The sequence below is a fragment of the Magnolia sinica genome, chromosome 5 (assembly GCF_029962835.1).
Source record: "Magnolia sinica isolate HGM2019 chromosome 5, MsV1, whole genome shotgun sequence".
In the NCBI taxonomy this organism is placed as follows: domain Eukaryota; kingdom Viridiplantae; phylum Streptophyta; class Magnoliopsida; order Magnoliales; family Magnoliaceae; genus Magnolia; species Magnolia sinica.
Window position 1 is genome coordinate 23,177,882 of NC_080577.1, and position 72,089 is coordinate 23,249,970.

The 72,089-nt window shown below is 39.8% G+C and overlaps 1 protein-coding gene across 4 annotated transcripts; it reads left to right on the forward strand.

The window, feature by feature from the left end:
* Positions 1–8,803: 8,803 nt before the first annotated feature.
* On the forward strand, positions 8,804–51,681 carry LOC131245759 (uncharacterized). Of its 4 annotated transcripts, none has more exons than XR_009170977.1 (9): positions 12,808–13,042; positions 29,186–29,398; positions 30,095–30,286; positions 30,370–30,570; positions 30,689–30,769; positions 37,363–37,498; positions 50,681–50,758; positions 51,158–51,250; positions 51,374–51,400. XR_009170977.1 is itself a non-coding variant. In XM_058245438.1 (9 exons), exons 3-9 carry the CDS (start codon positions 29,210–29,212, stop codon positions 51,442–51,444), a joined length of 963 nt encoding a protein of 320 aa, XP_058101421.1. In that variant the 5' UTR covers positions 12,892–13,042; positions 27,077–27,377; positions 29,186–29,209; the 3' UTR covers positions 51,445–51,681. The 4 variants fall into 4 exon arrangements, 3 of the variants coding, with proteins under 3 accessions (XP_058101419.1, XP_058101418.1, XP_058101421.1); XM_058245438.1 differs by lacking the exon at positions 50,681–50,758 and adding an exon at positions 27,077–27,377 and having other exon boundaries at positions 12,892–13,042; positions 51,374–51,681; XM_058245436.1 differs by lacking the exons at positions 12,808–13,042; positions 50,681–50,758 and adding an exon at positions 8,804–8,969 and having other exon boundaries at positions 51,374–51,681.
* Positions 51,682–72,089: the final 20,408 nt, after the last annotated feature.

The window sequence follows — 72,089 nt, forward strand, 5'->3', positions numbered from 1 at the left end:
ATGTGAGAGAGGGTTTGAGGGAGAGTGTGTGTGCATGTTTGTGTGCGTGTTGCACCATTCTCAACCCAACCAAGTCACGGGTGCACCCGCCCTGGTTGCTAAGACAGGCCAACCGAGTTGGGCTTGGTTAGGGTCTGCTTCAGTCCTTGCTGGAATTCTAGCATATGAAAGGGAGGAAGGTTAAGACGAGGTGAAGAAAGAAAGAAAGAAAAGAGAAAAGGGAAGAAAGAAAGGATTAGAGAGAGAAAGGAAATGGGAGAGGGAAGAAAGGAGGAGATTGTAGGGGCTGTTCATGCCGAGCTCGGGTTGTGGCTAGGTCAAGTCCAGATTTGCTGGACGCATTTGATAGAAAGGAAGAAGATAAGGACGGGAAGAATGAGAAGGATGGGGAGTGGATTCGAGTTGGGAACCCGAATCGTGGCCGAGTCAGCGTCCGTGACTTGCTGGTGCGACTGCTTGACTCACTAGTTTAGGTTGTACAGATTAGACTGGGCCTAGTTTGGTCTAGCAAACTTGCCGGTGTGTAGGCCTGAGTGAAGTAGAAAAAGAAAGAAGAGAGAGACAAGAGAGAGGGGTTGAGACAGGGTTGCTGCCGAGTCAACTCGGCTGAAACCGATCTTGGATGGGTCAAGTTGGGTTTGGTCCGGGTCCATGTCTTACTGGACATTCCAGCAGGTGAAGAAAGAGAAGGAGTGAAAGGGAGGAAGAAAAGAAAGAAAAGAATGGGAAAAAGAAAAGAGAAAGGAGGAAGAAGTGTGATTGTGTCGAGCTGAGTCAACTCGACACGAACTGAGTCAACAAGGTTAGGATTTCCATTTATTTCCAGATTCATCATCAGTCATTTTGATTTTAATTATATCGCTATTATTTTCTATCTATTGTAACAACTAATGTCATCTTAATGACACTGACTAGAAATTATAATCAATATTATAATGTACTAGTTAGCTGTATGGATATTATTGTGATTTTTCCCATGTTAGCTAAGGTAAATTACAACACTAATGATATTAGTTATCATAATTAATAATGCACCATCCTAAGGCTCAAACCCAAAAAAACCTAGGATAAAATCCTAAAAGCTAAGTAATCTAAGCTCTATGTCAATACCTTGAGCACGGATAATGTGTTAGGTTTGAGCTAATTGTACATTTTCATAACTCATGGTGTATCATAATGTCTAGTATCGTGGCTAGACTCGCTATTATTGACTATTAGCATTTGAAAATAGTTATCATGGGATTAGATTAATACTTGTTAATTAATATAATAAGTCATTATTGTATTATCAATAGTAAACATTCTATTTTATCACCTCTATTATTTAATAGATTATTAGTTATTATAAGAACATTAGATATTGTTGTTACATATATATATATTTTAAAAATAAACTTGTGAACCATCATTACTAATGTTGATGGATTAATACTCCTATTATGAATATTACTCGATCCGTTGTACAATAAAAATAATAATATTAATATTAATAATAACTTGGGATTCAAATCCTAAAATCTAAGTTTAAAACTAAACCCTAAGGTAAAAACCCTAATTCTACACTAAAACCCTAAAAGATAACCCTAGGCTATGACCTTAAACCCTAGGTAGTGATTAGAACTTGGACCTAATTGTACAAGTTCATGATTTGTGGTAGGATACAATTCTAAGGGTGCAAGCACTTAGCGACACTAGAAGGCGATTCAACGTATAAGGTGATGATTCTTCCCCTTGAGCTTTCCATCTTCTCATTAGCTTAAGTTATAGTTTTTATTAAAAATTATAATTGATATCTCTCTCTTATAATCACATGTGTTAATTATTGGGATTGAATTGTTATATTGCCTGCTTAATATTTATCCTGCATATTTATTCATGCTAGTGGATTATTTGTGGATTGCATATGGAACTTAAACTAGTACATCAGCGGGAAATCCTCACCTATAAATGTACACTCATACGTAGGATGTAACCCGATTGGTTGTGATTGAAATTGACCTTCGGCTTTGTGGTTATTGAATGGTGGTTCAAATTGACTATTGATGTGGGCCTACCATCTAGAGTTGTTGTGTCCAATAGTTTTCAAGGTTGGTATTTTATCGCATGGTTTTGATACTCGCCCTATGTGGCCTATTTTGATATCGCCCTATGTGGTTTGTTTGATATTGCCCTATGTGGCTTTGTTCTGGTATTTTTCCTATATGGGTTCGATGTTTTATACCGTGCAACCATGTGATGGTAATCCCCATATACTGTAATATGATTGGCCACTAGTCGACGGGTTTCCATTGAACTTCCTAAGATGGTAGCCTCATGAGTCAGGGATGGTGGTAATGGGACACTATGCACCACTAAAGGAGTCGTGCCTCTATTTCGACGAAGGTCAGGGCATATGAACTTGCGGGATATGTAAATGCAATACTGGAAGTTAAAAATCATTGAATCATGTCTAAAGTTCTACATATGTCGTGTGATCCTTCTCAAAATAGAAGTAGAGAACTTAAGAAGCTAGGGAAACTAATATAATAACCCGCATAACAAGCAACTGCATAACTGAACTAGATTAGTATTCTAAAAACTCATTAATGAGGAAGATAATTGAAAGAGGAAACTAATCCTTAGATGCTAAAATGACTAAGAAAACTAATGTTGCATGTAGACCATAGGGGTCTATAACCTATATTCGTGAACACTGCACACATGTGGGATCTACAGACATTCTATCATAGCCAGGGATCCAATGCCACATATATGGACATATTGATGGACCGCTGTCTGAAATTTGTGCTCACGCTTAGGGGGTGTTTGGATCGTAAGTTACTTAAGCTACTTATGCCTTAAGTAGCTTATCTTGATTTCTACATATTAAACTGAAGTGATTAACTTACTTTAAATAAAAATGCTACTTATAATTGATCATAAACCAAACTTGCTTATCTCAAATAAGTTACTTATCTACTGCTGTAAGTAGAAAAACTAACTTATTTGGTGGTATCCTAATGGGCCCTTAGAGTGCCACCTTGTTTAATGATGGTGGGACCAGATTACATTGATGGTATTAGCTCCAAACCACTTGGCAGTTGGTTTCTACCAAGGCTGGCATGATGACATCTTAGGAAGAGACAGTTGGGGCCCTTTTTTCTTTTTTCTACCTAGCTAAGTACTGCAAGCTGATTTGATCACCTTTATCTTCTCGAATCCACGAGGAAAGAAAGCAGAAAATAAAAATAAATTCTAATAAATTCGAAATTGATTGATAAATAATTAAAAACGAGTTCATAACCCTTTAAATAAGGGTACCAAGCAATGAGAAAGAAATCAGAATCAAACTACAACTCAAAACTCCTAGAATCCGCGACTTACTATTTATAGACGGCCGTGATGTCTACTAGTGCGCAAGGTTTTCGACCAAAAATAGTAAGTGTCCTATTTGGCTTCACCAAACCGTTCTCCTAATTATTCTAAGCTCTTTTCACGTTGGGCGCAACTCCTAAAGCCTGATGTATGAAGAGTTATAATCAAACTAAAACGTACTATTTATAGTAAAAACGGAATTAAAATAGGAAAACGACCATCGATCCAGGGGTTTTTCACAATTTTAGGCTGCGCAACCCGGCGTAGCGGGGTTGGTTGGCTTCAATAGCTCGTTCTACCCCAAAATCATATATTTTACGTCGGATAACTCATTCCGGATTGCAAGATACGCCCGATTTAAGGTTCGATGGTCCGGATCACTTTTGCTTGGCAGTTGGTTTCTATCAAGGCTGGCATGATGACATCTTAGGAAGAGACAGTTGGGGCCCTTTTTTCTTTTTTCTACCTAGCTAAGTACTGCAAGCTGATTTGATCACCTTTATCTTCGTATCTTGATCAGCTGGAGCCTTGATGCTGCAACATCTAATGCTCAAGGAGACATTGATATGGGTCTAATTTTCCCAGTATGAACTTTTTTACTATTAAATCATCCACATTGCACATCCATTCATGCTCTCAAGTTGTGATTGGATGCTATATGTTGTTTACTATTAAATCATCCACAGTGCGCATCCATTCATGCTCTCAAGTTGTGATTGGATGCTATATGTCTTATTCTGGCTTATGATCCATACATCCTTCTAAAATGAGTCTATTCTATCAAATTGCCAAAACAAGTGCTTCTCTGGGCAGTTGTAGATGCTGTTGTTGCATCATTACAATGTTCAACAAACCCCTCAAGCGAGGAAAGAAACAACCAAAATCAAACATTCTCAAAAAGAGAAGAGGCCTTTGCATAAGCTGCCCATCCCGAACCAAGAACATGATGTGGCAAAAAGACTCTTCAATATTAACCTTTAATAAAGACAGATCTGGAGAGAGAGAGAGAGAGAGTCGACATAAGAAGACGATTTATCTAATCTTTGGCTTGATTTGGCAAATAGACTCCAATCCAGTTCAGTAAGCATGATATGCTATTGGACATGGGGCTAGACCCCTATGTTACTCTTGCACCATTTGAAAAATGGTGGTGACTCTTCAAGCTATACATGGCATAGTTGTATGGCATCCCAGACTGCCCAAATGCTGACCCAACTGTTGATTGAGCAGAACTGAAAAGTTGCACTGAGAAGATAATATTAGTCATCTGAGTTTTCTCTTTTGAGCATGTACCACTCACTATTACTTTGAACCATCCATTTGACAGCCATTAATTGGATGATTGGGATTGTTTGATCAGAGTGATTATATATATATATATATGCTTCATTCACAATGGACCCCACCATTTGGCAGGTCTGTAATCTGGATAGCTGTACATCATTGCCGCATTTGAGGATGAGTCGTGACTCTATTTTTCAATGGTGCAAAACTAACATAGGAGTCCAGCCCATAGAACATGATATGATAGTTTGTTCAATCCAACTACTTTTTCCTATCATAAAAAAAACCCCCCTTCCACTTTTGATGATATCTAATTCCATCTTGAGCTCTAGTCCACACAATGTAATCGTGTGGAAAGGCTGTGGTATAGGTGGCCTGCTTAGCAGATAGCTCATGAGACATGTTGCATGGAATAGGTGGAATAAGTTGGTCTAACATATCTTTCAATAGTATATTTTGGCAACCTGACAAGGAAGTGAGTTCTCTCCCAACGCCGGTACATCCATATCACAGGCATAATAAGCGCAATAAGACGAACAATCATGTAATATAACAAGAAAAAAGGAAGAAGATAAAAGAGATATATGGCCTCCAAGTGTTCCTTTAAAGTCTTCTTGAGAAAAGGATGTGATCACCAAATCGCGTGATCCCAAAAAGAGATAATCGGTGATATTATCTGATAATCAGAAATAGTCGGCAGTACTTTCTGATAATCGGAGATGATGCTTTTCCAGCCCGAGAGGGCCGAGCCACCAGAATAGGCTGAAGACACAAAATTCAGCCTGATCCAAAACTCGGGCAACACTCCATGAAATTCTTCTTGTGTTTTATGAGAATTTTATATTGTTTCGATTGGTGTGGTCCATCGGAGTTAGTGTGGATTTACATATGAAACATGGTGGGCCTCACATAACTTAAGAGTGGATTTACAAAAACAGATGGTGTAGAAGATTCCGGTCCATTGGCACCCCCACTTAGGTTCCTGGGCATGGAAGCAGAATTTGATCCATCACCAACCTACAGTGGGCCCATCTTTGCAGCATAGGTATCCGAACGGTCATCTTTGAAAGATGAAATCGACGGGCGAGGGTACACGTGATCATGTGGGTGCTAGATCCAGTTTGTTGTTCCACTCACCAGGGTCGTCGCATGTGTATGTTGAATGCGGACTGTTGATCAATTGATTTTGAATGACCATTTCTTAATTTAGTACACGTATAACACAGGGGACACACGTACCATTGTTGCATATATCATGCGAGGATGGTTCTCTTTGTGAATATCCTTTTCCAGTGCACTACACGCAAATTTGGCACGTGCAAAATCAGTCCAGGATCTAGATTTTTCATTTTCATTGGTAGGTCCCACACTGGGTGTGCCACTATCTGCAACCATGGACTGTGCAATCCTACCCACTCGATTGGTGGGCTTTCCTGTCCGTTGTTATTAAGATTTCTATTTTCTGCTGTCCATTCGTACGCTGCTGATTAAATAATCGGACATGGATTGCCTGCGACGCCACCGGAGGAAGTTCCTGCAGCCGGAAGCTAGATAGGGCCAACCATGATATTTGTGAGAAATCCACCCCTTCTATCCTGTTTGATAGAGGCAGATCCAAATCCCAAGTGGGACACATGATAAGAAATGATGGAGATTGAAGTCCCAGTCCCAGTGTTGAAACATTAATGGGCCATGGGAGTTTTGAATTAGGCTTTTTTTTTTTTTCCAGTTCTAATCCCAGTGAGAACCACCTTCTGAGTGGTTTGGATGCCATACAAATTCTCATCTTTATTTTTTCTTGCCATGTGACACACTTGAGTTTTGGATATGCCTCATTTTTTTAAATTCATGACCTAGCATGAGCCGACAAATCTAATGAGCGGAGTGGATTTCTAACAAACATCATAGCGGACCTCACTTAGCTTCGGACAACACGAACTTCCCTACAACTTACAAGCAATATGCATCCCAGAAAATTACGAGTATCCCATCAGTGAGATTAGTGTCTAATTAAAAAGTAACCCATTAAGCTGATATTTGTGTTTTTACTTTGCTCAAGACCATCCAAAATGGGAGTGCGATGGTATCATCTCATATTTAACAAAAAAATATCTCCGCCTTACAGTTTCTCTAGTTGAGTAAATGCTCAATGAAACATTTTATATATATATATATATATATATATATATATATATATATATATATATATATATATATATATATATATATATATATATATATATATTTCTTCATCTCACTGATAGATATCCATGCTAATAAATAATGCCGTTTAGCCAAGTTAACCCATATGATTAATTTTTGAGAGAGAATGTTGAATATTCAAATGAGATGAGAAGACATCTAGATGAAGTTGGGTATTTTGTGAATTGAAGAATGTGAATGTTGTCAAATGCATGTTTTAGATTTCACTAAAAAATGCTTATTTAAACAGCGTTTGAGTACTGATTGTGATGAAATTCCACTGTGGTGTGAATGCGTGGGTTTGTGTGGGGTATGAGTGCGTGCGTAAAAAATGATGTGGATTTTACCTATGTCTAGTGTATTCATGCGAATCAATGAGATGCCTCCAAGTGTTGGCAATATAAATGAATGACATACGAAATCTTACATACATGTTGGGGATATCTTTCACCTTGTACCTACCAAAAGTAGAACAACTCAAAGCTATATACACATTTATAGACCACACACTGTGACAAAGGACATGTAGTCTTCACACGAGCAACACATTGTGATGGAGGACTCGTAGTCTTTACATGAGCAATACTTGTGGTTGATCAACTCGTTTAATAAACTTATAAAGCCCCACTAAGAAGAATTCATCGCAATCTAGATATGCTCAGTAATACCGTTTCACACAATCAAGCTTAAATATAAAACTCTCAAGAGACGGATCATTCACAACAATTATAGAGATTTGACAAGCAGTGATGATTGAATTACTAGACATTAGATAAGCTTTCAATCCACTACTTCCTGTGGCATCGTCCAATTGAATATTTAATGTGCTTTCTTTATTATCATACTTTAAAATGATGAGTCAAAATGGATAAACAGTATGGATATAATATATACATCAAGCACATGTCCCCTGCCAGCACACTCCGTCTACTATTGAAAACTTCCTATAGCCCAATGTAATATTTATTTGCCATTCAACCTGTTCACAAGGTTACATAGACATTAGATAAGCTTTCAATCCCCACTACTTCCTGTTGCGTCGTCCAATTGAGTATCTAATGTGTTTTCTTTATTATCATACTCTAAAATGATGAGTCAAAATGGATAAACAGTATGGATATAATATATACGTCAAGCACATGTCCCCTGCCAGCACACTCCGTCTCTAGCTAGTGGGGTACTACCCAATTCGCGACCTAACCGTCCAGTCCTAAATCTTGGATTTGAATAAGATAAATTTTTACTTCTCAACGTTCAACGTTAATCTTCTTCCACAGTAACGCACGTGAAAAATGTTTATCAGGATGGCCCCACGAATGATTCGGGTCGTAAGATGCAACGCGGGAGTGGAAACCCCGCCCCCGTACGCCTCTACCAAAACCGAGTGCGGATTACGTGAGACCCCAATGCCGTGGGCCATCTTGATGTATGTATCATGTATCCAGGCTGTTCATCCGTTTTTTCAGATCATTTTAGTGCATTATGAAAAAAAATGAAGAAGATCCAATCATAAGGTGGACCATGCTATAAGAAACAGTGGTGATTAACCTTCCTACCATTAAAAACTTATTAGAGAGCCCCTTAATGTTTAGGTATTGTTTATATACAATCCAATATTTTGATAAAGTTACATAAGCATGGATTAAGCGAAAAAACAAATATCAGATCAATCCAAAACTTTTGTGACCCATTAATGGTCAATCAAGACTGTTTCCTATGGTATGGTTCACCTGATGATGGGATCTGTTTTAATTTTCGGATAATACCATAAAATGATATGAAAAAACGGATGGACGGTGTGGATACATTATAAATAGATCAAGGTAACCCCACGGTAAGCGCCGCACTCTCTTGGGTGAGGCCGGGGTCTCACGTAAGCCGCTCTCATCGAAGACCCCTTCCGGATTTCTCCTCTTTCTGCCTACGCGAGCGCCGCACGTGCCATACCCCCGGTAGTAACTAGAAAAGGAGTGAGCAGAGCGTTAAGGAGAGGCTTGAGAGGGAGGAAAGTGAAGCGGAGAAAGATGGCTCTATGGATGGATGAAGGGTCCGATCCCATGACCGGAAGCGAACAATCTGACATTGACGCTATCACTGCTCTCAAAGAGTCTGCTGCTCTCGAACTCAAGGTTCTCTCTCCTTTCATTTCCTTTCTGTCTTGTAATCGGGTTTTGTATGATTTTCTGCTGATTATTTCCTTTGCTTAAACGGAATTGGGTTCATTTTCGTTCTCCTTTCTTCTTCTTCTTCTTTTGTATGTGTAAAAGACCGAACAAACAAGCACAGACGAGTCTAGCAAAACGTTATTTTGTGGCATCCCCACCATTCCTTAATTATGGGTGGCTTAACTTATAGACAATATGTCTAGAGTGTTAAAGTCCCTTGATATACATTGATACACCATCCTCTAATGGCTCGAGCTTTTAGAGCAAGTCGTGTGGAAGGTCATGTGTTCGAATCTCGTGAGCAGCAAATATGCCTCCGTAATATATTCTCCCATGGTATATTCACACCTGAGATAGTTTACAAAAATAATTCGGCAAATAACATTCAAATTGTATATAAGAGTGGACTTTAAAGTGGATCATTGGGTTAAGTCCATCTCAGTAAAGCTTAGGGTTAATCCTCACATAAAGCTAAGCAGTAGGTGAGCCATAAAAGTGGGCCCACGAATTCAAATAACTTACAAGCAATATGCATCCCAGAAAATTAAGAGTATCCCATCAGTGAGATTAGTGTCTAATTAAAAAGTAACCCATCATTGAGACTGTTGTCCGAACCTATCTGATCTCAATCATACAAATGAACGGTCCAGCATGGAAAAACAAAATGCACCAAACGTACCACTTTATATTGTGGAACACTAAGCATGTATCAAATATGTGATTTGTATAAAGTTAAAAGCAAGCACATACGCCGTATGTGATGAATAACTCTTTCTGAGGGAGTTATTTTATAAGCTCTAATTGAGTATAATGCTTGATACGCATACACTTACAAGTGACACGTGGCATTTATTACTCAAATGAAACCCACTATCGTGTGGACTTCGCTATCACTGGATTACCGTCTAAAATTAGATTGATAGAAGTACACTAGCCTATGATCTATGATTTGAAGGGAGTTGTTTTTTTGAAATAAGATCACTAGATATTTTTGTTTTTAACCGTCTAAGCAAATTTCCATTAGCCTGATAATTAGATAACCAAACAAAAGTATATTTTTGCTCATGATAAGCCTCATTGAATCCTATAATTTAAACTACTTAATTTCATTGGGTACTACCTCACCTGGACCTAGCTAGAGAGGGAGGTCACCGTCATGTATATGTTTTAACCAGGCCGACTACTTATTTTGACTGATCACTTCAAAGCAGGAGCCGAAAAAGTAGTCAAATTGAAAGCTCAAGCAAACCACATCATAGGAAGTAGAGGGAGTTGAATTCCGATGGTTGAAAACTTATAAAGTTACCATGATATTTATTTGCCATTCAACCTGTTTATAAGGTCACATAGACTTACACCAAGGAAAATAAAAAATATCAGCTTCATTCAAAACTTCTGGGCAACTTAAGAAGTTTTCAAAGGTAAGCTTTCAATCCTCACTTCTTCCTACGATGCGATCCACTTGAATGCATCTAGCTATATTTTGAGCTCATACCTTAAAATGATCAGTCAAAATGGAGAGCCCGCGTAGGTAAAATATATACATAACAGTGGGGGTAATAGCGCCCCGACAGGATCGGGAGTCTCTAGCTAGGTATTGGTGGGGTAACAGGGAGTCCGTCCCCCAGAGGGTAGATGCGGAAGTGATGTCACCGTGGGCCCAACCAAGGTGTGTGTGTTGTATCCACACCGTCCATTCATTTGGAGAGGTCATTTTAGGACACAAGACAGAATGAGGCAAATCCAACGTTCAAACAACCCCACCACATAAAATAGTAGGAATTGAGCGCCTACCATTGAAAACTTCTTGGGTCATATAAGTTTTCGATTAAGCTGATATTTGTGTTTTTACTTTGCTCAAGACCATCCAAAATGGGAGTGCGATGGTATCATCTCATATTTAACAAAAAAATATCTCCGCCTTACAGTTTCTCTAGCTGATGCAAAAGTTGTATTTGAACATTATATATATATATATATATATATATATATATATATATATATATATATATATATATATATATATATATATATATATATATATATTTCTTCATCTCACTGATAGATATCCATGCTAATAAATAATGCCGTTTAGCCAAGTTAACCCATATGATTAATTTTTGAGAGAGAATGTTGAATATTCAAATGAGATGAGAAGACATCTAGATGAAGTTGGGTATTTTGTGAATTGAAGAATGTGAATGTTGTCAAATGCATGTTTTAGATTTCACTAAAAAATGCTTATTTAAACAACGTTTGCGTACAGATTGTGATGAAATTCCACTGTGGTGTGAGTGCATGGGTTTGTGTGGGGTGTGAGTGTGTGCGTAAAAAATGATGTGGATTTTACCATGTCTATGCTTGTCCTAGTGTATTCATGCGAATCAATGAGATGCCCCTGAGTGTTGGCAATATAAATAAATGACACACAAAATCTTACTTGCACGTTGGGGATATCTTTCACATCATACCTATCAAAAGTAGAACAACTTAAAGTTGTATACACATCTATAGACCACACACTGTGACAAAGGACATGTAGTCTTCACACAAGCAACACACTGCGACGAAGGACTCGTAGTCCTTACATGAGCAATACTTGCGGTTGATCAACTCATTCAATAAACTTATAAAGCCCTACCAAGATAAAAGAATTCATCACAATCTAGATATGCTTAGCAATACCGTCTCACACAATCATGCTTAAATATAAAACTTTTGAGAGACGGATAATTCACAACATTTACAGAGATTCGAGAAGCAATGATGATTGAATTACAATTATTGAAAACCTCCTAAGGCCCAATGTAAGGTTTATTTGCCATTCAACCTATTCACAAGGTCATGTAGACCTTAGATAAGCTTTCAAACCCCACTGCTTCCTGTGGTGCCGTCCAATTGAGTATTTAATTTGCCTTCTTTATTATCATACTTTAAAATGATCCGTCAAAATGGATAAACGTTGTAGATATAACATATACAGTCAAAATGGATAAACGTTGTAGAGATATCATAGACGTCAAGCACATGTCCCCTGACAGCACAGTCCATCTCTAGCTGGTGGGGTAGTACCCAATTCGCGACCTAACGGTCCGGTCCTAAATCTTGGATTTGAATACGATAATTTTTTACTGCTCAACATTCAACGTTAATCTTCTTCCACAGTAACGCACGTGAAAAATGTTTCTCAGGACGGCCCCCGTATCAGGTCGTATGATGCAATGCTGGAGTGGAAACCCTGCCCCCGTATGCCCCAACCAAAACCGAGTGCGGATTATGTGAGACCCCAGCCTCTGAGGCCCTTACTATGGGGCCCATCTTGATGTATGTATTATGTATCCACACCGTTCATCCGTTTTTTCATATCATTTTAGGGCATTATGAAAAAAACGAAGAAGATCCAATTATAAGGTGGACCATACCATAAGAAACAGTGGTGATTGACCTTCCTGCTATTAAAAACTTATTAGAGAGCACCTTAATGTTTAAGTATTATTTATATACAATCCAATATTTTGATAAGGTTACATAAGCATGGATGAAGCGAAAAAACAAATATCAGATTGATCCAAAACTTTTGTGACCCATTAATGGTCAATCAACACTGTTTCCCATGGTATGGTTCACCTGATGATGGGATCTGTTTAAATTTTCGGATAATACCATAAAATGATATGAAAAAACGGATGGACGGTGTGGATACATAATAAATAGATCAAGGTGGGCCCCGCGGTAACCCCACCGTAAGGGCCGCACTCTGTTGGGTGAGGCCGAGGTCTCACGTAAGCCGCTCTCATCGAAACCCCTTCTGGATTTCTCCTCTTTCTGCCTACGCGAGCGCCGCACGTGCCATACCCCCGGTAGTTACTGGGAAAGAAGCGAGCAGAGCGTAAAGGAGAGGTTTGGGAGGCAGGAAAGTGAAGTGGAGAAAGATGGCTCTATGGATGGATGAAGGGTCCGATCCCATGACCGAAAGCGAACAATCTGACATCGACGCTATCACTGCTCTCAAAGACTCTGCTGCTCTCGAACTCAAGGTTCTCTCTCTCCTTTCATTTCCTTTCTGTCTTGTAATTGGGTTTTGTATGATTTTCTGCTGATTATTTCCTTTGCTTAAACGGAATTGGGTTCATTTTCTTTCTCCTTTTCTTCTTATTCTTCTTTTTCTTCTTCTTCTTCTTCTTCTTCTTTTGTATGTGTAAAAGACCGAACAAACAAGCAGAGACAAGTCTAGCAAAACGTTATTTTGTTGCATCCCTACCATTCCTTAGTTATGGGTGGCTTAACTTATAGACAATATGTCTAGAGTGTTAAAGTCCCTTGATATACATTGATACACCATCCTCTAATGGCTCGAGCTTTTAGAGCAAGTCGTTGTTTGACATGGTATCAGAGCGGAAGGTCATGTGTTCGAATCCCGTGAGCAGCAAATATGCCTCTGTAAAATATTCTCCCACGGTATATTCACACCTGAGATAGTTTACAAAAATAATACAGCAAATAACATTCAAATTGTATATAAGAGTGGACTTTAAAGTGGATCATTGGGTTAAGTCCATCTCACTAAAGCTTAGGGTTAATCCTCGCATAAAGCTAAGCAGTAGGTGAGCCATAAAAGTGGGCCCACGAATTCAAATGCTCTTTTATAAGCTCAAACAACTGAATATAACCATAAACAAACTTAAATAAACATAATAAAAACATGTCTTCATAAATCCAAATACATATCCAAATACTCCAATAAAATACACATTCAGAAAATAAATCTACTGTCCAATGTTCCTCTCTAACCATTCAGCTCTAAGTTCAGGTTCAATTCCAAGAAAAAGCCTGGATAAACCCGGTTGCTTTGCAAGATGGTTGACGGCCTTCCACATCATATCATTGATGATGGTTGTGAGGTTTTTCAACTCCTCCCACACCCGGACCGGCAAATCCCTTTCATTTCTTTGGTATTCCTCAATTGTGTCGCATAGGCGGTCTAATTTTTTTATTAAATGCACTTCCTTAAGGAGTTAGCTTCATCTTCTTCTTGCATACTAGAGCGGATGTTCCCACATTTGGAGATCCACTTCCCTCGGCGGGTTGAGCTAACGGATATGTATCCTTCGAGACGTATTCATCACCCGATGGTGTGTTTGATCCCATTCCTCCAAAGGATGATGAGGATATTAGAATATCATCCATTGGGTGATATGGTGGAGTCTCTTTAGCAATTTCAAAGGCAATGCTTGCCATGCTTCCAGTCGCATGGTCCTTTCCAAAAACTATCTACATCCCGTGGAAGATTGGATTTGGCTTGTTTTTTTATTGAGCCAACATCGGGGTGTGCCTATGGATAAAAGTAGTTCATATATTACATTCTTCACAATAAAGTTTATATTATAAATACAAACAAAATAACAGGATAATGGATTATTCTTTTAACTAACTTTGAAGAATTCTTTCCAAACATCTTCTTTTGTAGTTATACATTTACATTTCTCATCCCATCCAAAACCACCTAGATTCAATGCTTCCTTCGTCAGATTAAATTTTTTCCGCAAGTCTGAATACGGTTTCAACAGTTTAACCAATCCACAAGGACACCAAAACCATCCAACACAGCCTTTGCTACCGCAGTCAGGGTAGAAGATTTAAAACCATTATCACTTTTTATCCCTTGGTTGACCAACTCAATAAAAAAAAATCTACCAACAACTTGTCCATCTGGTTAGTCCAAGTGATGAATCATTTTTGACCGCTGTTTGCTTTCGAATGTTGGGACATTCTAAATCTTAAGAAGATAAGAAAATCAATTTTAAGCAATATAGTGAATTTTTGTATTGATATTGGAATATCCATAAGAAAATACATTGATTTAGAAAAAAGATTCATTTACTACAACATAGTCTAAATACAAACTTAATGAAAACAAAGATACAAAATAGATTCAATCAATGCACTGTCCAGGTTCTCGGTTGTCCCACATTGCTTTTGCGATGCTTAACCTAAACTTAATCCATCTTTGTCTCTCCCTCCTATCTCTCGCCGTATCGCTTTCATCATTAGCTTCGTCTAGCTCTTCTTCGTCTCCTTCATGTCAGCCATTATGTTCTTCTTCGTTTTCTACATAGCCAAATGTATCTTCATCATTGCCACCTTCATTGTCTTCGTTTATTAATTATAATTCAGGGTCAATACCATTGTTTTCGTTTACAATATGATTATGTAATATATAACATGCCATTACTATCTTCACTTGCGTATGTAATGGATAAGTTTGGGTTGTTTTCAATATTGGAAATCGTACCTTCAACACTTAAACAACGTTCAATAGCGTTTAGCAATGACGAATGACAAAGATTAAACAACTCCTTCATGTTCTTAGCCTGACAGCCTTGCCTGAATTCCTTAAGATGATACATTACTCCACAAAAGGGGCCTAGAAAACTAGCTTGGTTCCACTAAGTAATATTTACCTACAAAGTGAAAAAAAAAACGTTTTACTTCAACCTGAAAATATTTCATTTAAATTTATTGCATGTGTCGTGATAAGGTAATACCTTTCGGAACAAAGAGCTTCCCTCTTCGTACGAGTGCATTTGCTAACACCCATGAATCTGCAACCGACCTTTTCCACCCAGTAATAACCAATTGGAATTTTAAGCTAAAAGAGCAACTTGCCAATACATTTTGGGAAACAAATCCCTTTCGATTACGCCACTTGGGTTGGTCTTTTAGGGGAACCATCCTTGGAATGTGCGTACTATCTATGTACTATCTATGGGTCCAACACAACCCTAAAAAGTTTTATCACCTATGTTAGTTTATTACATGCCTTTTTCATAGATGATTATTATGAAATGGACGAGACATGCTGCTTACTAACCTGAATATATGGGAAAAACCTCCTACTGTTCATTATTTTGGGAGGCAATCCATTCCCTGGCGGTTTGAGAAAGTTGTCATGGAGAGATGATTTCGTGAAAGATCCTATTAAAGTGGCGGCTAATTGTTTCACCCGAATGGTTGAAATGGTGTTGCAGTATACGATTCTTCACGTGGTGACTAAGTACATGTAAAAACATAACTAATCCTTCCTTTAAAATCACTCTAGATGTACCACGCATGTTGCATTTTATCTTTCAAAATGTCTTGCAGGCACAAAAAAATTTCCTTATGCATATAGATATACTTGAAGCATGCAAGACCCGCACCATTAATAATGGCATTTGTGGACTGAGTGCCTGTTCAATCTCGCGGATGTGATTCGGGATCTTCTTTTGTCTCTTCTATCCAATTTGCTACCACTGTAGCAACGGTGATTGCCGCAAGCGTTGGCAAATATCCATGCGATTATCCTCAATGTCGGATAAATCCGAGACGGAGTAGGAGGTGCCAGAATCGGAATTGTCCGACATGTTAACATGATGTTGGAGAAACAATTATTGTTAATTTTCAAAAGGCCGCAGGCATTATAGTTTGATGAATATCCATGCGACCATCCTTAATGTCAGATACTTCTGAGACGGAGCAGGAGGTGACATAATCGGAATTGTCCGACATGTTAACCTGATGTTGAGAAACAATTATTGTTGATTTTCAAAAGACCTCTATTACAAGGATCAATTAAAACACCCATAACCTGGACAGTTTGGATTATTGACCATGGTCGACTGTGCACCGGATTTGAGTCAAAAGAGAAGAATTTACTTAATTTTCGAGCCATGGGCCCCACCCTAATGATGCGCAACACATATTTCAAAATGAGGTATACAAAGTAAAGTGTCCACAACAACTTCTAGATCCAGAAGCATGGAAAGCATAATACAAAATATCCAAATGAAATCTTATATCATTTTAAAACTAAAGTGTAACATGGATGCATGAACCAGGATGCTAATCGGGTCATTTGGTCCATCCAACTGTGGACTAGCTGCAATAGAAAAAAAAACCCACTGATCTTAGGTGGCCCACACCACATCAACAGTGGTGATGAACTCTCACCATTAAAAACCAGTTGAGGCCCACAGAAGAAAATGGATGAAGCTGATATTTGTATCTTCTCTTCATCCAGGTTTGTGTGACCTAATCAACAGGTTGGATGCCAAATAAACATTATAGTGGGCCCTAGGATTGATTTAATGGTGGGGGTCCATTAACCTTAAATTTCCTATGGTGTGGGCTGCTGAGATTTGGATTTGTCTCATTTTTGGGCTTATGCCTTAAAATAATTATCCAAAATGGATGGACGGTGTGGATAAAACACATACATCATGGTGGGGCCCACAGAGCACCATCCAGTAGCCACCCAAATGCTTCCAGCATTAGTAGGCAAACCACGTCCTCAATTTTATCAGGAAGCGCATTAGGTGTTAACCGGGTAACATCTTAGTGTGTGGTACCCACCTTGATGATTTGTTGCTTATCCATGCCATCCATCCATTTCTCTAGCCCATTTTAGGATGGGGTCCCAAAAATTTTGTAGATCCAAATCTTAGGTGATCCACACCACATGAAATAGTGGTGGTTGAGTGCCTCACCATAAAAAATTTGAACGGGCCCATTGTAAGGTTTTTGTAATGTTTATTTACAATCCAACCCGTTCATAATGTTAAGAAAATCTAGATGAAGGGAAAATACAAAATATCAGCTTGTTCCAAAAACTTCTGGTGCCCATAAAAAGTTTTTAAGGGTCATTTATCATTGTTTATAGTGGTATGGTCCACTTGAGATTTGGATCATCTTAAGGTTTGGGATCAAGTCCTAAAATGTGATGGAAAAATAGATGGACCACGTGGATATACAAAAAATACATCACGGTGGGCTCCACACGGTTCGGGTAACACCTTTACCCGTGTTGTAGCTAATCCGCTCCCCTCTTTTTACAACTGCATGAATCCAGCACCATGAACGAAAAAAAGAACGAAAAAAAGAGAAGGGTTTCTTGACTAACCTCGTAGGTGGACATAGAGAGAAGTGGAGAACTAGTGGGTCGAGATCGCCGGTGAAGAGGGGTTGCAGGTGGAGAACTGTTGCCAGAAGGATGTTCGAGGGTATGAAGATCTCTAGAAAGTGGGCCAGAAGCAAGCTTAGCTCCCACTGGTAGAGAGAGAGAGAGAGAGAGAGAGAGAGAGAGAGAGAGAGAGAGAGAGAGAGAGAGAGAGAGCCGTTGGAGTTCTTAGATGATGGAGAGAGGTAGGTGCATATGTGCTTTATAGCCAACCATTAAAAAAAAGAGCCGTTGGAGGCTCCTTGCTAGTAAACCATTTACTAGCAAATGAAATCATAGGTTTTTGGTAGCAAATGAAAAGGGAGAAAAGCTAGCATTTTAGGCCATCCAGACATAAGTAGTAAATGATTTACTAGCCCCATTTACCACCATCCAAACGACCTCTAAATCATTTGCTAGCAAAAGAAATTACAACTTTTTAGTAGTAAACGAAAATGGGGAAAAGGTGTAAATGATTTACAAGCATTTTAGGGCATCCAAATGCAAAGATGGACAAAGAAGTCAACATTCATCCATAGTGGCTTTGGATGTTTTAATGCAAACTCATTGTGAGTTTCAACACAACAATTTCTCTTTAGGCATTCTTCATTGGGAATTGCGTTTTTAAGATTCCAAAATGTACAAATGGGATTTGTTGGTCCATGGGAGAAAATGGTTCTTGTGAGAGAGGCCAATAGAAGTCAACTGTAATTGGCTGATGGAGTGCAAGATGTCGAACCAAGAATCATATCTTTACTAGTTAGTTTAGAACCCAAAAACTTATGGTGAATTTGCAAATGGGAAACAATTTGAGAATGACTGTTTTGCTGCGCAATTTAGTATAGAATACATTTCCATCTGCTGCTCTAAAAACCTGAGTATGGGGTTGCCAAAGGGATTATGGAAGAATAGAAGGATTAAGAATAGAAGAAGAAGCGCCCATGTCAAGAAAAGCAATGACAAGAATGGGGAGAGGACAAGTGTCCAAAATAAGGTAGTTTTGAACAAGGGGAATTGGTTGGATGGGAAACAAGTTTGTTGGGACAATTGAGTAAGTGCTGATTTCTTCTTTAGGATTAGAGATGAAGAGAGGAGAAGAGGGTTCTTTTGGTTGGTGGATGGCAAGGACTTACTGAGGATCATAATATCATCTAGAGAAAATATAAATTCAAGATCCGAAAAGTTAGTATGAGCAATGTCTTTGGCCTTTTGAAAGAGGGCAATGTTTTTCTTTTGGAGTCTTTGCGGACATTATTTGGAAAAATGGCCTTTCTTGCCATAGAGGTAACACCGATCGGCAGTGCGAAGTCAAAACTTATTGGGGCGAAGAAACCTCCATATGTGGCTTTTATGGGTTGAGTTCCTGGAGGGAGAGTGCCGATCATAGAGGACGTGTTTAAGCTTCTCGTGATGGAATTTCTTTTTAGTAGGACAGGTGAAAGTTATTGGATCATTGCACTTGGAGAGATTTGGATAATCACATGCATGTTCGTCTTTGTAGAGGAATGGTATGATCTTGGACTGGTTTTACTAATAGGCTTCAAAGCCGTTGCTTGCTAGCTTCAAAGCTTATTAGTAAAATGCGCTAGCGCTTGAATTTATAGCATGGCGCAAAAGCAAATATGGTCCAGTATTCCCTTGTTCCCCGTATTGGTTATGTTCCTCATTCCTCGTCTAGTAGAAACTAATTGAGCTTCATTTGATCTCCTAGAAGCGGAAGCTGAATCTTTTGCCAAGTAGCTCAATTCATCGCATGAATTTGTATTGGTTACACATCTTTTCAATTGCTTGAAGGATGTACTGGTGGATGAACCCTAATGAGGTTTGCTGCAAATTAAGACCTTTGAGGGTTAACAACTTTTGAGTTTCATCTCCTAATGGTTTTGGGAGAGAGTTGAGATATTTCTGCTTGAGATTCACATCATCAATACCGTTGAGGATACAGAACCGTCGAGGCATATTATTGTAATGCTGTTCAACGTCTCTCTTTTTGAAAGAGCAGATAATGGTAGCCTATGGGATGCAAGGACACACTCGGGGTGGGCGGCCCGTGTGAGGCGGGTGGCTTGTGTTAGGTGGTACCTATGTGATTTGGAGCCCACGAGGGGGGTTTGGCCAAGGTCCTAACCCATGCGATGTGGAGCCTGGGCTATGAGATACAAAGATTAATTCGCCATGCTCTATCAGTTCGAGCTTTTAGAGCAAGTGGTTAATTGTCTTGCATCAAATTGGTATTAGAGCGGGAGGTCTCGTGTTCGAGACTCCTCACTGGGGGTGATTAATACAAGGGGCATTTTCACATCGGGCTCGAGTGGGGTAGCTTGTGGGATGCGGGGACACACTCGGGGTGGGCGGCCCGTGTGAGGCAATACCCATGTGATTTGGAGCCCACGAGGAGGGTTTGGTTGAGGTCCTAAGCCATGCGATGTGGAGCCTTGGCTATGAGACAAATGGATTAATTTGCCATGCCCTATCAGTTCGAGCTTTTAGAGCAAGTGGTTAATTGTCCTGCATCAGCAGACTTGATCTTGAGAAACTCGTTGTGGGCCGTCTCTGTAGGTTTCAGTAAAACTGATAAATTTAGCGTAGATGAGATCCATAAATGCTTCAAAAGTCTGAGACTGAAAGGCCTGTGATTGTCGATATTCTCCAATGCTGTTCCACCATTCTCATAACCGTCATGCTAGTTGGTCTATGAATATTTGTATGGTGCAGGGAATTATGTCATCAGGGGTATGCATTTTAGCTGCGCACCAGGAGTAGATTTCAAATATTATGCTTTGCCACTGGGAAGGTGGTATATGATCGAAAGTGAAGAGATGCTTCTTGTCAATAGTCTTAGCATAATGAACTTGGGCTGGGATGGGGTTTGGCTGTTGTTGCCCAATATCTGATTATGGGTAGTGCCATGTTGCATGAGAAGCTTCAGAAGCGAGTCCGATTCTGTATCTGAAGAGGAAGTTAGGGCAGTGTTATCCTCTACTTGCATCTGCATGATAGAGGAAGAGGGGGACAATGAGGAGTTAACGGCCATTGCCTTAAGGAAGGAAGCAATGGGGTTGAGGTCCATAGAGTTGGTAGGAAGAGTTTAAATAGGTCTCGAGGATGCCGGAATGTCTTCGGCAAGATAGGCTGGTGGAGTATATGGGGTGCTGGTGGGGGCTTGGGAAGAATGGTTAAGGGATTTAGATTTGTGAGAGCTAGGATTTTGAGAGTGGAGGTAATCCTGTGGGGATGGGGGAAAAGATTCCTTTCATTTACTACTTGTAAATGATTTACCACATTTTCCCCCATTTCATTTACTACCAAAAAGTTGTAATTTCATTTGCTAGTAAATCCAACGACTCTTTTTTTTTTTTTTTAAAATGCTTGGCTATAAAGGAAATACGCACCTCCATTTCTCCATTGCATTTGAGAACTCCGGCATCTCTCTCTCTCTCTCTCTCTCTCTCTCCCTTTCCGCCAACGACAACCGATCTTGCTATTGGCTTACTTTCTGGTGATCTACGTACCCTTGAAGGTTCTTTTGGCAATGGCTTTCCACCGATGATCTCGATCCACCAACTTGCCACCTCTCTCTCTATCTGCCGACGAGGTATGTCAGGTTTCCCTTATCTTTTTTTTTTTTTTACCTTCGTGGTGCTAGGAAACACCCGTGTAAAAAGAGAGGACACATTTTGCCTATTGATGCTGGTAGTAACTTGGTGGCTATTGGATGATGCTCCGTGGGCCCCACCATGATTTATGTGCTTTATCCACTCTCTCCATCCATTTTGGATTATTATTTTAAGGCATAAGCCCAAAAATAAGACATCCAAATCTCAGGTGGCCCACACCAGAGGAAAATAGTGGTGAATGAAGGGCCGCCATTAACCCAATCCTAGGGTCCACTGTAATGTTTATTTGACATCCAACCTATTGATTAGGTCACATGGACCTAGATGAAGGGAAAATACAAATATCAGCTTCATCAATTTTTTTGTGGGCCTCAATAAGTTTTTAATGATGGGAGTTCATCACCACTGTTTTATGCGTTGTGGGCCACCTGAGATCATTGGTTTGTTTTTAGTTGCAGCTGGTCCACGATTGGATGGACCAAATGACCTAGTTGGATGGACCATATGACCCGATTGGATGGACCTGATTAATGTCCTGGTTCATGTACCATTGGGGTCAACATCATTGTTTATTTATTTATGTTGATCCATGTTATACTTTAGTTTTAAAATGATATAAGATTTCATTGGGATATTTTGTATTCTGCTTTTCATGCTTCGGGATTTGGAAGTTGCTATGGTCAGTGTATATTAACCGATATATTGACCCATCTAAATTGGTGATCTGTGGTCAGTGTATATTAACCTATATAAAACTTTGTTTAAATATTCTACTTTGTATGCTTCATTTTGAAATGTGTTGGGCCTCATCAAGGTGGGGCCCACGACTTAAAAAATGAGTAAATTCTTTCCTTTTTTTCTTATGATGGGTGGGGCCCACGTCTCAATGTATTTGAATCTTCTACTTGTAAATATGGCAATGTACTAAATGTGGTGACTCAAATGCGATGCACAGTCGACCATGGTCAACAATCCATACTGTCCAGATCATGGGCCTTTTTATTGATCCTTGTAATGGAGGGCCTTTTGAAAATCAATAATAATTGTTTCTCCAACATTAGGTTAACATGTTGGACGATTCCAATTCTCGCACCTCTTGCTTTGTCTCGAAAGTATTCGACATTTCTGACGGTCACATGGATATTCATCAAACTATAATGCTTGCAGTAGTCACTGCTGCTACAGTGGTAGCAAATTAGATAGAAGAGAGAAAAGAAAATCTCAAAGCACATTCGTGAGATTGGACAGGCACACAGTCCGCAAATCTATTATTAGCGGTGCAGGTCTTACATGCTTCAATTATATCTCTATGCATAAGGATTTTTTTTTTGTGCCTGTGAGACATTTTGAAAGATAACTACAACACGCGTGGTACATCTGGAGTGACGTTAGAGGAATGATTAGTTATGCTTTTACTTACATTTAGTCACCACGTGAAGAATCGTGTACTGCAACACCAATCATTCGGGTGAAACGATTAGCCGCCACTTCAATAGGATCCTTGACGGAATCATCATTCTCCATGACAACTTTCTCAAACTGCTAGGGATTGGGGTGCCCGGTATGTTGATGAGAGTGATGACCCAGTTGTTGAGGTCCTTTATGGGTAAATTCTTGGTGGTATATTTTGACGACATCCTCATTTATAGTACCTCCAAGGAACAACATCTCCATCGTTTGAGGCAAGTTTGCGGGGTCCTTGGGACAGAAATTATATGCCAACTTGAAGAAGTGTTCTTTCATGTTTGACAAAGTTATCTTCTTATTGTTCATTATTTCATATGAGGGCATTTCTGCAGACCCCGAGAAAGTTAAGCAAGGTATTCAAAATCGGTTACGTAACGGCCGTTACATAATGGTAACGGTCATAACCGTTACACGTTACGGGGTCGAAATGGCTGTAACGGCCGTTACAGAAAAACAGGCCGTAACGGTTTTTTCAAAAAACAAAAAAGGGCCGTAATGGCCCGTATCATAACAGTAACGGTGGTGGCCGTTATGGCCACCGTTACCGTTTTGGAACACCTTGAAGTTAAGGCCATAGTAAGTTGGCCTGAACTGTAGAACATTCATGAGGTGCGTAACTTCTAAGGGTTAGCCACTTTCTATAGGCGGTTCATTTGAGGCTTTAGTTCCATTATGGCTCCCATCATGGACTGCATTAAGAAGGGGGAGTTCAAATGGACTAATGCTGCCTCCAAGGCGTTCAAGGAGATTAAAGGTAAGATGATTGAGGCTCCTGTTATGCTCCTTCTTGACTTTTCTAAAGTCTTCGAGATTGTGTGTGATGCGTCTGGTGTAGGTATAGGTGGAATACTTAGCCAGTAAGGGCACCCTGTTGCTTATTTTAGTGAGAAGTTGAATGAGGCGAACCAATGATACTTTACTTATGACAAGGAATTCTACGTGGTAGTTCAATCTTTGCGACATTGGCGACATTACCTACTACTGCAAGAGTTTGTCTTGTTTTCTAACCATGAGGCTTTGAGATACCTTAACTCCCAGAAGAAGCTAAACCTAAGGCATGCCAAGTGGGTAGAGTTTCTCTAGTAGTACACCTTTGTTCTGAAATACAAGGCTGGGGTAAAAACAAACCTACCGATACCCTTACTTGTCGAGTGGTGTTACTTCAATTTATGAGCGTAGAAGTCGCTGGGTTCAAACAATTGAAAGGAGAATGTTCCATATGCCCAGATTTTGAAAAAGTGTATATGTTACTTTTGGATGCCCAGTTGAGGAGTAATAGTGGGTTTGTCCCGATCGAAGAGTTTTTATTTAAAGGTGACAGACTCTGCAATTCTGCATTCCCTGCACCTCATTACGGGATTTTCTTGTTTGGGAGCTTCATGCCGGAGTACCGGTCATTTTGGTAGAGAAAAGACTATTGCCCTTGTCGAAGATAGATTTTATTGGCCCAGTTTCAAGTGAAACGATGCCTAAATTATTGGGCAATGTAGGACTTGTCAATTGGCAAAGTAGAAAAGGCAGGACACTGAATTATACACGCCTTTGCCAGTGCCACACACTCCGTGGCAAGATATTGGTATGGATTTCGTGCTTGGGCTACCCAAGATGATTAAAAAACACAATTCCATCTTTGTAATGGTGGATCATTTTTCAAAAATTGCTCATTTCCTTCCATGTTCCAAAACATCTGATGCCTCCAACATTGCTAAGATTTTCTTTGGAGAGGTAGTTTGCTTGCATGGTTTACCAAAAACCATTGTCTGATAGAGATGTGAGATTCATCAATTATTTTTGTAAGACACTTTGGCACATGATGGGTATGAGACTTCAATTCTCGTCGACATATCGTGGTCAATCGGAGCCTAGAAAACCTGTTGTGATGTCTTGTGAGTGACCATACTAGGACCTGCGATTCAATTCTACTTGTCGTGGAGTTTACATATAATAGTTTCGTCAATAGGTCGATAGGCACGAGTCCTTTTGAGTTAGTACATGGTTACAAGGCTAGGAAACTTACATATCTTATTCTCATGTTAAGTTTCTCATATACCTTCAGAGTTCGCAGATGCATTCACACGCCATATCCATGATTTGCATAATGAGATTAGAAAACGGATTAACATGAGTAACGAAAAGTACGAGATATTTGCTGACTCTCATCGCAAGTTTAAAGAATTTCAAGTAGGTGATGGTTCGTATAAGGCCAGAACGGTTTCCATAAGGGTCTATTGGGAAATTACAAGCGCGTAGTGCCGGTCCTTATAAGATATCGAGAAAATTGGGCTCTAATGCGTATATTGTAGAACTTCCACTTGATATGGGTATTAGCTCTATATTCAATGTGGAAGATCTTGTGTCCTTTAAGGGCCCAACAACTTCTGCCTCTAACCCTTGTTCCGATCCCCACATTAACCCAGAAAGGTTTCCTGACCTGTTCCACGAATCATGGCCTTTGCTAGACCCTTCTTCCCAGCCTTTGCCTTCTCTACCATCCATACCCAAAAAAGAGAAAAGATTGAAGATATTTTGGATGAGCAAGTGGTTTCCACCAGACATGGATGTTTCCAGAAGTATGTCGTCAACTGGAAGAACATGCCAGAGTCAGACTGTATGTGGATCGTAGAGGCAGAGTTTCAGAGGTTAGACCTGAATCTCCTTGAGCATTACCGCGGCTTTATTTAGCTAGAGGTGAACTTTTCTTAGCCGAGGAGAGTTGGCGAGGACATCCAAGCACCAGTCAGAGTAGACCAGAGGAGGAGGAGAGCTCCCATTTCTTTATGGCTAGGTAATGTATACATGGGGTCCCATGGGCCTAATTCGAGTGCCTAGCCCGTTGAAGACCCCCACATGCATGGTTATGCATCTTTGAAGGCCCCACACTGGGAAGATGCATATGGGCTACTTAGTTGGATCGTTTCGACCGTTGGATCATCGTCATTGGACATCTTGATCATGGGCAACAAAATAGATTAGTTTATTTAGTTGTTTATACGTTTATTATTTTTTGGTTAGCTTATGTTTTTGTTGAGTTTAGAGAGTTAGGAACAAAATTTAATTTATTGAGTGTTTTTATGTGAAACTTCTCATCTAAGAGCGTTTTTTTTTTTGGTTGTAGAAAGTCTTTCCTAAGACTATATAAGGCTTGAACGTCTACACCTTAGCCCATTATGAAGCATATAAAATAAAATTATTCTTTCTCTTTGCTTTGAGATGAAGCAAAACCTCTTGTGAATGAAGTGGTGTGAAGCCATGGAGTGATTCCACTTATCTTCCTTCTTATCCTCTTCAAAGTATTTCTTCTTCTCCATCTCTACATCCCACTCTTTTTTCTTTTTCTTCTTTCTTTTTCTTAAACTTTCATTTTTGTTTCTACAATCTTTTCATCCATCATAACCATCATCATCAAGTCTTAACCTAACCTAGCCCCGACCACACCATGTACGGACGCACTTGTTTGTCCGTACGACTGTATGGACAGAGCCATATGGCTGTCCGTACGGACAACCTTCCCTCCCTGCCTCCCTCTTTGTTTCTTCTTTTTTCCCTCTCTCACCCAATTCCATGTCTTCCAACCCTCACCCTAAAAACCCCACATCTAAACCCTCTAAAATCCTAATCCTAATTTCCCCAAAATCCCCTAATTTAGCAAAAACCTCAAAATTTCCAAAATCTCAAAATCCCAAAACCATAGTTCTTAAACCCTTTAACAAACCAAGAGATTCCCGTTATAATTAGATTAATTCCTATGCTAGATGGAAGTCTTACCTTCCATAGGTCCTATCTAATCATGTTTTATAAGATCTAATTGATTGTGATTTAGTCTTAAATATGAGCATAATTAAATACTTGAATTCATTAAGCTTGTGATTGATTAGCATTATTTTGTGCTTTAAATTGTTCTAGTTAATCCGTTGATGATCTCACTGCATCATTCTAGGCTAGGCCATCCGTCTTGCATCATGTAGCCTATTAGCCAAGATCTTTTCATTGATCTTATTGTCCACATTGCACAGGATGATAGGGTGGGTTTTTTGAACCTCATCTAGGTTTGGGACTTTGGTGATAAATACAATGTGAGCACGATTCAGCAAGCACAATGTGAGCACAATTAAGCTCTCTGAGTGTATGACCTGTTGCAAAGAAGGCTTTGATTGTGCCCACAACAAGGATACTATTGTAGGCCAGCACGAGTGATAGCAGATGGCATGGAAATCATCTGGGTTGGACATGGCCTGACATTCTTGCCCGATTCAATTTGTGGCTGAGTTCTTTACCCTTCCCTTTGTCATCTCTGTTCTTTTGTTCCTTCAGTTGGTACGTGATGGTCTCCCTTCTGATTTTTTTTTTTTTTTTTTCAGTTGCCATTCTGCTCTGTCATTAGGAGGTTTTGTTGGCAATTGATTTTCATGTCATTGATGGTGATCTTGGTTGTAGGTGGTGATTTAGGTTTTGGGGCAAGACTAGGGTTCCCGTCATCTCTTCTCCTTTCTCATCGGACCTAATGAACAGTCCAGTGCTCTGACAACGCCACAAGTTATAGTACTCCTAGTTTCATTGGGGCACTTGTTAGTCATATCGATTGATCTGGACTGTTCATTAGGTCCAACATGCATTTCATAGGCTACCATGTAAAATCAAATATCTGATACTCTAACCTCCAATTGCCTTAAAATGGACGGTCAATAGCATTGATGAAAAATTGGCCTATGCAGAAATTTTAGTCATCTACTTACTGAGGGCCATAGGGTCCATCATGGATTGTTTACTGTTTGAAAGAATCACTTTTGATCAGAGAATTCTGATCACTCCATCCATGGCTTGGAAAACAGATGGTTATAAAACAGAAAGAAAGAAATCCTACTCACGATAATCCAATTAGGGTGATTGTTTCATACAGTAGCCCATGAACTGCATTCTAAACCTAATAGACAGTGCAGATCAATTGATTGGACTGTGCAAGTGTCCCCATGAAATCTAGGTTTCTAGGAGAAGTATAATTCGCACTGCTTATAGAGAGAGCTGGATCATTTCTCATCTTATGGATTCTACTCTGTGTTTTCTACCGACCACATTCATAACTACCGAAAAAGAGAAAAAAAGGAAGACAAAGTGAAGATTGGATGGTGGAATACTGTGAAATTTTGGCTGTGGAAATTAATCATACAATGGGAAAAGATTGTTTGCTCTTGGCACACGGAGAATCGCTGCGGTCATATCTCCCACAATCCTACAATAGTGGGTGGGGATCTTAGCACATCATCTCAATATGGAATTTTGAAAATTCAAAATTTGAAATGCTTATAGATTCTCGCTACCTGTCTTGACATGGTGGGAGATTACCAGCACAACAACTCCCCCTGGGTGCATTGAAGTCTTGCTCTACATTTATGTAATCATAGTATGCAAAGAAGTACACACACCAAGAAAAAAGAAAAAAAGAAAAAGCAAAAAGAAAAGAAAAAGAATGAAAAATATACCTAAAACCTCATGGTTCTCAATACCAGATTAGACAATTTATAATTGATATGTTTGCATAGAGTGGTGAAATTTATGCTCTGTAGAAATGAAAAGATAATAATTTCCAAAGTTACATAGTAGGTTAAATTCATTTTGGAAGCCACTATTTATGACCAACCTTTTTGATGGATACACCCTTTCAGTCTAGTTTTGGTAATACAATAGTATGAAAGTGTACTATTTTATTACTAAAATTAGCAAAAGGGTGTATCTATCAAACAGGGTGGATGTAGATATTAATTTACTTCACTTATCCAATACACAAGGCTCTGTTTGGGTGTTGCTGCTTTTGGTGGGAAAGGGAATGTGCTCATCCCAAACAAACAGCAAGAAAGTTCCACCTGAAAACCAAACCTGCCCCAATTTGGGGCTACATCCAATCCGGGCCGGAAGTTTTTACCATCATGAGAACTGGGCAGATGACTAAGCTACATCTCATGAATAAACAAAAGAGCCTCAATATAGCATAGGTGATATATATGAGGAAGTATGTTTTGCTTCTATGTCTATCTGTCAATCTTTATTATTCAGTTTTGGAAGTTCTAGTATTTGTCTATTGTCTTCTGACCATCTGCAGTTTCATTCCTTGACTTCTGATGTTGCAGGAAAAGGGCAATCAGTATGTTAAGATGGGTAAAAAGCACTATACAGATGCTATTGATTGTTACACCCGTGCGATAAACCAGAAAGCCTTAAATGATTCCGAGAACTCGATTATTTTTTCAAATCGAGCCCATGTGAATCTGCTCCTGGGGAACTACAGACGTGCGCTGGTGGATGCTGAGGAGGCTATTAAGCTATGTTCAACAAATATCAAGGTTAAATTATAATATATTGCATTCATGTATTGGGTTAGAAGTTTGACAAAAACCCATTTCCCTATCGCAATCTTCTTCTGCAAGTTCTCATATGCAGTGGCATATTTTGCATCTTTGTTCTGCATGATTAGTTTCACACATAATAGATAGAAGACAATTTTCAACTAGAATGCTGCAGTTTCATGCTTGGGGAAAGGCATCCCAACAAGGGCTGATAGAGGGCTTGTAATGGGCCCTGTATTGGTTGTAGTGGGCCCGTAATGGTCCGATAGGGGGGGTCATACATTTTCTTTAGAAAAATTAGCCCATTACAAGTCCATATCATAACAGCCATAAGGTTGGCCGATATGGCCACTGTTACTGTTATTGAATACCTCGTACTCAGGTGAAAGTGCATTTGGTATTGACAAAAAATACCAGTGGCTTGGTTGGGTGTGCCCCTTTCTTCTTTTTAGATGGACTAACCGGAGCATGCTTTGGTTGATTTTTCATAGACAGAATGGAGTTAAGATTCCTTTTTTAAGTAAATTGTGCTCATTCATATGGTCTTGGAGCATTGTCTTGATCGCCATTTGCAGCTTAAATATCCAAGATCAGAGCAGTTCTAGTTTGTTTTCAAAAGCTCAAAGCTTTTTATTTTTTTTCGTATTTAGTACCTAGTGGTCTAAAGTATTGTATGAATGGGACTGTGTTTAGGCATTTTATCGAGCGGCTAAAGCTGCCTTCTCCTTAAATTTATTGACTGAAGCAGCTTCATTTTGCCAAAGTGGACTCAAGCACTTTCCATCTAATGAAGAATTGAAGAAGTTGGTGAAGCAAATTGATCTGCGGAGAACAGAAATTGAAAATCATGACGCACAAGTCTTGAGGGCTGTGACTGCAGCTAAGGTCAGATATCATATATGCACATTGTTTTTTTTTTCTTCATATGCGTTTAGTATTTACGTCCTTTTACTTATGAAACTATGCAGGATCTTGCCTCTGCGATTGAGAATAGGGGCTTAAAGCTGGGGAAGGCAATGTATCAAGAACTTACTGGAATAAGGAAGCCCACATTAGACAAAAACAATATTCTTCACTGGCCAGTTCTTCTACTATATGCAGAGGTTATGTCCAGTGACTTCATTGAGGATTTCTGTGAGACTGACATGTTCTCGAGCCATCTTGACCAGATATCCGCTCTTATATTGTGTTTCATTTATGTTGGTTTTCAATTTTTCATATAAACATGGAATAGTATGGCTTTTGACTTGTGAGACAAAGACTTCAGGATCTCCTTAATTGTCAAACATGTATTCAGAAGCTTGCCTACCATTACCATGGGATAAAGAATCTGCTTACACCCGTGAAGCAGTTGAGCTGTACTATGAGGTGTGTATGTTCTCTTCCCTATTTCATAACTAGACACAGTTATGCAGTGTAAAGTTTCTGAACATAACTAGTTAAAAATGTGAGGACCGCTTATGTTCAATGATGTTCCGCGAAACATGTATTATATGGAACTTGGCACTGACAGGTATGCATTTGACTTACTATAATTTCAAATCTATGAGTTGGTATGTGATTTGCTATGTGCCTTACTTGAGTCAGGTTTGTTGGACTTCATTTGTTGTTTCGGAAAGCTGGTTGAGTTGGCCAGTTCTTATACGAAGGAAATGAATAATTAGACATTGGTCTTGATCCTCATGAGTTCTAATGATTGTGTGATGTGGACTAGTGGTTGTGTGTCTTTGCATCTCTATTGTCGACGTAATGGCCTACCAAGTGTGGTAGAGCCTATGGTGTCAATTTTGGAGTTGCCGCTAGCCTTTTCTTTGTATAATTCAAGGACTGCTAGAATCCTTGTTTGTTGTCTGGAAATTGAATTGTAAGAAACCCTCCGATTTTCAAGAAATAGACTCCACAAAGATCTTTTCACCAAAATCTTGGGTAAAGACCATGGTTATAGAGTAGGAAGGGGTTGGGCACCCTAATCTATCCATAATATAGTGGTCTCTATCTGAGGAGAACAAGATTCCAATGGTTGGAACTTCAACAAATTTTCGACTTGCGTCTTAGAGGTAAAAGAAAAGATAAAAAGCAAAGAAGGATATGAGAATGTTGGAGGGTTAGAGAAATAAGTTAAAGAGGTAGGGAATGTGGCAAATTGGTCCTCCAATGTCTTCTTTCGAGGTGCTCAGCTACTCGCCAGCTTGAATTTGGCGTGGATCGGTCTTGAGCTTGGGTTGCAACTCCTTGGTAAGGTAGACTTGGTTTGTGAAGGAGGGTCTTGCCTTGTAGCTTGATCTTCAAAGGGAATTGAGAGAAGTAGAAGAACAACAGAATTCTTCTCCTCAAGAGGTTACCAAAACAATCGCTTGCCACTCCTAAGAGTGGAGTGATACTCCTTAGCCCCCCAAAAAAGTGAGCTTCCCAAGTTCTTGAACCTCAACTCATCTTCCCTTGCTCTTTCCATAGTATCTTCTCTCTTGTAGAATTTTGGCCAAGTATGGCTATAAGGAATAGTGGGAAGTCTAGAGAGGCTTTGGGACTTGTGATTCTCAAGAGCCAAGACCCCTTTCTTTTAGTAAGAGACCTCTATTTATAGAGGAGAGAGGTGGCATTGTTGCAATTTGAAGGAAGGTTGAGGGTGCCCTAAGGGTAGGCTAGTTATGGATCATTGACAAGCAGCAAGATCTAGGAGGTTGCTTGGGTGGTTTGAGTGTAAATTGTGGGGAATTGAGAGGCAATTAAGTTTAGGGAAGGCTTTTGGAGGCTTCTAGAGAGGCTTGGGAATGAGTAGTTAGGATTGACACTCTTGGAAGCATCTCATGGCTTAAGAAAGGGTAGTTTTGAGATTTCACTAGCCAAGTTAGTTGGAGGGGGTAGTTTTGCAAAATGATGGTAGCTGAGGGGCAAACTAAAGCTTACAGGGGCATTTTGGTTATGATGGCCGTTATGTAACAATAACGGTGGTGCCTGTCATACGTTACAGCGTTGTAATGCCCGATTTGAAAAAAAAAGAGGCTTGTAACACGTACGGGCTGATACAAGGCTGGTATATTTTTCCTTCAAAAGGAATTTCGACTGTTACTAGGCCATAAGGACAATTATGATACCGGGGGTAATACTATAAAAATGATGGTATCTTAGGGAAGGGTTAGTAAAATTTTGGTTATGGTATTAAAAAATGGTTACGTTACAATTGTAACGACCATTATGTAACAATAGTGATCGCTTGTTATATGTTACGGGACAATGCCTAATTTGAAAAAAAGGTTCTATGATGGCTCTATGGGCTGATACGAGGCTATTAGAGGTTGATACATGCCGATACATTTTTCATCCAAAAAGAATTTTGACCATTATAAGGGCTATAACCATGGTGTGTTGTAAAGGATGTTACGTAAAAGTAACGATGACAACCATTACACTTTATGTGGTCATAATAGCTATAACAACCGTTATGGAAAACATGACTCCTAACCACCATTAATGGCTTGTTACACCCCTTGTAAAAGCTGTAACAATCCCATAATGGTCTGTTACAGGGCAGATACAGGTTTTTCGATTTTTTTTTTTCGACTTTACTGGGCAAATATAGGTTTTTTGAGTTTTTTTTTTTTAAATAATAAAAATAGAAACCATAACGGCCGTTATGGGGGCTGTAACAGCTGTTACGATCCGTATCGTAAAGGTAACGATAGTGGCCGTTACGACCACCGTTACCGTTTCAGAATACTTTAGCCATAACGGCCATTACAGTCACCGCCATGGTGTGCAGTAAAGGTTGTTACGTAAAGGTAGTGGTGGCAACCATTACACGTTACGGGGTCGTAACAACCGTTATGAAACAAAATGACCTGTAATTGCCGTTAATGGCACGTTACATCCCCTATAAAGGCCATAATAGCCCCGTAATGGTCTATTACGGGACATATATAGGTTTTTCATACTTTTTAATCAACATTACGGGGCAGATACAGGTTTTTCGGGGGTTTTTTCAATAAATAAAAAAATAAAAAAGAGAGACCGTAACGGCCATTACAGGGCCGTAACAGCCGTTATGCCCCGTATCCTAAAGGTAACGGTAGTGACCGTTACGGCCACCGTTACAGTTACGAAACACCTTGGTCATTGCTACAATTATTGAATACCTTGATTTTGCTAGAAGGTGGTTCAAAGGGTCAAAGGAAAACGGAAATTGGGTTTCAAATTTTCATGCCAGGACAAAATGGTAATTTCAGGTATTAAATTATTATTATTATTATTATTATTATTATTTTGCATGTTGGGGCACGCACACCTTTTGGTTTTTCAATCTCAACTTGATGCTCAGGTGTTGGATTTGGGCAATCTATATCTCGTTGGAAAGGGGACTTGATGGGCTAAAACTAATGCCTTTGGTCTTGGGGAAAATTCCTAGGGGTTATGGAGATGAATGGTTCACAAGTTAGGTCAAATTTTGGTTTTGCAACTATTAATTGATCTCGTATGCTGTTCTGTATTTCAACTGTAACTTCACTCTTGAAGATCGGATTGAGTTAAAATTACGCTCATTGGAAAGGAAATTTGATGGGCTTTAAGATCGATCATAAGGTTTGGATGTTAACAAACTTAAGAAATTGGGACCCGGACAGGGAAAAACTCTCTTGCTTTCGAGGCCACATCTTTTTGTGGTTGCATCTCTGGGATGCGGAAAAACATCCTAGAATTTTTCCCAAAAAATGGGTGTCGGGTTTTGATGACTTAGATGTGTTTTTTTAGGCTATAGATGGGCTTGTGCTATGTTTGGGCTTGCTACTTCTTAAATGGCTACATTGTTCTAATCTTGAGCGCTTATGAGAAGTTACAATGAGAATAAGAAGAAAGACGGAGGGAGGGAGGGAGGGAGGGAGAGCATGAGATGCTTAGGGTCTATTGAAACCCCATCCCTCTACTCTTATTTATAATAGTAAAAATGTGAATGGTGCTTGTGGGCCTTATTACATGGACTTGGTAATGCAGGGGCATTTTCACACCGGGCTCGAGTGGGGTTGCCTGTGGGATGCAGGGGCACACTCGGGGTGGGCGGAACCCATGTGATTTGGGGCCCACGAGGGAGGTCTCGTGTTCGAGACTCCTCACCGGGGGTGATTCATGCGCATTTCACACGGGGCTTGAGTGGGGTAGCCTGTGGGATGCGAGGACACACTCAGGGTCGGCGGCTCGTGTGGGGCGGTACCCATGTAATTTGGGGCCCACGAGGAGGGTTCAGCCGAGGTCCTAACCCATGCGATGTGGGGCTTGAGTTATGAGATAAAATGATTAATTCGCCATGCTCTAACAGTTCGAGCTTTTAGAGCAAGTGTTTAATTGTCCTGCATCAAATTGGTATCAGAGCGGGAGGTCTCGTGTTCGAGACTCCTCACCGAGGGTGATTAATGCAGAGACATTTTCACACCGGGCTCAAGTCGGGTTGCCTGTGGGATGCAGGGGCACACTTAAGGTGGGCGGTACCCATGTGATTTGGGGCCCGCGAGGGAGGTCTCGTGTTTAAGACTCCTCACCGGGGGTGATTAATGCACATTTCACACCGGGCTTGAGTGGGGTAGCCTGTGGGATGTGGGACACACTCGGGTGGGCGGCCCGTGTGAGGTGGGTGACTCGTGTGAGGCGGTACCCATGTGATTTGGAGCCCACAAGGGGGGTTCGGCCGAGGTCCTAACCCATGCGATGTGGGGCCTGGGCTATGAGATAAAAGGATTAATTCGCCATGCTCTAACAGTTCGAACTTTTAGATCAAGTGGTTAATTGTCATGCATCACTTGGGCCCAACGGGCCTTATTCAATTGTCAACCTTTCAACACCCCCCTCAAGCCGGAGCATTCTAATGAGGCCCAGCTTGGAACAAGGGCTAACACAATCAAACCTAAGAATTGAAGAAATTCTTCTCTAACACTATGGATGGACTTGGGCTTGGGCTGTAGGCGAGTACGTGAGAAACTCTGCAATACATTCTTCTTGATACAATGCAAGACCCTTTTCCCATGATGAATGGGCTGATAAGTTTAAACACTCTGTTGTGTAGGGCGTCTACGCCTGTGTAATCAGGACACTATTTTTTGAGAAGTTGCAATATCTGATACACATGTTGGGCATATAGGTACTTCTGCTTCGTCTTCCTCTTTTTGATGAAATACATGGTGCATCTACTTGGACAAAACCTAGTCTTACTGTTTATGACAGTTCCATGTGGATGCACAAGATGCCAAGTGATAGGTGCTTGGTGTTTGCTCCTACGGTTGTATGACAAAAATGGTGGCATAATCTAAGTGTTAACACCTCAAGCACCTGTATTAAAGAGCAAAATCCTTGGGGAAAGGCAGTTTCTTAATGAAGATGGCAGGGCTATCATTTCTACTACCCAAGCTAAACTTGGTTGGCTGAGAGGATGGAGGCTTACTCATGTACAAACAAAAAATAAAAGACAGAAAGAAATACTGCTACTGGCAACATGCTAGCTGATAGAAGAAAAGAGGAGAAGTGATGGAGATAGATGAGCCAACTGGTGCTAGAAGCGAGCAATATCTTACTCTGACTCTATTGAATGGTCCTCTATATATGCATTGGGGAAGAGATATCTGCGAACTACTTGTAACTAACTCCCCTTGGCTAATCATATTGTGCCATGTGGGTCACATCTTTGCTGGCTTGGATGAGTGAGAAATTGCCACATCAAGAGCCAGGATCTTTTGAAGTTCTTTGAGGACAGTAATCAGATCAGTGAGGATATCAGATCTGGCTAAAGTATGGAAAGGGGCCTTGTTGACGAGGAAGACTGACTGGACAAGATCTCCAAAAGGTCCTCCAAGGATTTGAATCATCTAGAAACTGTGAACCACCTTGACTGACCTGAGCTGCTGACAAAATATATGTCTGGAATGAACCCCTTCAAAACCCTTAAGGTAACTCTAGTGAGACTGAGAGGCCCCGAGTGTTGCTGCCTCAGAGATGTCTAAATCTGCAGGCATGAGGGTCCTCTCTCCTAGCCAAGGCCCTCACAACTGTGCATGCCTCCTGCTATCAAGGTTCCAAATATTAGATCTGTAACAGCTGGTACAACCAGATCATATCAGTATTTGCCATGGCAAATGCAGGATACAAGGGTGAAATGGTCGGTCAAGAAAATTTGTTGGGGGGGGGGGGTGGGTGGTGGTTTATCAGCCAATATGGGACCGATTTACACAATGTGTATCAGTTATGGGCCGAGAGGCCCAAGACGGCTTAAAAGGCACGCTTTCTGATTTTTCCCAATTCCACAGTCTATTGGTTATGGGCTGAGACGCTTTAAAGGCAGATTTTCCATTTCCCCCCATTTCTCATTGTTTCCTCTTCTCTATATTTTTAACCTTAGTGGAAGCTTAGAAACCTGATTTTGAATAGATTTGGGCCTATTTTGGAGATCAAAACAAAAGATTTGACCAGGATTCAAAGAATGAGTGGAACTCATTATGTATCATGTTGTTTTTGGGACGGTACACCGTAGAAACCAGTTTCTGTAGCCTTGCCGGCTACTGATAAAGTAGTTAGGCTTTTTTGGTAGATGTATCCTAACTATATATGGAAGAAAACATGCAACAAACACTTCTTTGAGATGCTATTTTTATATTATTAATATAATTTTACCATGTTTCTGTTTAATTGGATTTTTTTCTTTTCATATTTTATACCTACATGAACTGGATTTTATATCCTTGTATATCTCTTAATATTCATATGTAATTGTATGGACATGTTGCATGCTGTTTTTCCTGGGTTGGCATTTCTGACCCCTCATTTATACCTCTGACTCTTCACATACAAGATATACAAGTTCAAATTGGCTCAAGCGAACGTAAATTTTTATGAGCATGTTAAATATTTCTAGATCAGTCCAGGGTACCAGGTTCATCTCTTGTAATTCTTCACAACTTTCTAATTTCTATGAATCATTGGATCATCAGGCTCATGCTGGAATTATTTTATCAAAGCGGGAAGTTCTTCAGCATCTCCTACAGGGAACTGCAGGTTCTCTCTCAGAAAGCATTTGTGATGAAGGGAAGGATGCAGATGACAGTTCAACCCGTGCCGTCTCTTCAGGTGCTAACCTACTACATTTATCACTTCATTGGTGACAAGTAAGCTGGCTAGAATCCAATACGTCAATGTTAAAATGCACCGTTTACTATTAGCTCTGGGCTTGAACCATGTTTAAATCTCTTCTGACCTACCCATATAAGGAACATTTGTATTGTATATTGTTTTTGTTTTCAATAATTTATTATCTGTTGCAATAGGAGCTTATTGAATATTAATCATTGTAATTAAATGGGAGTAGAATAAGATAGAATGCTTCTTCTTCCCCCCTTTTAAGGGGATGTATATTGCACTAATTCCAGACTTGAAGAGCCTGATGTTCTTAGTATGTGCTTAGCACGTTTGTCTAGCACTGCATGCGGTAGGCATTAAATGTTCACAAGCTCCATTTGTAGGTACTATACATTGATTATGCTAGGGTACTGATGCAGGACCAATGCATGAACTCAAATAATGTAAGAGATCAATCAGCAAAATTAAATTAATTAATGAAAACTACAAATCTTGCTAACATCATTACAAATATCAAGATTCTAAGAGGAAAACACGCATAGTTTAAGCCTAAGTTGTCAAGCATCATCCTACAAAACCATTAAACATGAGAAACTAGGATGTAATGGATGTAGAAACATCCAATTAGCATAGGGTTAAGTCTATTGTAAAGGAGAAAGTCTAATACTACATAGGGTTTACTAGATTTAGGTGTGGGTGAAGCTAGGGTTAGGGAAGCTTGGAGAAAAAGGTGAAATTAGGGCTAAAGTGGGGAATTGGATGAATGGATTAAAGGATTTAGGTATTAGGAGATGAGAATTAGGGTTTTGGATGTAGGGAATTTAAGGATTTGGGGTTAATTGAAGGATTTGAAGATCTAGGGTTTGAGAATTTGGGGAAATTTTGGAGATATAGGATTTTAGGGTTAGGGTTACGGTTTTGGACAAGGGAAGATGGGGTTTTGGAAGGAAGGCTTAAAGATGCAAGGGGGAATGGAGATGTAGCCGTACAGACCAGCCCGTGGGCTCGCATGTGTGGGCGTATGGTCACACATGTGGGGTCGAATCGGCTAGGGTTTGGTCCGTAACTGTGGGGTTTTGATGGAAATGATAAGGAAGAAGAAAGGAAGGTGTTTGGATAGGTTTTGGATGGTTTGGGGTTAAGAACAAAAGGGATTTCAACAAAATACCTTGCATGAAGAAGAAAAGTTCAAAGATGGATAATTGGAAGCCTCACACTTCAGTGATTGAAGATAGGTATCGCACCGATCTTCGTTCCAAATCGCATGGAACAAGTCTTCACATCGCATGAAGAATAAGAAACAAAGAAATTTTATTTTTTTAGGAGAGAAATCCACTACTAGAGAGGTCCCCCCCCTATATAGTCGTAATAATTACAAACTAGTTCCTGTTTTCTGTCTTTTAACTAAAATAACCCTAGTCTAAGAAAAAACATATAAAACCACTCATAAAAGTGTCCAAAGCATAAATCAAACATAAAACTAGATCCTAAAAAGTATGTCCTATGATGAAAATAATGATCCACGATCAACGACCCGATCATGTAATCCATGCGATCCAATGGTCTAATCGTTGTGTCTCTCAAATCCAATGGTCCAAATCACTCCCTAAACCAACCCATGTGCATCTTCGCAGTGTGGGGTCTTCCAGATGCTCGTACATGCACTATGGGGTCTTTAATAAGGATACTCGCCTAGCCACAGAGAAACTGGGGCTCGCCTTTGATATGTACACAAAGACGTACGTGATGTGATGTCCTCATCAACTCTCCTCGGCTGAGAAGAGTTCGCCTTTGGCGGACTAAAACTCCTATAACAGTCAAGGATGTTGGGATCCAAAGTCTACAACTTTTTCTCGGTAATCCACGTGCTATCTGAAACTGGCATGTTCTTTTACTTGACGAGGAATTTTTGAAATCTCCCATGGCGAGTGGAAACTGCTTGCGCATCTAGTATATCTTCGACTTGTTCGCTTCGAGCAAGCAAGGATGGTTAGGGTGGCAAATGTTGAAATGATGGGTCAGGTAGAGGCCATAGGTTAGGGACTGGATCATGGTCCGTGGGAGGGTATGAAAATGGATGGAAGGCGAAGCAGCACGACCTTTGTATCGTACTATATCTTCCACATTAAAAGTAGAGCTAATTCCATGGTAGGAGGAAGGTCTACTACATACGCATTAGGACCAAGTTTCTGCAGTATTTTGCATGGTCCTGCACTACATGCTTGCAATTTCTTAACAGCCCCATGTGGGAACCGTTCAGGCCTCGTACGAACCACGACATAATCTCCTACATGGAATTCCTGAAATCTGCGGTGAGAATCAACAAATGCTTTATATTTTTCATTATTTAAGTTAATCCACTTCCTAATCTCATTATACAACTCATGGATGTGATGTGCAAACTCATGTGCTGACTTAGATGGCTGATGGGACATAAACATAGGTATGAGATCTATGGGTTTTATAGGTTTGTAGCCATGTACAACCTCAAATGGACTCATGCCTATGGACCTATTAATGGAACTATTATACGCTAACTCGGCTATAGGCAAAACATTATTCCAAGTTTTGACGTGATTTCCCACAAGACATCTAGGCAGATGTCCAAGACTCCTATGACGATCTCAGTCTAACTGTCTGCTAGAGGATGATAGGCAGGTGAAAATTGAAGCCTTGTCCCATCATGTGCCATCGTGTCTTCCAAAAATAGCTTTTAAAATGTACATCACGATCAGACACTATGGTCTTTGGTAGACCATGTAAATGCACTACCTCCCCAAAGAAAAGTTTGGTAGACAATGTAAACGCACTAGCCACATTAGAGGCATCTGGCATTTTCGAGCACGGAATGAAATGGGCCATTTTGGAAAAACGGTCCACAATCACAAATATGGAATCATGTTTCTTGATAGTCTTCAGTAAACCAAACATGAAATCCATACTAATGTCTTGTCACGGAGTATGTGGGCATTGGCAAAGGCGTATACAATCCTGTATCTTGCTTTCTCTACTTCGCCAGTTGACAAGTCCTGCACTGCCCAACTATCTTGGTTGTATTTCGTTTAAGACTTGGCCAATAGAACATATCCTCTACAAGGGCAATGGTCTTGTCCCTCCCTAAGTGACCAGTCACCCTCATGCATGAAGTTCCTAAACTAGGAAATTACGAGGGAAGTATGAGAATGTAGAGTCTGTCACCTTTAAATAGGAACTCATCGATGATGACAAACCCGTGACTGTCGCTCGACTGACCATCTCGTAATGACGCATACAACTCACCAAAGTCTGGGCATGTATGATACTCTTCTCTCAACCACTCAAACCCAGTCCCTTCTACACTCATACACTAGAGTAGTGCCACACGACGACTAAGGGCATCAACAGGCTTGTTCTCAGCCCCGGCCTTATGTTTAAGAATGAAAGGATATTCCTGAAGAAACTGGACCCATTTAGCATGCCTAGGGTTTAGTTTCTTTTGGGAATTGAGGTAATGTAACGCCTCATGGTCAGAAAACAAGACAAATTCTTGCGGTAATAGATAATGATGCCAATGGCACAAGGATTGAATGACTGCATAAACTCTTTGTCATAGGTAGAATATCGTTGCTTTGCCTTATTCAACTTCTCACTAAAATAAGCAACGGGGTGCCTTTACTGACTAAGGACTCCACCTATACCTACCCTAGATGCATCACACGCAACTTCAATGACTTTAGAAAAGTCTAGAAGACACACGACGGGAGCTTCACTCATCTTGCCCTTAATTTCCTTAAATGCTCTAGAGGCATCTTTAGTCCATACGAACTCCTATTTCTTTATGCAATCAGTGATGGGAGCCATGATGGAACTAAACTCTCTAATGAATAGCTGATAGAAAGTTACTAAGCTGTGAAAGCTTTACACCTCGTGAATATTGCGAGGTTCAAGCCACTCAACTCTGACCCCTACCATCTCGGGGTCTGCTTTCATGCCTCAGATGATACTATGAATCCTAAGAAGATGACGCTTTTTGACATGAATGTGCACTTCTTAAGGTTGACATAAAGCTTTTCAGTTCTCAGGATCCTGCAAACTTACCTCAGATGGTGGAGATGTTGTTCCTTTAATGTGCTATAAATAAAAATGTCATCGAAATCACAAGGAACTTATCCATAAAAGGGTCTCAACATCTGGGTCATTACCCTCGTGAATGTGCTCGAGGCATTAATCAAGCCAAATGGCCCGACTAGCCACTCGTATAGCGCATCCTTCGTCTTGAAGGCTGTCTTCCATTCATCTCCTGGGCGTATACGTATTCGGTGATATCCGCTCTTGAGGTCAATCTTTAAAAAGATGGTGGCACTCGCCATCATGTCTAACATATCATCAAGATGCAGTACGGGAAACCGGTACTCGACCGTTATCTTATTGATGGCTCTACTGTCCACACACATGCGCCACGTGCCGTCTTTCTTAGACGTGAGAAGCGCTGACATGACACACAGACTCAAACTCTCTTGAATGAAACCCTTCATAAGGAGCTCATCTACCTGCTTCTTCAACTCTACATGCTCCGTAGGGTTCATTCGATAATGAGGAAGGTTTGGTAGAGTTGCCCTAGGGATAAGATCAATGGCATGCTGGATGTCCCTTGTGGGTGGAAGCTCATTTGATAAGTCCTCTGAGAATACATCGTGAAACTCATTCAGAATCGGAATCACCTCAGGGGATCCCTTTACACTAATCTCGGGTGTAACTTCTCTAGCCACTAAGGCGCACACCATCGAATCCACCTTAGCGTCTCTCTTAAACTCCTTGGCGTTGATAACATGGAGAGACTTAGGTTGGGATCTTCTTGTATCCCTTGAGTTACTCGACTTCCCCCCAGCTTTCTTCTCTGCATTGCTTTTTTGGTGGGAGAGGAACTAGAGCGATCTTATTGCCCCGATGCATAAATGAATATATATTCGAGCGACCATATATCGTCACATCACGGTCAAATAACCAAGGCCACCCCAAAATGATATGTCCAACATCCATGGGCAAAACGTCGCACCACAACGAATTTGAATAGAATCCAAAATGAACAGGCACAAGACATCATTGGGTAACAGGCATGGAAGATGCGTTAACCCATGTAAGATGCATCGCACCGATCTTTGTTCCAAATCGCATGAAGAAGAAGAAATAAATAAAATCTATTTTTTTAAGAGAGAAATCCATTGTCTTTTAACTAAAATAACCCTAGTCTAAGAAAAAACATATAAAACCACTCATATAGTGTCCAACACACAAATGAAACATAAAACTAGATACTAAAACATATGTCCTATGATGAAAATAATGGTCCATGATCAACGGCCCGATCATGTAATCCATGCGATCCAATGGTCTGATCGTTGTGTCCCTCAAATCCAATGGTCCAAATCATTCCCTAGAGCAACCTATATGCATCTTCCTAGCGTGGGGTCTTCCAAATGCTCGTACATACATTGTGATCTTTAACACAGATACTCGCCTAGCCACATAGAAACTGGGGCCCGTAGCCTCCTCTGATACGTATGTAAAGGCGTTCGTGTTGTGATGTCCTCATCAGGTACGGTGTGGGACCTGATTGTGGTGGCACGTGAATCATGCTAGCAAATCATGTATTGACGGTTTTCCTTACATTTTGAATAGTCAACTACTCAAGCATATGACATTTCATCATATGGGTGCTTTGTGCTTTATGATTAGCCTAGAAATTGCTCTTCCGTGACCTTAATTTTCTTGCCTGGCCTTTGGGGTGTACATATAATAGTTGGGCTGGGGGTCAATACCAGGTAGGACTGTGTTCGACATGTGAGTGGTGCGAACCTGAGCTTATGCTATGTCTAGTTGAAGAGCTCAGGGAAAAGAGGAAGGTTGATATTTGGTTGGCGGCCGATCATTCAACTTCTGGCCAATCTACCATTTGAAAGCCAAGCTTGAAATTTTAAGGCCCTGTTTGGTAGAAGACTAAAAATGAGCTTATCTAATTTTAGTTAACAATAATTACATATGATCGGGTGGTATTTTGGTTGTTTGGAGATTGTCAAAGTGGGTAAAGATTCAGAGTCGGAACAGTGTTTTCTCGGTTTCCATCATCCTCAAACAGGTCTGCTCTGATTTTAGCAGTCTCATCTCCTCGGTCTATGGCCCTAATCAAGAGGACAGAAGATCCGAATTCTGGGAGGATCTTAACGCAGCTAGATAGCTTTTCTATGGCCCTTGGTGCTTAGGGGGTGACTTCAACATCACTCGTTTTGCGGAGGATAAATCGAGAAGGGGGCTTATTACCGCTGCTATGAGGGCTTTCTCCAGTTGGATAGATGATCAGTGGCTAGTGGACCTTCCTCTATTTGGATCCAAATTCACATGTTCGAGCGAAAGAATCAATCCTATGGCAAGGTTAGATAGATTCCTAGTGTCCCCTGATTGGATTGAAGCTTTCCCATCGATTTCCCAGCATCTTCTCCCTAGACCCACATCTGATCACAGCTCTCTTATCCTTTCTGCTATCGAGGAAAATTGGGGGCCGAAACCTTTCAAGTTCGATATGGGATGGCTGAAGATGGAGGGCTTCAAGCAGCAAATTTTAGATTGGTGGACAGACCTGATCGTGGAAGGTTATGCGGGCTTCAGATTGAGCAGAAAATTAAAGCTTTTGAAACACAAAATTAAAGATTGGAAAGCTATCGAACTTCGAAAGAGAGATTTAGAAACGAGCAACTTTCTTTCTGAATTGCAATCCATAGATTCTAAGGCGGAATCTGGTCAGTTATCCGCAGTTTTGAGGGCGAGAAGATTACAGTTAATGTAGCTTTATTCAGCTAGGGTTCTAGAAGAAGAAATATCGTGGAGGCAAAAGTCTAGATGCAAATGGATAAAGGAAGGCGATAAAAACATGAGAATTTTCCATTCCATAGCCTCTGCTCGCGCTAGATATAACAGGATCAACAAGCTTCTTATAGATGGGTCTCAGTCGGAGGACAAAGACAAAATTGCTACCTAGTCCATTCGTCACTTCTCCTCTCTGTTTCGAGATGAAGGCTGGATTAGTCCGAAATTAGATAATCTACAATTCAATGGCATCTCTGCTGAAGAAGCTTTCTTTCTAGAATCGAGCATCTCGGTAGAGGAAGTAAAAGGTGTGTCGGACAGTATGGAAGGAGACAAAGCTCCCGGGCTTAACGGCTTTCCTATAGCCTTCTTTCGCATTTTCTAGGAGGATCTAAAAGGGGATGTTATGGATTTTATTTCCGAATTTCAGGAGAGAGGTGGTCTTTCAAGCGATTTGGGGGCCTCTTTTGCTAATCCCCAAATCCTCGGGAGTCAACTCCTTATCAGGTTATAGACCGATCAACCTCATAGGCTGCCCATGCAAAATCTTAGCTAAAGTTCTTGCTAATGGCTGAAAGGAGTGTTAGGAAAGACAATCTCCGACAATCAAAGTGCTTTCATTCCTAGTAGACAGATTATTGATAGCGCCCTCATAGCTGCCGAATGTTTGAACTCGAGACACAAATCTGGCGCCAAGGGTCTTCTGTTCAAACTCGACATCGAAAAAGCCTATGATCACGTCAATTGGTCTTTTCTCAATTACATGTTGGGGCGCATGGGTTTCGGCATGAAGTGGATTGGTTGGATGGGGGAATGTGTTCTGTCAGTGTATTACTCGGTTCTCCTCAATGGCTCTCCCAAAGGTTTTTTCAGAGGCTCGAGAGGCTTTCGTCAAGGCGACCCGTTGTTTCCTTTCCTTTTCTTAATTGTAGCTGAAGCTTTCTCCAGAATGCTATCAAAGGGGCAACAAGAAGGTATAATCAACGGTTTCAAGGTGAAAGGTGTGAGTTTCCCAATATCTCACATCCAGTTTGCCGACGATATGTTAATTTTAGCGAGGCAGAAGAAGAAAAATCAGCAATCTGTGATCGATAATCTTATGCTTTGAGGCAGTCTCGGGCCTTCAAGTTAATCTGGCAAAATCCAAGATTTTTGGGGTCAACATGGAGGAAGAAGAAATCGAAAGTTTTGCCCATCTGTTTCAATGTCTAAAAGGAAAGTTGCCCTCTACGTTCGTTGGTCTTCCTTATATATTGGTAAGCCCCCAAAGGGTTCTTGGGACAGGGTTAAGATTTGGGAAGTACCTCGCCACATGGAAGTGCAGATATTTATCTCTGGGAGGCCGACTCATGTTGATAAAATCAGCCCTGTCAAACCTTCCTTTGTATCTCATGTCATTATTTAAATGCCCGGCTTCGGTTTTGGCAACATTAGAAAGACTAAGAAGGAATTTTTTGTGGCACAGAAAGGAGGTTAAGAAAATCCATTTGATCGAATGGAAGGAAGTGTGTAAGCAAATCAAAGAAGGGGGCGTAGGGGTGAGAGATTTAAAAACCATGAATATGGCTCTTCTCGGCAAATGGACATGGAGGTTGGGAACGGAAGACGGGTCGTTATGGAATTCGCTTGTAAAAAGTAAATACAGGAGCTCAGAGGGTGGATGGTAGACCAAAGACTCTTTGTCTTACAAAGCTTCGACTATTTGGAGAGGTATCTTGTCTTCGAAAAGGGAGGTTCTGATGTAGGACAATTAACCACTTGCTCTAAAAGCTCAAACCGTTAGAGTATGACGAATTAATCCCTTTATCTTATAGCCCAGGCCCCATATCTCATGGGTTAGGACCTCGGCCGAACCCCCTTCGTGGGCCCCAAATCACATGGGCCGCCCACCTCGAGTGTGTCCCCGCACCCACGAGCTACCCCACTCGAGCCTGGTGTGAAATGCGCATTAATCACCCTTGGTAAGGAGTCTCGAACACGAGACCTCCCCCGTGGGCCCCAAATCGCATGGGTTACCCACCCCGAGTGTGCCCCTGCATCCAACAGGCGACCCCACTCGAGCCCAGTGTGAAAATGCCCCTGCATTAATCACCCCCGATGAGGAGTCTCGAACACGAGACCTCCCGCTCTGATACCAATTTGATGTAGGACAATTAACCACTTGCTCTAAAAGCTCGAACTGTTAGAGTATGACGAATTAATCCCTTTATCTTATAGCTCAGGCCCCACATCTCATGGGTTAGGACCTCGGCCGAACCCCCTTCGTAGGCCCCAAATCACATGGGCCGCCCACCCCGAGTGTGTCCCCGCATCCCACGAGTTACCCCACTCGAGCCCGGTGTGAAGTGCGCATTAATCACCCCGGGTAAGGAGTCTCGAACACGAGACCTCCCCCGTGGGCCCCAAATCGCATGGGTCACCCACCCCGAGTATGTCCCTGCATCCAACAGGCGACCCCACTCGAGCCCAGTATGAAAATGCCCCTGCATTAGGTTCTCAAAGGGATTATCATTGCAATAGGTAAGGGAGACAAAACTCGCTTCTGGGAAGACATCTGGGCAGGGGATTCTTCCCTGAAAGAAGAGTTTCCAAGCATATTCCGTCTCGTGCCGAACTGATCCATTCTGGTGGCTGATTGCTTTTCAAGACTAGGGGATAATGGCGTTTGGAACATCAATTGTAGAAGAAATTTACAAGAATGGGAGATCGAAGAATTTGTCTCTTCTCAGTCGTATGTCCAGCTGTCATCCTGAAATTACGCTAGAAGATAAGCTTGTGTGGAGGCACGACACCTCTAAACTATTTTCGGTCAAATCTCTTTATTCTTCCATAGCTTCAAACTCTTCAGGGGAGGACAACTACATGATGGGAAAAAATCTGAAAATTCAAAGTTCCTCCAAAGATATCGGTTTTTGGTTGGTTAGTAGGGAAGAAGAAAGTCCTGACTGTTGACTACTTAAGGAAGAGGGGCATGATAATAACCAACATTTGTCTCTGTTGCATGGCTGATGAGGAATTGGTGGATCACCTGTTCGTTCACTGTCCATTTATTGTTCAAGTGTGGTTGGCTATTCTCAGTTTTTTCAATATTGCATGGTGTTTCCCTTCCTCTTCTGACGGTCTAATTAAAGCTTGGCTTGGGCCAAAATTAGGGAAACAGAGAACTATAATGTGGAGAATGTCTGTTGGCAGTCTGATGGTCGGTTTGGGAAGAAAGAAACGGGAGATGTTTTACAGGGACCTCTAAATCATCGGGTTCAACAATTCTGAGAGCCCAGCATTTCTTAGCAGACTGGGGACTCGTTTTTCCCAATCTATAGACTGTTTTTTGTTTTGCTTTCGAGGTTGATTCTCTCGCTATCTCAGCGGGAGTTTACCCTCTTTCTCTTGTATTTTGATCCTTTTAATATAACTTCGTCACTTATAAAAAAAATTTACATATTACAGATCTTGATCTCTAATACATAATGAGTTAATGTGAACAGTAATTATGTATGAGAGATCAAGATCTCTAATACATAATTACTGTTAATTAACATGAGATGAACTTTGTCTTAGGCATCTACCAAACAGGTCCTAAGAGAAAGGGTAAGGTGATGGTCGTGATGATGCTTTTATATAGGAAAGGTTTTAGGTATCTGGTTAAAACTCTACCTGTGAACTACAAGAAAAGCCTGGCAGCTGGGCTCTGGGCTTGCTCAATCACCATTGGTGCATGACTCCATGGTTCTTCATAGATCATGAAGTTTCTAGCTGTCTTCCCCCCTTCTGCCCCACCACATGGTGATCTAGACCCTTCATCTTGTAGGTCCCACCATCAATGCTCTGCAGGCTACACGGCAAAAAATTCCGTTGATTAGAGATCCTCGTCATATATGCATGTTTTTAAATCGGGACAATTGTTTGTAACTCACCTTTGTAGGTATGGTGAGGATCTTTGAACAGTGTGATCTTTGACATGCTGCCCATCTAAGTGGGGCCTCTTAGATGAACGGTTTGGGCCAGCATGTGATGGGGTAGAAGTGGTGAGCCTCCCTAGCAAGATGTGTATTGTTATCAAAATCTTATCCAAACCCAATGCGCTTTTGTCCCAACGAAGTACAGCTGCAACATGCTTTCACTAGGGAACAATGGGCCTATGGAGCAAGATTCATGCCCAGCTTGGAAATACAAGATTGGAAATGTTGGCAGTTCAGTGCTAAGTGGTCATGAGCCAAGCTAACTTCATGGAGTGTCGTGATTATTGATTTTTATTGTTTCATTAGGAATTATCACTTGGATAGTCTCATTTACTAGTGGTAACAAGTTCTGCTTTTATGAGTTCTTCACTGATTAATTAATAGGTTCATAGTTTACATTCAACTCTGCAAAGCTTCAATTTTGGTGTTCTTCATTGATTAATAGGTTCCTAGATTATATTTAGGAGTGACATGATCCCTAACCTTTGGATATGAATAGTATCCTCTGGGCCACACTTTGTACAAGTGGGGTCCATGATTCAGTGATCCAAACTGTTGATATGAGGTCTGCGCTGCAGATGGACCAAGCTACAACAGTCCATTTTCAAAGGTTGGGCCAGGACCTACGTATCTGGGAGAGTTGTGGGGGAAAAGTCCATCGAAGATAGAACCTATCAAATCAATGGTCTGGATCACTGAATCCTGGGCCTCACTTGCAGGAATTCAAGGTCCAACTGATACTATCTTCAGGCTGAGGATCGTATGATGCCTCATGTTTAATTCTTCATCCCCATGTCTGCTGCTGCAATTTTTTCTTGTCCCTGTCTCATAAGAGATGCCAGATATGGTCGAGAGGTGCTACGGCAATTCATACAAGGAGAGGCTGAAGGGGCAATTAGCAGCACACATGCCAACATGACACATTTGTGAGATATCCGGGCCATTCATCAGATTGGGTACACAGTTAACAACCCAAGGCCTGAAAAGTCGGTCATCAGGTGGGTCATATGCTCATGAGAAAAATGGGTGGTTAGAGAAAAGATGATGACAGTTTTTCTAGCATACATCATTGTTTGGAGTATCCCCGATATTATCGAAATATCCTCAATATTATCCATATCTCCAGCTCAGCAATACCGTTAACATTGGTAGTGTCAGAAATTCTAGGTATCGGCGATGCATCACTAAGTATTGCCGATGTATCGATGTCGCTTACGTATTGCCAATATTTCCGAATGTGTAAATTCTGCGTGTCGGTTTAATCGCCAATGTATCAGTAATATTTCGATAATATCACCAATGTGTCAATATTGCCAAAAATTTGCTTGTAAAAAAATTTTCCATTTCGTTTTTTATGGGTGCATGCAATGTTTAAATTGTCGACGGTAATATCAATAATATCGCAATCAGTGTTCGAATTATCTCCGATATTATCGAAATATCTCCGATATTATCTTTCTCTTGCTTGGCGAGACCAATAACACTGGTAGCGATACCGATAACGCTGGTAGCATCAGAAATTCCAGGTATTAGCAATGTATCGCCAACGTATCAATATCGCTATTGTAATCGTCAATATTTTCAACTATGTAAATTCTAGGTGTTGCTTGCATTGCCAATGCATCAATATTGCCAATGTATTGCCAATATTTTTGACGATGTAAATTCTATGTAATGCTTGTATCACAAGTGTATCGACGATATTTCAATAATATCGCCAACTTATTGATATCATCAAAATTTTGTTTATTATAAAAAAATTATTTTGAATTTTTTTTTCACGAGCACATGGTTGTATGTAGTGTTCAATTTGTCATTGAAAATATTAATAATATCTCGATATTATCGATATCGTAACATGCGTGATATTGAGATCACAATCTTTCGTTTCCTTTCCAATTGTTGATGATTTCTTGGTGAAATATCATGTGTTATTGATATTTTGCAATATCAATGGATGTTTGGATGATTAAATAGGCTGAATGGGATGGTTGGATTGATTTCTTACAACAACACATGCTTTTAAGGCCCAATTAAATAGAAACTTGTTATGTATGCATTCTTTTTGCAAATTTTTTAATTTTTAAATTTCTAAATATGCAAATATGCATATTTTAACATCTCCTGAAGTTTCACTGAAAATTCCATTGTTTTCCCATGTTTCCTCGCATTTCCGGTTATCAGCGATATTATCGGCGATATCGATATTGTTTCCATATCCCTAGCTAGCGAAACTTGTAGTGTTACCGATACTTCGAACAATGATCACAATATTATTGTTATTGCAACATAGGCAATATCGAGACCATAGTCTTTTGTTTCCTTTCTAGTTGTTGACGATTGCTCAATGAAATATCGTGTGTTGTGATGGAAGGTTGGATGGATAGATGGGATGGACTGATTTCTTATAACAACACATGCTTTTAGGCCCCATTAAATGGAAACTTATTATGTAAGCATTCTTTTTGCAATTTTTTGATTCTTAAATATGCAAATGTGTATTTTAGCACCTCATGAAGTTTCACTAAAAAACTCCACCAATTTTCCCATGTTTTCCTAACATTTCCGCACATTTCCAGTTATTGGCGATATTGATATTGTTTCTGTATCCCTAGCGAGCGAAACTTGTAGCGATGCCAATACTTAGAACACTGGCATACATACATGGCCCACTTGATCAATGGAGCTTTTTTATCTTTTAGCTAGGCTACCTAGTGAGTGGCTTCGGTCCTGCTCACATCCAATGCGACAAATTGCCCTCAGTCTCTCCTCACATGAACCGCTTCAGGATTTCTCATTATGGTTATGTCACATTTTTATCAATATGAACTTTTTCTTTATCATTTCTCAGGCAAAGGCTCTGGCAAGTGGGTGAAGGTGAATGAAGAGAGAACTCTCCTCGATATTATGCGGCAGCCAGACTGCATTATCCCGGGAATCCCAGGTTTGTTTCTTTCCAAAAAGCCAGTTGTTTCTTCCCTTTCCCAATCAAATGTTTCTTGTCAGCCTTTTTTTTCTGAAGGAATGGTTCCTTCTTTTACATTTATCTCCATATTTATGCATGCAGTGTTCTACGTTGTGTCAAACCGGTCCCCATTCTACAAGGAGTTCCGAGCCGGGAAGTGGGCCCCGCCATGACATCATGACCACATCACCAAGGAGATGAATTTGGCTGTGTGATAATGATTTGAAAAAAAAAATATAAAAAATAAAGAACTCAGGCCTGTTTAAAGCAAACCTTGAAAATTAGGAGATTGTCATCATTGCCATTAGTCAAACATGATGTTACTTTGAGGTTTCCTTGCGCCTGCTGTAACCATAGATCAAAAAATTGAAAACTCAATTTGTATTGTTTATAATGACAAGATTTTCAAGCACGTGATTCGGTTTGAGTCGCGTCGAGCTGACTTATGCTGAGTCGAGTCGACTCATGCTAGTTGAGACTGAGTCACTCTCAACTTTCGAGTTCCATGGTGACTCTACTCTAAATCTTGTCCATTTCGGAGTAGGCCAGCAATTTTATTATTAAAAGGTAGTCATGGATCTTTTGATATTTGAAGAAACGCCTGCCTCATTGACAGAAACTGAGCTTTCTTGTTTGGAGGCTTCCTGCTATAATATCGATGGTCATCTTTCTGACCTTCCTCAGCTTCTTTAGAAATATGATTTCAGCTGCCTGCAGGTTGATGGGAATAGCCAACTTTGGAAAAGTAAGATGTCGTTTCGGAAGATTAGATGCTATTTCCTTATAGTTTAACCCAAATGATATTTTCAATTACTATCATTGCCCAATTAAATATTATAGATCTGCCTTGTGATTAGAAGCAGGCCGTGGACCTTGTTGGCAAAGACGTGGCTAGTGATTTACGGGATCGAGTCTCCACAGACGTTGCCTGGTTTTCTTCAGAAGCCATGCTAGAAGCTAGGTGTGGGCTGGATCTGATGGCGCATGAGCTGAGATCAACCTGACCAGGACACCCAACAAAAGTCAAATCTTTTAGAAGCCAGAGAGGTGATTGAATCTGAAAGGATGCTGGTGCGGTCCGGCACCATTTAGCTGTGCTGGACCGTTGACATGGAACCTTGGCATTAGTTAACCTAATTTACAGTGAGAACACGCTGAAATACAGTGATAGTGAAAGGTGGTTTCAAGGAACGTTTGGTCAATGTGCCTTGATGTGCCCACAAAAATCTCTGTTGCCGACATGGGCTGTTTGGGACGCGGATTTCCTGCAGGAAGTTCCTGCGCTGGGAAGCTAGGTGGGGCCCACTGTGATGTTTGTGAGAAAGCCACCCCATCCATCTGTTTTGCGACATGAGATCAGGCAAACTGACGGGTCATCAGTGTAATTTTCACTTTTATCAACTGATCCTAGCGCTAGGATTAGTGGCTTGAGATGGACGGTTGGGAAAGTAGATAGCTTAACAGTCCTCCAATCGAATGGTAAGGATTGCCCAATTTCTACGACATTGAGGTAGTAACCAAACCATAGTAGGTCCCACCCATAAGCGGAGGCGGATTTCCTTCTAACTATCCCAGGAGCTTCCTGTGCTGGGAAGCTAGGTGGGGCCCACCCTGATGTTTGTGAGAAATCCAACCCGTCCATACCTGCGACCAATAATCAGGCGGATACAATGCTCAAGTGGACCACATGAGAGGAAACAGTGAGGATTGAACGTCCACCGTTGAAACATTCGTATGCCAGGCTAATTTTTGTGTTTTCGGTTCATCCTACTGGGAATGGCTCTGGATATCGTTGATTCGGTGTTGGAGGTACGAGGGAGCATCTAAAATATGGACCACTCACTATTTTAGTTTCAACCATCCATTTGATATTCATTAATTGAATGGTTAGGATTACTTGATCGATTTGATTTTGGAGATGTAATCCATCCACAATGGGACCGGGAATTTGGATGGTCGGGATAGCTGCACAACAGTTCCCCTTTGAGGAAATGAGTCACCACCGTTTTTTAATTTGTGCGGAATTAACATATGAGTGTCGGCCGGGTTTCTAAACTGTCCACACTCAATGGAAGCGGATTGCGTCCTGTCTCCACCTGGACTGACTCGGTCCACGCAGGGCTTTGTGGGGGCCACCATGGTGTACAGGTTTTGTCCATCCATTTTTCCAGATGATTTTAGATTATGACAAATGAGGCATTTTTCCAGATGATTTTAGATTATGAATTCAAAAATGAAGTTTTTAATGGTGATCGTTAGTTCGCACCATGTGGTCTACTTTAGCCTTCATTTTTGGGCTCTTACTAAAATAATGGTGATCGTTAGTTCGCACCATGTGGTCCACTTTAGCCTTCATTTTTGGGCTCTTACTAAAAAATGATATGGAAAAATGGATGGACGGTGCAGATAAAACCCATACATAACGGTGGTCCCCACAAAATCCCTGCCTGGACCGAGTCCGTCCAGGCGGGGACAGGACGCAATCCGCTTCCACACTCAATAACCCGTACGTCACTGACTCGTGATCACCTACAGCCAAATGCCCGCTAGCATTGCGTGCGGCCGCATCTTTCCTGACCACCTGTCCCTGGCGCATGAATACCTGACCGGTTCAAAAGGTGGGCCGCACCCTAAATATCCACCGTACATGTATCACGCCAATCCACTCATTAGGTGGGCCACACCAGTACTTGAGTCAAGCCATCCATCCATTGACTTCGACGGTGTGGTCCACCTGGTGCGTGCTCTGGCTTGATCCTTTGCCCCGGTTAATCTTCATGGTGCCCACCATCTGCAATTCCATGGCTTGGATATCCTACATAAGTAGCCGGTTGCCGGAAAAATCAGTTTTCTGTGATGGTTACGACTGCCTAACGGATAGTACCAGAACCACTAGATCCTTCTTAGTCGCTGATTGTGAGCGGTATCTCCGCCCGCCGAATCAGTTAGATATTTTTAAAATATAAAATTAGTTTGGTTGTTTTTATTTTTCCATAAAAATTTTGAATCTTTAAAAAATCTTCCTTTCAGAATTTGAAAATGACATTTTTAATAGAAAATGTTAAAATGGAGTGGAATTTGATTTTGCCACGTCAATGTCCAAAACGGATCTTAACCCATGGCTCAGTGTGGCAAAGGAAGAAGGTTTGGTTTATGTTCTGTGTTGATCACCGTATGATGTTGAATCCATGTAGTTATTTTGTGTATAGTTGAAGGAAAGGATGTTAAGTTACTGTTGTAATTTAATTAAAACAGTACCACTGATTTAAATAAAGAGAAGTTGCTTTTGCTAATAGTTAAAGTGCCTCTTTATTGCTCCCTCTCAGTATCTTCACAACAACCATTTAAGTTATACATATATGAAGGGTCTGGGAGAACAAAAGGGTCGCTTGGTAGCATGGATTCAATAGTAATAGCAAAAAGTGAGCATGTTTTGAAATATATTGATTCATCCCTTTTGAAAGATTTAAGGGTCAATTAAGTCTTTATAAAATTTTAAGTTGTAAATATTTTATACCTAAAAAAATTTTTAAGTGTAAATTATTTACATGCCGTCTTGTATAGCTTTTAAGTGGCAACCTATTTGCTGGTAAACAAATACTATATTTGGCTAAGTTGTAAAGTGTTTACAATATATAAAGGCAGTATTGACACCCGATCCTTAGTCTTGCTCCAGTAGTGGTAGACTCTCAGGAGTTTGAACACCTGATCAAAGGTTTGAGAATCCATAGGTGGTGAAATCCCACTATAGTATGAATGTGTGGGGGTGTGTGTGAGTGTGTTAAAAAAAAAAGAAGGCGGTATTGACACTACATAGAGCTTGGGATGATAAATTTTCCTAAAATTAATAAATCATATGAAAATGATGATTTTTTATTTTCTTTGTTGGTCCTAGGAGAGCATCAAAGCATACATACATTGCACGGATTTGATGTCTTCCACCCATCACAATGGCTCCAAATGTAATATAAAAGTGTTACCAGTGGACATTCCATCCTTTCCTCTCATATGGTCCATTCAATGATCAATCAAGCCAGGTTTTTTTTTTTTTTAATTTTAAAGAATTAAATGAGAGCATCAAGGAAAGCGCATGATGGATAAATGGGATGTACATTACACATTACAAGGGACCTTACACATCAAAAGTGTATATAAACTATTGTGTTCTATTACGTATTGTGTTATTTATTTATTTTTACTTCTTACATCTATAAAGATTTGTAACATGATGGTTTTTTTTTTTTAAAAAAAAAAAATTAGATTTCAAATTACATGTAAAAGTTATAATATGTTTGAAGCATATACTAGGCAAATGCAAGTATTCAAACAATCCTACAATTCAGTTACCTATAATCCCCTTACGGATATTACGGGCCATCCAAACGATCCCTTAAAGAAGGCATGGTTTTAACCCATTTTACCATGGATTACATGTGATGACATCATGCATGAAGATAATTTGAATTTGACTTCAAGAATTAGTTGGTCCCACTGTAATATTTAACTGAAATCCACCTCAATCACCAAGTGCCTCACTTCATTTTACTTGCATGACAAAATAAAAAATTAGGAGGGAGATGCCTGCCCTTATTTTTCAGGGTTGACCATGATAATTATATGAAATCTACTCTAACCATCAGACACCAAACTAAAATTTAGGCCTTATGATAAAAAACTCAGGCCATCCGTGGTTCAAGTGAGGTCATACAAAGGAAAACAGTTTGGAGCACGAGTGTTGCTTGTATACTATTTCTAATTGTGTGGTCCACTTGAATCACGAATTGGGCTGATTTTTGGCCCCTCTAGATTAAATAGCATGACACACTTAGTAATTGAGGTGGAATTTATATGACCAGCTCGGTGGGCAATGTGTGAGATTTTTTTTATATATATATTTGCGTAACTAGTTCTCACTAATGACTTTTGCATGAAAATCATTCGAATTTGACTTCAAGAATCAGTGGGTGACACCCATGATGTTGTGCAAAAAATCAGCTTGTTCATAATTCAGGTGAGCCATATGAAGGGAAATAGTATATGGAGGCAACAGTAACCTTCTAAATTGTTTCTCTTCGTGTGGCCCACTTGAATTGCAAATGGGCCTGATTTTCTTTTAGGACCTAAATTTTAGCTTGGCCTCTATTGATTGGAGTGGATTTCATATAATTGTCATGGTAGGCCATGAAAAAATCAACCATGGTTGTCCATTTTCCAACTATTCTCCTTCATATGACCCACCTAAATAACTGATTGGACTAATTTTTGGGCTCTGTGGCTAAAATAGAATGACACATTTGGCGATCAGGGTAGATTTCACATAAACATTATAACAAGCCACATGTGAGAATTCTTAGAATTCATTGGATTTCAATTCATACCAAATACAAGTCACCCCTCAAGAAAATTCTCTCACACTCTCGTAATCTCCTTCTAAAGCCCTCTCCTTTTGTATTTGTGTGTTGTTTCATATCTGGGTTGTAATAATAATGTATCTGTGGTACAAAAATTGTTTTTAGACCAAGTTTGAATTATTCTGAAAGTAGACTTATTACAGTACTGGTTTAACTAGTCTGTGACTAGGAGCATTTACCATCTTAAATGCAACACAATCCATGAGTCAGATCACACAGTTGTCTCTTCATGTCTTTTGTAAAAAATCCCAGACCAATCACCATCGTGCAGGCCGTTGGCCTAACATAAGAGGTTCCTATGGAATCCCTATCCACCACAATTTTAACTTCCAGCATCGGCGGTCTGATAATCATTGAGTCCTCTTCTTTTCGGACAACACGTACAAAAGGACCCCACATGTAGAAATAATTCATCCTGATTTTTGCCCTGCATGTCTGTCAATGACAGGTCGATGCTATCGAGTAGACTTCGATCCCATTGAATTCCTGTTGGAAGTCATTTGGAAATTTCGAAATTTGCAATGTTCTTCGCTGGACACGTCGGTGTGCATTGTTTTACTACCTTATTCTATCCGCTTACACCAAAAGCATGCGTGGTTGACTCGCATCAATCCTCAACTAGCATTTTCATACGTAAGAGTGACGTTATGGACTCCACCCTCAGTATTACGCGCTAATGGCGTATGAGATTAATAAATTTTTGGGGGTCAGAAATTTCAACTATCCTTTCCTTTTCTGCAAAGTCCGTGCCATTTTAATGTTTGGAGGATTGAGGAGGACGCTGACTAGTCTACCCTCCATTTTCCACTGTTACACTTTAATGAGGGATAGCTACTATGGCATTGATGTAAGCCATGGTGTGAAATATTATAAAATGACCCAAATGCACCATTGTTATCATCATCATGACGTATCCATATAGTCACCAAATTTCAGTGTATAGTTCTGGCTATTTGATCATGGTCCACTCACCGCATCGATCCGGACCATCCAATTGAAGGACCATCTCTTGAATGGGCAGTATGCTAAAAACTAAATACGGATGGCTGTAGTTATTACTTGGCTGGAAGGTCCAAATTGAAGGGCTTGGGCATGCTGGTTTACAGTTTTATAGAAAGGCCATTCCTTTTTGGGTTGGGCCCATATAATAATTTTATGGAATGGAAAATTAGAAAACCCAACTATATAATTGTTATTTTTCTGAAAATGTCAAGATGTCAAGGGTATAACTCTTAGATATTTAAAAACTTATATTTCCTACGTTTCTTTTTTTTGTAAAAAATTTTCTTTGATTTTTGAAGAAATTTGAAGAAAAAAAAGAAATTATTTCTCCCTCTTTTTATGGCTTTTCAAATAGAAAAAATTATAACGAATTTATATTCTTCTCTATGGTTATCTTCAACAAATTAAATGAGAAGTAGTCCCGTATAAGTGGGGGAATACTAACTTGTAATGTAGGCCAGTCTTTCTCATTAACTCATTACTTGTGCAAGACATCATATATATATATATATATATATATATATATATATATATATATATATATATATATATATATATATATATATATATATATAGGTTTCAATAGTGGGCGTCATTGTCCCCACTGCTTTATGTGCCTTGGTCCACTTGAGGTTTAGATCTACATCAGTTTTACATTCAAGCCCTAAAATGATATCTCAAGATAGATAGATGGTGTGGATATAACACATATATCATGGAGTACCATATAATTGGTGACGCAATGCACCTCAAGATTGTATAAGGCCGATTTATCCGGTTTTACCATTTTTCTGGGGAGATGCCGTGGTATATTTTGAAAATTTATCATCTAATGATTCGAACTAAGACACGACTATGGTACGCTCGACCTTATAGTACCATTTATATATATATATATATATATAGAGAGAGAGAGAGAGAGAGAGAGAGAGAGAGAGAGAGAGAGAGAGAGAGAGAGAGAGAGAGAGTGTCATGCTCCCCTGCGCACCTATGCATGTGCGCACCTTTGTACATGTGTCATAGGTGTCTAATCTGAACGGTCCATGTGATGCGGAATCCTATGAAAACTCCTGTAAAAATTTTTTCACCCTAATCTAAAATTCTAATAGGCCATAGCAAAGAGAAATGCAAATTAAGGGAGGAAACTGTTTTCATTTTTCATGGCCCATCAAAGTTTTATATCAAAGTAAGACTTGGTCCTGGGGAGTTTCACGAGGTGCTTCTTCACATGAACGGTTCAGATTTTGGATCCACATCACGTATGATGGGTTCTAAAAAGAGTTTGTATGTAGTACGTTCGAAGTGGTTCGCAGGTTAGCGGTTCCGTTTATAGTGGGGGGGGGGGGGGGGGGGGGCAGCGGGGGGTATATTGTGAGGTTGACCTCATGGGAACTTCCCATAAGGTCGAGCTACGTGGGCCCCACTATGATGTGTCTCGAACATCTACAACATCAGTCATATGCACCATTTCATGGTGGGTCATAGGCTTAAAAGTCAAGTCAATCCATGACTTAGATGGGCCACACCACATATAATAGTTGAGAGGGGTTACCCTCCCATTAAAACATTCATAATCATTTATCGGGCCCACTGAGATGTGGTTCACAAATCTAGCCCATTCATTGTTTGTGTCCCACTTGGGTGAAGTGTCAGATCAAGTTTCAGCCACATGCAAAACTCGAGTGGGCCGCATCAAGTGATATTATATGGTTTAGGCATTTCTTCACATGGTTTTAGTTGGTATAGCCCACCTGAGTTTGGTGTATGGCTGATTTTTGGAATACCCCATAACCTAAAGGGTACCCATCAAATGTACAGTGTTGATGTTCCACACATCACAGTGGGTCCCACACCTCGGCTTCATGGGAAATTCCCATGAGGTCGACATTATATATATATATATATATATGTTATTAGTGTTTATATCAATGACATGTTTCCAATCTTCTCGTAGAATATTGAGGCAGACATGGCCTTCCAAGTCCATATTAGATTGGTACACCTTTGCCTTGCACTTTACCTCGGATGCCTTGTAGGAGTTAGATGGGAATGATTTGGAAAATAAACAGCAATATGCCACCTAGATGGTATTTTTCATTGGGCTGATTTCTGACTTTGAAATTCATCATATCGTCCCTCGCCATTGGTTCTTACGTTAATTGTATGTGAACGATACTTTTCTCCGAAGAGACCTTCACTAATTTTCCTGGTTTTACCAAATCTACGTGGGGAATCACAATCAAATTTGTATTTTCCTACTAGCAGATCTTCACGGTGGGTCCTACCATCTTCATGATAGGACATTAATGAAAAGTGGCTTGTTGGCATGAAAAGTCAGCCCGCACGCCAAATAAGCTTAACCCCTTTAGGTGACTAGTTCACCAATTAAAAAGGTAACCTCTATTTGGACAATTCAATCAAATACTTGTCCACATATGTGAGGGTTTGCATTTGATTTTCGTGTGTGATTAAGAAGCATGGGTGTGCTAGAGTCGCACTCAACTCAATATAAAGTCAATTGTCCTCTAACTCTTGGTTATAACAACAATCAAACGATTTGTAAAGAGATAAGTGTTAATCTTTTTTGATGAATTTTCTTTTACCTTACCCTAACAATTTTTCTTTCACCAATAATAAAGAGCGGTATGAACAGACGACCCAGACTATCTATACTAAAACGAAGTTATGCTAAGATAAATGTAAAGAAGATATATTGTATTTGGCGTGGGTATCAATCTCTCAATTTTCTTTTTATAAGTTATTAATGTGGCAAAATCCTTTCCGAGTTTCCTTGATGGTCCATGATCCTTCCCATACAACTTGTAGTCTTTTAACATATATCTGTAAATTTGAAACCTTTTTTAGATCACGACTTTTACTAAAATGTTCCACAAACCTTCAAGAGACTGTTACATTAAGATTGGGCTCGATTAGAGCCATCTCTACTCTCTCCACCTTTCCTCCTATCGTGCCCTTCAACATTTGCGTATTTGATGGTGGGACTGGATCCACCCGATCTTGCTCCCGCATTCTTTTGATTTAGGTTTGATTTAGGTATGCTGCCTTGTTTAAATGCCTCACGAATTACAATAATGTCTTTCTACCTTTCCATCTTCTAATTAATGATGAAAGTCGTATAACTGAAGAAAAGTAAAAGACTACTTGGTATGATGGATTTGTAATCAACGGATCAGATTCATCACTGATGTCACTTACTTACACACATGCAACTCAAATGTCGGGTGCAAATGATGCATATGCATGGACCGCATGAATAAAACACTGCATCAATGTGGGCCCCACAGAAGCACTGGATTTCAAAATCCACCAAAAATCCCACATGGACCAAATTTCCGTTCTGGCTAATCCGATTCCTTCGCCTCTCCAAACGTCCCATGTAATTTTCCCACTTAAATCTTTCTCATAAGCCGACGTACCAAACAGGTCCTAAGTGGGTTTTTCCGTGTAAAACAGGTGTTTTCGAGGATTGTGGTCCTAGATTTAGTATACGGAGATAACTCCTTCCATTCAATAATGGTTGGCACAACTTGGCAGGATTCTTATCACTTTTCTCAGGATGGGAATTTTAAAATTGATTGCCCATACCTTATCCTTATCGGAAATGGATTGGCTACTCCCCCTCCCACCGGCCGTCGGTGCACTGTGAGCCCTACCATGATGTATTTATTTCATCCATTCCGTTCATCCATTTTTAAAGATCATTTTAGCACTTGATAGAAAAAATTAGAGGTATATAGATCTCATCTGGTCCACACCACATGAAAACAATAGCGATTGGATATCCACCATTAAAATCCTCCTAAGGGTCACTGTACTTTTTATTTGATATCCAATATGTTGATTAGGTCATACAGGCCCAGATGAAGGTAAAAAATAAAAATCAGCTTGATCCAAAGCTTTTATGGCCCCCAAAATGTTTTTAATGGTAGACACTCATTCAACACTGTTTCCTGTAATGTGGACCACTTGAGATTGAGATATACCTCATTTTTTGTCTCATACTTTAAAATGATCTATTTTTATAGATAGACAACATGGATGAAACAAATACACCATGGTGGGGTCCACATAGCACCGACCACCAGCCATGGTGTCAGGGGGAGTAGCCGATCCGTTTCCTACCTTATCAGGATTCAGGACGCGGATTTCCTGCTTAAGCCTTTCGCACAAAGTTCCTTGGCAAGGATGCTGGGTGGGGTCCAACGAGATGTTTTTGAGAAATCCACCCTGTCCATCCGTTTTGCGAGCTCATTTTAGGATGTTCGACAAAAAAATGAAGTGCATCCAATACTTAAGTGGATCACACGAGAGGAAACAATGGGAATTCAGTGAGAACCGTTGAAGCATTCTTATGGCGTAAAGTTTTATATCGGGTTATGTTTTCAGTGTTTTCACTTCATCCCACTGACAATGACCTTATAAACGGTTTGGATAGCATATAAACATCCAGGTGGAGCCCAGGAAGGTAACGGTACAAATTTCTTTTACCAATTTTCCATCTCGTGTGAGTTTTGTATTCATCTCATTTTTGGTGGAACATCCTAAAATGAGCTCCCAAAACGGATGGACGGATTGGATTTCTCAAATACATTGGAGTGGGCCCCACCCAGCGTCCTTGCGCAGGAACTTGCTGCGAAAGGCTATTTCTCAAAATGGGAATATTAAAATTTATTGGACGCAACGGCACAAACTCGAGGACGCTGATTTCACGGAAAGTTCAGCGCTGGGAAGTTAGGTCGTTAGGTTGAAGAATTCTTTTCAATTCATCCGTTTTGTAAGCTAACTTTTTTGAGAACACTTGATAAAAAATGAGTTGTGTCCAAGACTCAAGTGGGCCAAACGAAGAAATAATAAGGATTGGACAACCACCATTCAAATATTCATGTGGCCACAAAAGTTATATATCAAGCTAAGTTCCACGTGGAAATGACCTTATAAACCGTTTAGATGGTGTATAAATATAAAGGTGGAGCCCAACGGTGAGCATTTCTTTCAGGTAATGGTGGGTGGTGCCCTGGCCGTGGGTCCACCTTGATGCATGTGTTATCTATTGATGCTGTCCATCAGTATCCTCAGCTCAATACAGGACATGGTCTAAAAAAAATAAAACAAATCCAAATCTCAAGTGGACCATACAACAATAAACGGTGGTCATTCAACACTAGGACCACCTAATGTTTATATACAACATAACGTGAAGTTGATAAATTCACACGGACCTGCATGAAGGGAGAACACAAATTCCAAAACTTTTGCAGCTTCAGAGGAGTTTTCAACGTTGGGCATTCAATTCCGACTGTATGTTGGCTTGAGATATAGATTTACTTCATTTTTGGATCCATGCTCTAAAATAAGCAGAAAAATCTGACTGACTGCGTAGATATACGACACATACATCAAGGTGGGCCCCATGGTCAGGGCAACGTTTCAGCGGGTAACACCTAATCCGCTCTCCACGGTGTGTTGCGTATGCCCATCATCCTCTATTGTTTAAAGCCCTTTGGCCGAAATGGCTAACCATTTCAAAATTTAAAAGTTCATTTAAGATAATCTTAACTTTTGATTATGAAAACCAATCTAATTGTTGGATAATTAAATATTTTAAATTTTTAGCTTGTGGTACATTAAACTGGTAACCATTATTTTTGGACAGTTTAATTCATTTTTTATTTTACATGTGCACTCATACCCCCACATACCTGCGCACTCACACCACAGTGGGATTTCACCACAACTGGTACTCAACCTCTGACCTCGTGTTGAAACTCTTGTATCTCAAGTATGTCGTTTTTAAGCGTCTGTGTATCATCCATTCTGCATGAGCATTTAAGGTTTTCTTGTTTGGCAATTCCAAAAGATATAACTTGAGTGGATATTTACAGGAAAACAGGATATTCTGTTGCCCGGATATTTAGGCATGTCACAAATGGACGCGGTTTGGCGCACCCACCATGATGTATGTGATGTCCATTCATTTGTCAGGTCTTTATAAGGCTTGATTCCAAAAATAGGAGATCTCTACACGTCAGGAAAACTAATCGAATGTCCACAGTTAAAAACCTCTTAAGGCCCCTTGTAATGTTTATATAACATCCAACCTGTTAATTAGGTCATACAGGCTTGCATGAAGGGTAAAAACAAATATCAGCTCGAACGAAAACATTTTTGGCCTCTAGAAGTTTTTAACAGTGGGCATGCAATCAATTTCCTGTGATGTTATCCACTTGAAATTTGGATCTATCTAATTTTGGGGTCTAAATTTGGATCTATCTATTTTTTGGGCTTATATCATAAAATGATATAAAAAGTGGATGGACTACGTGGATGAAATACAAATATTATAATGGGGCTCACAGAGTATCGATCAATAGCCATTGGCTACTTGCATTGTCACTAGCAAATGGGGGGCCGGCCTTTCTCATCCGGTGCGGCTACTCCCGGAAATCGGAAAGCCTACAGAGTTACTCAGAATGTTTTTTTTAATCGTATCAAGTAAACTCTGTTGGCCCCACTGTGAATGTATGTGGTTTATCCACACCGTCCATCTAATTTTAAATGTCATTCTAGCGGTTGAAACCAAAATAAGAGGGTATATGAAGCTGAAGTGGACCACACCATGGGAAACAGTGGGAACAATGTTTTCCACCGTTGAAACGTTTCTAGGTCCCACAGTGATGTTATTTGTCATCTAACCTATTTATAAGATTGTACAGACATAATAAAGGGAAAACCCATGTACGAGCTTGATCCAAAACTTCCGTGCCCCCAGAATCTTTTCAACAATTCACTGTATCCTATGGTGTGGTCCACTTGATCTTTGTAAATGTTTTTTTTTTTCTCTCCTTTCTCTAACTATAAAATTGTACGGTAAAATCGATTGAGTGTGTTGAACTTTTTTTTCTGGCAGTTCCTGAAAGAGCTCGAGGAAAGCACAAGTGTCATTGTACGGACAGAAATAGCATGCAAAGGGCCTTGAGAGATATTTTGAACGCTTTTAAGAAAATACAGCTGGTACTGAGCTCGATGATACACGTCATTTAATTATGAGACACGGCCGAGAAGTTCAAAAAGTGAAAAGTGGTCAAGTAGAAACAAATGGTTAAACTAACATAGAGACATAAGGATTTAAAAGACTAATGTAGCAATGATTCAACTACCGCAACCATTAAAATAAATAAAGAATTACCTGAAAGGTGCAGAAAAAATTTATAAATAGCAAGAAATTTAGCAAAGCAAATAATCTCATGCCAATCAAACAAACCAATTAAATTATCTTTCAATTATCATGCAATTTATCTTTTCTTATCATAACTTAATTATTTCCTAGGAGTAGTCGTAATTGATTAGCTGTAATTTCAATCTAGGCTCATATGCTAGACTTTTTATCTCAATACAAGTAGTTCTTCATTCAGAAAGGCTCATTGGAAGGTAAAATTGAATTTATTTTTAGAGAAAGAACCCCACCATTTGAATATCACCTGATTACTCTATAAAACAATTTGCGAGTGGCTCAATAGGTGACCAATCTGCACAAATTTTGATTATATATGGTCGTGGTCATTGTATCTGCATATATTGGCACTTGGGGTCAAGTTGTTCGGTTGGAATCTAGTTGCACGATCAGTTTTGGCATGCCCGCATGTACACACGTGACTAAAACATCTAAACCGAAAACGTGTTAAACAATTTTTGTCATGCTTAATAGGATAAAATTATAAATATTTATTTTGTGCCGGTCATGTAAAATTGAATAATTTTTGACACGCCTAGTGGGACAAAATACTACTTGGCTATTAAAAATATTTACTTTGCACTAGCCATACAAAAAAATGAATAATTTTTGGGACGCCCGATGGGACCAAATACTTGTTGTCATAAAAAGCCAATATATTTAGGTATCTTTGTATTGTAAAACATGAGTCAAAGAGGTGGTCATTGTATTTCTACAACTCATAAACCTCCCCTAGTTAATGAGGAGTTACAGGCGAAACCAACACCTGAGTTGTTGTCGAACCCAATACCTAGTTCTTTAAATTCGAATAGGACATCCTCATCTCGTACTGACCCTTTAGTAATAATTTCTGTCGGGTTATGTGAAACGCGAATGGGCATTCGACATATTGTTGAACAGTTAACGAGCTCAGGTCGATTAATGTCAAAACCAGGTCAAAACCTTTAGTGGATGGATGGTTATTCAGGTCGAGAGCATGAATAGGATGATGACCATTATTGTTAAACGAATGTCTGATGTACATCAACAAACTATGCCTTAGCCCATGATACATCAACAAATTGTGCCTTAGTAGACTGTCTCCAAACCTATTGCTAAAGCAAGTTTTGTCAAAAAGTTGGCACCAGCGCAACCAATACCCGTACCACTTATTTTATGACAGAACACGCCTCCTACTCTAATACGAGAGGTGTGGATGATTGCTCCCCTCAAGCATCAGGTACCTGTGGGGCAACCCTTACCCAGAAATCAACCATACAATGAGGAACAATGCCTCGTGGGCCTAGAGCCACTTCCAATGGCTGAACTTCGTAATTTTGACCACGATCAACCTCGCAATTTGGATTTCAACCAAGTATTACAACTGGTTTAAGAGGTGGTAAGCCAAGTTCTCGGCCATAATACTACCCTGGTCTACCATAAGCCTTATCTGAAATGGATTGACCAATAATCTCCATTCTTGTGACTGACTTTGATGTTTTTTGACTACGATGACCAAGTTCGACCAAGATGGCTGAATTTTATGTTTTTTGACCAAGATGGTTGAGTTGGACCAAAATGGCCGACTTTGATATTTTCGACCAAGATGGTCAAATTCGATGTTTTTACCTGATCGGTCAGTCATATTTATTACACTGTATAAGGAGCCATCATCACTTTAACCTTTTTACCCTAAAGTGAAGCGATGTGGGGAGCAATGTTGTACCCTATTTTTGACAGTTTCTGAAATAACCAATGAAGAAAGCACACATGTTTTTGCATGGGAAAGAAATAGCATGCGGAAGATCTTCAGAGACATTTGGAGCACTTTTCACAGAAGTACAATTGGCATTGAGGTGGATGATACATGTCATCTGGTGACAATTCACGATCGAAAAGTCCAAGGGGAGCGGAAAAGAGCAATTAGAGGGACATGAAGAGATAAAAGGATTCGAAAGACTAATGTGACAATGATTCAGCTGCCATAATTGTTGAAATAAAGAAAGAAACATGTGGAGGGTGCGGAAGAAATTAATAAATAGTAAAAAATTCAGTAAAGTAAATTATCTCATGCCATTCAAACAAACCAATCAAATTATCTTTCAATTATCCTGCAATTTATCTATTCTTGTCATAGCTTACTTCTTTCCTAGGAGCGGTTATAATTCATTAGCTGTAATTTCAGTCTATGCTTGTACATTGGACTTTTATCTTGATATAAGCAATTCTTCATTTAGAAAGGCTTCTCATAGTTATGGCTCGACTGATTGTGAGTATTTCCTTTTCGTTTGATGACAACCAGTTAATAGGAATGTCCTTTCATGCAGAAGGTAAAACTGAACTCATTTTCGGAGGAAGAACCCTACCCTTGAAATATTGCCTGATTATTCTATAAAAAATTGAGAGTGGCTAAATAGGCGGCCAATATGCATAAATCTCAGTCATATAAGGTTGCAGTCATTGTATTCGCCTATATTGGCGCTTAGGGTCAAGTTATTAAGTTGGGATTGAGATGCATAGTCAGTTCTAGTATGCTTGTACGCACCACATGTGACAAAAACATTCAAACCGAAAAAAATGTGTAGAATAAAGTGGATTAAAAAACATAAATTAGAGTAGATCCCACAGAGTTTACTTAGTGGAACAAAATACTACTTGGCTATTAAAAATATTTACTTTGCACTGGCCATGCAAAAAAATGAATAATTTTTGAGATGCCTGATGGGACCAAATACTTGGTTTTCATAAAAAGCCAATATATTTAGGTATCTTTGTGTTGTAAAACATGAGTCAAAGAGGTGGTCATTGTACTTCTACAAGTCATGAACCTCCCCTGGTTAATGAGGAGTTACAGGTGAAACCAACACCTGAATTGTTGTCGAACCCAATACCTATTTCTTCAAATTCGAATAGGACATCCTTATCTCGTACTGACCTTTTAGTAATAATTTCTGTTAGGTTATGTGAAACTCGAATGGGCATTCGACATATTGTTGAACAGTTACGAGCTCAGGTCGAGTAATCTCAAAACCAGGTCAAAACCTTTAGCGAATGGATGGTTATTCAGGTCGAGAGCTTGAATAGGATGATGACCATTATTGTTAAACGAATGCCTAGTATACATCAACAAACTATGCCTTAGCCCATGATACATCAACAAATTGTGCCTCAGCAGACTGTCTCGAAACCTATTGCTAAAGCACGCCTCCTACTCTAATACTGGAGGTGTGGATGATTGCTCCCCCCATTGAAATCAGATGGTTTGAGTGGAAGAACATGAATTTCAATCTCGAAGTTAAGCATCAGGTACCTGTGGGGCAACCCTTACCCAGAAATCAACCATATAATGAGGAACAATGCCTCATCGGCCTAGAGCCACTTCCAATGGCCAAACTTCGTCATTTTGACCACGATCAACCTCGCAATTTGGATTTCGACCAAGTATTACAACTGGTCTAAGAGGTGGCAAGCCAAGTTCTCGGCCATACTACTACCCCGGTCTACCATAAGCCTTATCTGGAATAGATTGACCGATAATCTCCATTCCCGTGATTGACTTTGATGTTTTTTGACCAAGATGACGAAGTTCAACCAAGATGGCTGAATTATATATTTTTTGACCAGCTCTAAGTTTGGGGTGTCCACTTTGATAGATTCATGTAGGTAGTGGACAAGCTTCGAAAAAGAGAAACCCTTACTACTCGGCATAGGGATAGGGCGTGCACTCTAATCAGTGAGCAATGTTGTACTCTAATTAGGTGAACGGCCAATCAATAAAGACAAAGTAGAAACGGGACCCTTCCAATTTGGTCTTAGGGACCCTACGAGCACTTTTCATAGAAGTACAATTGGCACTTTTTACGAAGTTATAGTTGGCATAAATCCAATACTACACATCATTGGATGGTCAACGAGATTTATCTAAAATTTAACGAGTGGAGAGAAAAATAGGGACGAGCAGTCCAAGATATGATAGGCGACCAAGAGACACAGAACCTAACAAACAGAAGATGAGTAATCACAAAAAGGAAACATAATAAAAGAAAGATCTAAAGAAACGCTTTTCGACTACAATAACCACTAGAGTAATGATAGAAATATTTAAAAAAGTAAGCTGTGCAAAATAAATCTATCAATAGGAGAACAAATCTACAGAGTAAACACTCAACAATCATCTACAAATCCAATCCAATATAAAACAAAACAAATCTATCTTTTATGTTAGCTTATCCCGGCAATAATCCGGTAGCAGTAATTCTTAGTTATAGTTTTTAGTTGTAATCCAAATGTACGTGTATGTTGGATTTGTCTTTTATCTAATATCACATAGTTTTTTCAAAAGACACATTCATGCAATTGCTCTTAGTGACCGATTATGAGTTTTTTCTTTTGTTTGATTGCACTAGTATTGTAAAAAGTCCTTTCTTGTGAAAGACAAAACGTAACTTACCTTCGAAAGATGAACCTCACCCTCTAATTATCGCTTGATCGTTATAAAATTCTACAAGTGGCTGAGTAAACAACCGATTTTCTCAGAATCTAGTCATATATGTTCATATTGGACGTATCTACTTGTTTCAGCGCTTGGGGTCAAAGTTGATCAGATTGGATTGAGTTGCTTTATCGATTTTGGCACACCCACACACATTACACATGAAAGAAAACAAATCAGGCACCAATAATTTTGGCATACCTGATGAGACTAAAAGCTACTTAGCTATCATCAATATTCATTTTGTATGGGCCGTTCAAAAAGAAGAATTTTGGCATGCTCGGTGGGACTCATTTACGAAGTATACTTACTGGTGCAGTAATGTCTTGGAATCATGAGCTGAAGGGGTGGTCATAATGCTTCAATAGCCACCACTAATGTTGTTGTAGCCAATGAGCCTCCTACTCAAGAGGAAGAGTTATAAGTTCAACAGGTGCCTAAGTAAGTAAATCAACCACCTAGTCCAGTGCCTGTTCCACCAAATCCGGATAAACCATCAACATCCCGAGTTGAACTTTTTAAAATTATGTCAGGCGGAATAGTTAATGTACAAAGGAAAATTCAGTACATTGTAGAATTGTTGCGAGTTCAAGTTAAGCAGTCACGGGCTTAGATTGGAGCTTTTAATAAGTGGATGGTCGGCCATACCAAGAGCATGAATCAGTTAGTGACTTTATTTTCCGTAAGAGCATATATTGCACATCGTAACAGATCGACACTAGTTCTGATGGGAATCTGATACCTATACCAACAGTCCAGTCAGTGCCGCATGCATTTCCTTTACAATGAACTATATCACATGTTCCTGTCCTTGTTCTAGTGCATGACGTACGAAATTCACCACCACCTGTAAATTTCAGACGTCTTGAATGTGTTCCTGTCCAGGACGTCGGAATTCACCACCTCTATTAGATTTCAAGCATGCTTAACATGAGAATAGAAACTTAATCTATGAAACTAGGAATCAAGGAATACTTGGGAGTGCAACCTCTGTCCAGGAATCAACCTTATAATGAGGAGCACTATCACCTTAAATTACCTCTAGTTGTTACACAATAATATTAGGATCATAATTAAATTGTTCATGAAGTAGTAGGCCAAGTTCTCAGTTGAAGTATTACTCCAATTTATTACAAGCCTTATCCTAACTAAATCGACCGGCAATATCCATTGCCAAGGAATTATCAATCATACTTTATTCTATTTACATATGATACCGGTCAATTGACCATAGAACATATAGGTCATTTTATTATACAGTGTGATGAATTGGCCAACATTGATAACAATAAATTGCAATTATCCAGCTATTCTTTACTTAGTAGCCTTTACTTAGTATTGTAATATGTTGTCAAATTCCATACAAACCCGGTAGGAGATGGAAAAAAAATTTCATGCTTAGTTATTCTATAAAGACATAAATTTTTATGGTTGATCTTGCCTATTTTCAGTAATTTCTAGGAGAATGGGTCGAAAATTATATTGTTTGGTTTAAGCGGCAGAAATATCTTTTGGTTTAACCTCAGTCAGTTACGATGAATGGGGAGACAATACGTAGACCAATAGTATATTGCATCAATTACGTTGGGCAACAACACAACGTCGTGATTACCTTTTTTCTAAAGGTAAAGTGACATGGGGGGGGGGGGGGGGGCAATGTTCTAATCTATTTCTGGCCATTTTGGTAAAAGTTAATAAGAAGGTGACATTTGGCACTACACAAAAGATGGGAGATGAAAGAAAAATTCTTCAAGATACTTGAAACACTTTTTACCAAATTATAGCTGGTATAAATCCAATGCTATACGTCATTAGATGGTCGATGAATTAACACAGTCGATTTATCTAAAATTTAACGAGCAAACGAAAAAACACGGTCGAACAGTCCAAGATATAGTAGGCGACCGAGAGACCAAAAACCTAGCCGACAAAAGAGGAATTGTCACAAAAGGGAAACATAACAAAAGAAAGATATACAGAAAGGCTTTTCGACTACAGTAATCGTTTGGGTAATGATGAAAATTTCTAAAAGAATAAGCTGTGCAGCAGAAATCTATAAATAAGAGAGCAAATGTACAGAGCAAATACCCAATAATCATCTACAAATCCAATCCAATCCAATATAAAACAAATCTATCTTTTATCTCGGCTTATCATACGAGTACAATAATCTCGTGGCGGTAATTCTTAGATATAGTTTTTAGTTGTAATCTAAATATGCGTGTTGTGTTTATCTTTTATCTAATATCACGTAGTTCTTTCAAGAGACGCATTCTTGTAGTCGCTTCTAATGATTGATTGTGAATTTTTTCTTTGTTTGATTGCATTAGGATTTTGAAAAGCCTTTTATTGTGAAAGACAAAATGTAACCCACATTTGGAGAAAGAACTCCGCCTTATGAGTATCACTTGATCGTTATAAAATTCTATGAGTGGTTGATTAAGTAACCGATCTTCTTAGAATATGGTCGTATACGTTTATATTAGATGTATCTGCTTATTTTGATGCTTGGGGTTAAAGTTTATCAGTTTGGATCGAGCCACTTTATTGCAATACACACTACATATGAAAGAAAACAAACCAAGCACCAACACATGCATAAGATTTACCTCGTCAATCAGGTTCACTACTTAATTTTTAGCATTGACTCTCAACATCGCCCAAAATTCAGATGGGCCTCAC

Excerpts from the sequence above, each read along its gene's own strand:
- LOC131245759 (XM_058245436.1), top strand. The coding sequence starts at position 8,865 with ATGGCTCTATGGATGGATGAAGGGTCCGATCCCATGACCGGAAGCGAA. Across the intron at positions 29,399-30,094 it reads TATGTTCAACAAATATCAAG|GCATTTTATCGAGCGGCTAA; the intron begins GTTAAATTATAA and ends GACTGTGTTTAG. Across the intron at positions 37,499-51,157 it reads AACCCGTGCCGTCTCTTCAG|GCAAAGGCTCTGGCAAGTGG; the intron begins GTGCTAACCTAC and ends ATCATTTCTCAG.